This window comes from Vigna unguiculata, chromosome 1, assembly GCF_004118075.2.
Source record: "Vigna unguiculata cultivar IT97K-499-35 chromosome 1, ASM411807v1, whole genome shotgun sequence".
NCBI lineage: Eukaryota > Viridiplantae > Streptophyta > Magnoliopsida > Fabales > Fabaceae > Vigna > Vigna unguiculata.
Window position 1 is genome coordinate 30,001,920 of NC_040279.1, and position 72,089 is coordinate 30,074,008.

The following is a 72,089-nucleotide window of genomic DNA, read 5'->3' on the forward strand; positions in this document are numbered from 1 at the left end:
ACCCCAAGAGTCTTTTCAAGATCATCTATGGCCTTCTTGGCAGCTTCTGCTGTCTTGTACGTGACAAAGCCAAAGCCACTACAGTTGGAAATAAACAATAATAACACGTTACCGTAAGCAAACAACTCAGAGCATTACCAAAACATACATAAAATAGGTTGTTAAATATGATTTTTTTTAAGTTGATAATTCAGAGAACAAAATTTTGGAACTTCAAATTGAGACTTCGACAGAACAAATCGGTACAAAAATATATATGAAATTGATAATTTGAGAGAGCATACAATTAAAATATAGTTTTTGCTCTGTGACTGTTGCAAATATATAGTATAGACAAAGCTCTATATATGACCGTTGCTCTATATAAACCATTTTCTTTAAAAGAAAAATAATCAAAGCCACTACTGGCAACCCGTTTCTAGGCTGCTACAGTGAGCACAAATAGATTTTTTCAAAACCAACACTGGATGCTCTCCACCGGTGAATACATACTTAAGTGAGCTGGGGTAACAAATTAACAACTATCTTTCTCAGGGATTCGAGCTTTTCTCATGGAAATTAAAAAGACTATAAAATTTTGTATCCAAGTAATACTTGTTGCTACTTTTACCGTGACTCATTTGTATCCCTGTCATATGCAACTGAACCTTCATCTATTTCACCGTGCCTCGCAAAATAGTTGAGCAGCATTTCGCTTGTGACTTCTGGTGATAAGCTTCCTATATAAAGCTTCCTCAGGGAAAGATCAGGAGCACTACTTGTTCCACTTAGACCCTCACAGGCTAGGTTACAGACAGCCAATCTTCCCTGAAAACACAAATTTCTACAATCAACCAGGGGAATGTCGGAATGACAGCTGCAGACAGCACCTACACAACTAAACAACTAAAATCTATAAATATAAAGAAAATAATCTTCCTGTGTATTTAGGCTCTAATGTTTAAAAAATGTCACTAGGCCTGACTGTTTCTCAACAGTACAAGGTAGGTAAGTGTAAATTGGATTCTGCAACATGAGACAGTATTGAGAAAAGTGAACAAACCCTGATTACAGGTTGTTTGCTAGCAGAAAATAAGCCCCCTCAACAAAGAACCACATACAAAATAATCTTCTTGATACATCTCATAGTTTGCATGTATTGGGATTGGCAAGTTAAGAAATTCAAAGAGGCAAACTCAGTTACCATGATGTTTCTAAAGCAAAACTGCAGATTCATGTATATAAGAGACCAAGATCCAAAGCAATAAAATGGGGTAAAGCTTACATCAATTAATTTGCTAGAAGCTCTCAATGCTTGCTGAGTTGATTCCATATTTTTAAAAGTGATAAATCCATAGCCACGGGACTTCCCTGTTACTTTATCATAGATCACAGCTCCTTCCTCAATTTCTCCATGCTCTTCAAATGCCTGAAAAAATAAGCAATGTATAAGAGGCAACATAAGGAGAAGAAAGAATTTTTTTTTCAGTCTCAAGGCTTGAGCCAAAGACAAGGAACTGGTTGGAAATAAAGGGACATAAAATTGGCGCTCTAGAAAATAAATTTTGCTGGCCACATTCCATGTGACATGGAAGCAATCACATGCATGACACACTAAACACAATCACCAATGCACTCACAGCACGCAAAGTTTCTGAAGTGGTATTCCATGCCAAGCCACGAACAAAAAGCTTTCGATGGGCAGGATCTGCACTTGCAATACTTTTTATTTCTTCTGCAATTGAAGGATATTGGGACCCTCTTTATGCCTCAACATGAAAACAAACACACATGCACACGGTCAATCACACAGCATACAAGTGGGAGCAATTTCTTTTGGCCCCTTTTTATGCAAAGCACACCAAGCAAGCAGAAGGTACCAACAATTCAAAGATGTCAACTACACATTGTATACACACACATATAAAGCAATGCCCAAAAAAGGATTCTGTTCTGAACAACTGAGGCAGAAAATTAATAACTGCCTCAAAGTAGAAAAAAAATATTTTCACAAAGCATTTATTGATTTTATTTTAATGTTTTAGGTACAAATAGTCGATTTTTGTTTCATATGGTCATAATTATAATAATGCTAAATTTGTCAATGAACAACCATGATGCCCTGAGATGACAAGCCTTGGCACACCAGCAGTAACTAGTAAGGTCACTGCCTTGTGTCCTAGACGTATAAGGTTCAAACCCTCAAACAAACTATCCCCTTGCAAGGATAATGCCATATACTTCTTTCCTCCCCCAATCCCACTATGTGATGGTCACCTTTCTAGAACTGTGACAACAAAGTGCACTGGGTCCGGGTCAGCATTAAGTCATCAACTAGAGCCTAGATTATATGCCAAACACCACCTTTCATCCCCACAAGAAGAAGCATCTGGCAATGAGGGTGAAACAGCTTAATGGAATGCAAGAAGGAGGAAATTGTTATGGTTGTCCATATTTCAATCTGTACTAAGAAAAAGGGACCAAAATTGAGTATGAAATTATTCCGAGGACTATGTCAATATGGTGAAAATAGTGAAAAAAAAATGCTAGTTCCTAAAGAAATAACACCCGCAACACTAATTCCTAAAGAACCATGCTTCAACAATTTTAAGGCCAAATCCTGCAAGTCCAAACTTTACCACATGCTCACAAATCCAACAAAGTTAAAAAAACTATATATTACACCCAATGGACCCGACCACAAGATACAAGTTCCATACGAGCCAATTCAAAATGAAAATACCCTAACACAATTCAAGGAAAGAACTGCAATACCAACGGATAAAAGCGAAAAAAAATAGCAAAAAAGCATGGGGAAACTGATTGCACGGAGAGGATGACGAGGAAAAAAAAAGTTGAAGAAGGAAAGAAGTGAAATGGAGGATATGAAACGCACAGTTTAGCTAGAAGATCAACGAGTTGGGGTTTAGCAAGAGGTTCAATAAGGAAGCGAAGTTCTTCCTTGGAAGCAAAATCACCGTTTCCAGCTTCGTCCAGTTTTCTCTTCTTCAAATCTTCCATGTCTTCTTCTTCTTCACCTTCTTCCACTCAACACCTCCGAACCCAATGCATTAGGTCTTTAATTGGGCCTCTCTTATACATGCAGTGCGGGCTTATCTTGGAAGAAACTCCAAGGCCCGTGGGCGGCCCAGCCTCACCGTAAATAAATTTGTGAATATACTTTCTATGTATAACCAAATTATTTGTCATTTTCTTAAAAAAACAAAAATTGCTGTTATGTATTTTTATGTGTAGAGACGCATTTACCTTTACTATAACAAAAACAATTACGTCTATTTAAAAATTATTGAAGATCAAACACAATGTTTAATTATCTTAGTAATTTAAACAAAATTAAAATGATTAGATTAAGATTATAATTTCTAATGTGTCAATATTTATCTTTATATTTATATTTATCTTTCTCTATTTGTTTATGACTTCCATTTTTTATATTCTTTCAATAAAAAAATTACTCACTCTTTAATTTTACAAGTTTTATTTTATTTTATTTTTTATTTTAAATTATAAAAATTCTTAAAATTTTGAAAGTTACTCAACAATATTGAAGTAAATTTATTTTTTTACCTAATTATATCTACATAATTTTTCAAAAATATATTGAGTAACTAGAAATGTTTCTTAACATTACAAAACTTTTGAATTTATATGACTAGGGATGACCAACTTTCCAAAAACTTACTCATGTTGCATCTTAATTATATCATTCATTTATTTATCGTTTCCTATATAGATCAGATCCACTCATCGCATTTTATTTATATCTTATTTTCATTAAAAACTTATTTTAACCTTACAAAAATTAAAATGTCATTCTTAAATTACCGAATCATAAAATTATATATATTAAAGTATAATATAGAAAACATCTTTAGCATTAAAAAAATTAAATAATATATTTTAGCTATAAGATCGTAAATATTATATTTTTAAATTAAAGTTGTGTAATGTATGTATTAAGTTCTAAGATTTTTTAAATATCAAAGTTCTACCAATACATTGAGTTCTATACATAAATGTACGTGACCAGCTAATAAATGTTTGCTATTTAAGTAAAAAATATTTAATGCATTTACAAGTTTTCAACATTCACGAACACAAGACATAAGAAGACTTTTAGTTTGTTTCACTACAGTTTTAAAGGATTTGCATTAAATCTTTTCTACAAACTCTATGTAAAGAAGACTCTGAAGAAATAGGGTTGAAACTATTATAACTATGACAAAATCAAATTCTTGTACTCTTAAAACATTTATTTCAGATGATGTAATTCAGTAGATTGAGATAAGAGTACTTTTAAAGTAGTTGAAGTGTGGGAAAAAAATGATGTTTTTCTCTCCACCAATAAAATTCGCAATAGATAACTACGAAACACGATATTTTAATATCTATTTATAAATTAGTTATGTATAATATTATATTATCCATATTTATTATTTATAAAAATTAAAATTTAATTTATATTTTATTAAATTAAATTTAATGAAAATTTAAAATCATTTTATATTTTATTAAATAAAATTTAAATAAAATTAAAATTTACTTTATATTGCTTTTTTTGTAATTTCATTTATATTTTATTTTAAAAATTATAAAAGAATTTTTAAAAAATATCTGTGGCATCCATGGATATATGTAGGTTTTGAAAAATTTACGAATATTTTTTGAACAAGTATCTGACAAATATGGAAGTAAGTAACGCATAATTTTTTTTATTACGGATCAATTTATAGATAGACACTATTCATGTCTGATCCAACTTGTGATCTTCTCTAATTGAGTCCAAAGAACACTCATGCTTATTCAAAATTAATAGATTTCAATAATACTTACTTTATAACTTGTAATATTAGTATGTTTAAGTGAACCTTGATTTTGTTGATAAAAAGTTGGATTTAATATAAGTTTATCATAATAATCAATATAAAAACATCTTTTGTAAATCTTTCAATTTTTTTATTTTTTTTTATATCGGATGTTATTACTCCGTTTTTAACTAAGGAAAGAGGATTTAGTAAAAATAACTTTTGAAAAACATTTCTACAATATGTCGATAAGTTAAATCTAATATTTTTCATCAAACACATTTCTTAAAAAAAACTGATTTAGAATGTAACTTGTTTTGTTTCGTTTAACGGACAAAAAATTACAAAATCTTTTAAAAAAATATAAAACATAATTTAATCATTTGTTATTGTACTTTTGATTTGTTTCTATAGTTTTAATAAACGAATGGTTAATCCTACAAAAATCTTTTAAAAAATTTAAAATATAAATAATTTATTCTTGTATTTTTGGTAAGTTTGTAACGTCTCAATTTAATTGAATTATTCAAATAAATAGAACGTCGCATGTTTATAGTATAAAATAGGGCACCGATATAAATTATACTGGAATGGAAACCCAAATACCATGAATAGAATCTAAACACAAATTAGATTAAACTGAAAATTTGCTCAAATGAAGAAATGCTCAAATGAGCAATAAAGGATCCAGGAAGCCTAACTACACCACATCCTCCCTGTCAACATCACAACCACTCAGAGTCTCCACATCTGCTCACACCAAGGATTTGGTGATCATCGCAAAAAGGAAAAGTCAAAGAAGAGAACAGACACAAAGAGAATGGGTAAGCTAGAGTAAAATAATTTTCAACATGTTATTAAGCAAGTAAATGTTAAATCAGGTTATAAACATACAAAGTAGTAAGCACCTAGTTCATGTGATAGCAAACAAATGCAGAGTGTAGACGCAAGGGGTTATTACCCAACCACACATAGAGTTAATCCTCTAATATCTTGGGCCCAATATGTCCCAAGACTAGGACCTCCTGCCACTTTCACCACATAAATCATTTTGTTTTATGTGAGTGTGAATGATTATTATAGTTCAAGATACCTTCCTTTTTTTTAGGAATCCAAGTGTGAGTCTAAGTCCCACATTGGCTAGAAATGAGAAAGTAGAGCATTATATAAGAATAAAGACCCATAAACCCACTGCCTTAAGGTTTTGGGTTGAGAGTGGTGTCAATGCCTTATGTGGTTAGGCTCAGGTCTCATTGGTCTTGTATAATTTTATTACAAGAATTGTTAATTTTTTAATACATGTGCTAGAGGAAACCGTTGAAAATTTGTATGAGTTATTATGTTATTTTGTTAACTGGATAACATAATCGCAAAAGATTAATCACATTTTTTTTAAATTTAGTTTTACGGTATATCATGGACTCAATATTTTATGAAATATTCTTTTATTATTGGTGAAGCAATTACTCATATTAAAAAAAATGTAGTTTTTTTAGATGTAAAATATAAATCATAATACTTAATTATTTTTTCCATTTATTAAATACTTAAATTTTTTATATTTTTTAATTATCAAAGACTTAATTAAGTTAGTTATAAAGAATGTTTCTTTATTAAAGTGAATTAATCACTCTTAACTTATCTTTAGCATCGCTTGGAACTTCTAATTAAGACAATGGTCGTCTCAATCAAATCATTAGAGTTCTGTTTGTATTAATGAATGGTGCTGTAAGAATAGATGTGCAAGTATTTGGAGGAGTAGATTTGTCCATCCACCTTTTTTGACTTGATAATTTAAATAAAGTATTTGAAAAATAACATTTCAAATCAAAATAATTTCAATTTCAAGCATCTTAATTTTTTTTAAAATTGGAAAATCTTAATCTTTAAAGTTGTTTGTACATTGAAAGGGTTATTGAATTCAGTGCAATTTAAACTCTTTAAAGTAATTGTGAAATACAACCATAATTATTATGTACATGTGTTTAAGTTAAGACGTGAAATGTTAAAAGGTGGATTTCACATTACCGACAATACTCTAAATTACTCTAAATTAGTCTTATTTTTAATTAACGTAAACATTCAATATAAAGGATAATTAACAATAAATAAACCATACAATAATAATAAATACAGGTGTCAAAGTGTTTATATACGACCCTCACTTAGTGAAAGTGTTTTCGGTTTTTTTCTCTAAGTTATGTGACAACTCTCTTTATGTGTCAATGAATACTGTGAGATTTGTGTGTGGAAGTGCAGAACAAAATGCACATAGACATGCTCACATTTTGAAGTTGCTGCCAAAACCTCGTTTCTCACACTTACATGTTCGATTGTCTATTGCAAGACAAAAGGCAGCAAAAATAGAGTATCTTATCAAAACAATTCAACCATCATTAGGGGACAGTTGCTTCCAGTTCTGTGTCCAGTTTCGTTTTTTTCTTTTGGTAATCTAACATTACTTTCAATTGCTGGCTTTGCTGTTGAATTAGCATTTGCAGATTTCGTTGCATCTAGGAAACAAGCACAACATAGTAAAGGGTAAGTTTAAGTTTCATAAAAATTTTCATTCATGTGTCAATAGATATTTTCATCAAAGAAATTCTATGTATTACCTCTAGTTGTTGGCAGATATTCCTCCGAACCTCTAGTTGCAGTTGCCTTGATTCCTCAATTTGCATGTGGCTGCAGATTTAAGAAAGCAGATTAACTGTTTGATATTTTAGTTCAAAGATCTCTTGCTATTATACTGCATATAGAAAAGTATCACAACACAAAAAGTGTAGATTGTCGTAGTTTAAGTAATGTTGTTACATTTTCACTTGAAGCTCAGACACCCCATCCATTCTCTGTCCTTCCTCGGATTTTTCTGAAAGATTACCCCAATAAGAATGAAATTATAATTCATAGAGCAAGCAAAGAATGTTGTAGGGTTGTTTGTGTTTGGTAGAAATATTCAAATATCAGAATGCAGAAAAGGAGAAATCATAATGAGATGTATCCGGACTTAAGGTGTGTCCAGATACATTTCTAAATTTCATTTCTCCAATTTCCACTTTCTCTTTTCACTCCAATTGAGCTTACCAATGGTACAGTTCAAAAGAAAGATATTTTAGGGAATTTCAGAAGTAGTTTACCCTGCAAAGCTTTGTGCATGTTTATTGTAGACCTACATTTCTGCAAGGCACATGTTAGAAACATTAGTGAGACAATTAGGTGTAACAAAATTGATCACTGGAATTGGATTTTACCTGTAAATGACTTTTAACATGAGAAATAGACAGCAAATCTGATTTCATCATATCTAGTATAGCCTTAGGTTTTGCCTCTGCGATCAACAATGAACAAATTAAGTACCTGGTAACATGATGTTTCTTTCTTGTCTTTTACTTTAAGTGTAAACAATGGTTAACTTACTTTCTGGACCACCAAGACTGTTAACAATCATCATAAATGGCTCGTGTAGATCGTTGGTCCATTTTATTCTTCTTTTGCCTCTTCTAGAAGCAGAGTTGCTAGAAGTTACACAGGCAACCCCACAAAGTCTATGAGGAGCTTGCTTTTTTGGCTTTGTACATGATTCCAACTAATATAAGACATTAAATCTCATCAGCACAACAAAAAAAGGGATATTTCAAACTAGCAGATAATGATGTGGGTCTGTTGTATGATCCATTTTTAAGTTTTGATGAGTTTACTATCCGAGAGAATTGGTTGGAGTTCCTAAATCCTACACAAAAGCGTTGGGTTCATCAAAACTAAGTTAAGAACATATGAATGGGTTTTCCGTTTGATATCATATATATAAAAAATTAACTTGAGTGTCAACGATTGATCATGCCTATGAATTTCTGTACAAGGGAAGACTGATAATTTTTTTCTCTAAACGAAACTAAGATAAAAAAAAAAGGGTTATGATGGAGCCTCTTTTTCTCCTTCAAACCGAAGACTCGGGTCGGGGATTGTAAAATACTTAAAAGGATCCTTCTTCTTCCTAGTCATAAACCTTGTGAAGGACCCCATCATCTTACATCTTCTCCATTTTTTTGTGAGAGAAAAAAGAAGGATGCTTTCACATTAAATCATGTATATTCAAATGGAATCAGAAACTACTAACCACAAACTGAAAAAGTAAGAACCTGGTTTCTCTGAAAGGAAATTTCAAGGGGCCTTTCATCCGTGGCAGCATCATCTCTCAGTAGTTTATCTTCTTCTTGGGAAAAGTGATCGTAATATGGCATACCATCAGGCTGCATACTACTATATTTTTCAGAATAGGAAGTAATTTTACAATATTTTTCAGAAGAAGAAGGACAATCTGCACCAGTGCTGGACGACAAGAAAGATTCAGCAACCGGGCACAAGGGGCTTGTGAACTGAGATGAGGGTGGATCTTGTTTGGTGGTGAAGTTATCCCCAGAGGCTTGGCGAATATTCAGCATGTGAGAGTCAATTGTTGTTGTTGTCTTTGGAAACTCAAAGCACCAAGCAGGAACTTCAATCTGATGCTGCTGCTGCTGCTGATGAACATGTTGTTGTGCTTGAAAACTCACCAGCCCTTTTGTTGCAGTTGCACAAAAGCCTTGTGGGGTTTGAATTTGAAGAGGAGTGGTGACAATGTTGAAAGGTGAGTTTTTTGGTTCAAGAACACTCACTTGTTCTGATCCAACAACCTTGGTTAGGTTGGTAATCCCCATGTAGGATTCCCAATCAGTTCCATACATTTGGGAACTACACTGATACATGCTTCTCTACACTCTCAAAACCTAACCTAAAAGATCTAAACTCTTGCCCAAATTTAGTTACTCCAATTCTGTGATGCTCATTTATATGCAAGAAGAGAAAAAGGCATTAACAGTCCCTACCTATACAAGACTTCAAATAGTTTTTTTATTTAAAATGAAAGGATTTGTGGGAGAATAAAAATATGTAAGGGATGAACAGTGAGAGGAAAAGTTAAGAATGTATACAGACATAGTTGTGTCCTCGTACAAAGCGAATTTCTGAATGCATTAGGACATGGTTTCTGTCTAAGTACATTCTGACCTATGAAAAGTATCAAGCATTGTAGCATCACAGAGAAACTATGGACAAACATTCTTAATTCATTGATGCAAAACAACCATAATTGTTTATTCTACTCATAAGCATTTAGAACAACAATGCATTACTTTGGACAGGTCGGTACCCTCCAACCTTCCAGTCATTTTTTCATATACACTGCAGTTCATATATCTGATGTGAAACATTATTATTTTTGCACCTCTAATATATTAATCATAGTTTATATATGTCTAATTTATTTATACGTCTTCTGAAGATAAGATTATAACTTAGTTATCAAATATTAAAATAAATAATACATTGATTAGGTCATTCTTACAACTTGAATGTGTAACTAGAATGATATGAACAAATAAATAGTTCTTTCACTACGTCAAGAAAAACAATAACAAAAATCGCTTGTGGAAAAATATAATTCTATAATAATCTATAATAACTTATATGATGATTATAATTTTAGATGTGAAACGGTGACCATTTTATAATAAATTACAAGTTTATTATGAGTTTTAGTTAAAATGATACAGCGTAGAGATATATACTATGACAGATCACTTATACCAACATACAACATAGTAATTTTGTTTTTTCATGTCAGTTATATTTTAATTTGACATAATAAGTGTAATTTTAGGATTTCATTTTCAGTTTGTTTTTTTGTCTTCATTGTCGTCACTCTCGTGCTCTTCACTTACTCCACTTTAACCTCATTCGTGATGACTTTGTTTTATGTTCATCATTCTCACCTCTCTTCACTCTTCTTCTTCATCTTCTACCACTTGTTTGTACTCGCAGTTCTCTTTTTCACTATGGAATACTGCTTTTGACTGATATTTTTTGTTTTGGTTTAAGGTTTGTATTCCTTTTGTTTTGGTTTTTACTTTATTAAACGTAGAGTTGGTACCTTTCACCCTCACATCTACCCATTTAAGGTAGTACTCTTCTGAATCTTTGGGGGTTTAATAATTGTATTGATTATTAAATATATAGTTGATTTTATTTGATTAAATGTCTAATTCTTATGGGGGTTTATGTGTATATTGTTTAAGGAACACTTTCAATGTGCTCTAGTAAATGGTTTATCCATGGCCTTCAATAAATTCTTGACACTATCATATGTCGAGAATAGTAAATATGAGTCAAAGTCTTACGTTAGATAGAAAAGACAGAGTTAAACACTCACTACAAGAATGTAGGTTTTTTTCGTCGGCCAAAATCGGACGTTACTAGTGTAAAACCGACGAAAAGAGCATGATCTCGTCGGTCCAGCGACGGTAACATGGACCACGCCCATCTCCTGGATGCAAAACTCGTTTGCGTCGGCCAAATGGAGACGAACATTTGCTGCTTGTTTATCGTCGGCTCAACCGACGAAAACACATAAAAAATAAAATAATAAGTTTGTATGCGTGGGTCAAGCCCACGAACACCTGAAAATTTTTCAAAATTTTGCGTGGACTAAGCCCACGAATGATTCCCTATGCGTAGGCCAAGCCCACGAATGATTGAAATAAAATATCTAAAATAGAGGGCTTTGCGTGGGTTTAGCCGACGCAAACAATTTCCCTTATAATTGTTGGCGTGGGCTTAGCCCACGCAAATGTTTATTTCCAGGCACATCGCAAAATCTGCATCCAACAATACCAAAACCTGCATCCAAACACATTTCAAACAATAATTCAGGGTATCATTTGAATCATTTAGAACCGAAATTGCAAACACAAAATTAAATAAATTGTGACTTTAATTAGATCAAATTACAGTCGCACAAAAATCTACAAGTCTAAAATCCACAGAAGACAAGTCCACCTAAAAAGCTTATTCTAAAAACCTAATTTGGATCTCATAACCAAAAAATTACTCAATCAATAGGGATTCAATCAACAATGTAGTAAGTTCAATCAACAAGAATACAATCACTAACCTGGATGCTTCAAAAATCTGTTGGGTTCGAACAAAAATTCGTAAACCGCACTTACGAAAATCCCTAAATCTGCGACGAAGCTCGTCAGCGCACCCTTTCTCGCCCAAACCTCCACGCTCGTCACAACATTCGTCTTGTGAGAGCAGCTCGCATCGTAACAAAACCTCGCCTCCTCGCAACAGGTGGCGTCTTTGAAGAAGCTAGCCTCATTGGAGTATTGTTCTTGTCGCCCACTTGCCTCGATGGAGTTTCGTCACTCATGGAAGAAAACGTACGCCACAGAGAATGAGGGAAATGTCGAGGCTGACTCGAGGGAAGGGGAAAGCGGAAGGGGGAAAAGTGAAATCTGATGTTTTCCCTCTATACGTTAACCTAAAGTTTAATTTTTTTTTATCTCAGTAGTATATGCGTGGGCTAGCCGACGCAAACAATTTAATTTGTTATGCGTGGGCCATCCGACGCAACTTATTGTTGATTTGCGTCGGCCAAACCGATGAGAATCTAAAATTAATATTTTTTTCATTTCTACGAAGATATAATTTTTGTTTCTAAATAACTTTTTGGTTACTGTCGATTTTGCGTGGGTCTGGCCGTCGTATTTTGCGTCCTACACTGATCCGACGCCATAATTTCGACGCTAAAACCGCGCATTCTTGTAGTGACTATATAACAATAAAGGTCCATAACACTATTGTTTTAAAATTTTAAAGATATAAGTAGTATCAAATGCCTTATCATGAAGATTTTTTTTCATAGTTTTCATTCTTTAATTTTAGAAATGTCAGAATTTATATAGAAAAATATTCATTAATAATACATGTTTATCATTTTGATCATATAATAATTATCATGTTCTAGATATCTTAATTCTTCAATCTAATAATATAAAACACTTATATTAACTAAAGTATACTCAACTCCACTTATCATATAATTTGACCATAAAACTATACGATTCAATAGATTATTCTAACCAAATGCAAAACATAAGAAGAATCCTATTGACATATTTTATAATATCACTAATCATAAATTATAATTAATTTTTTAATATGATCTTTAATATATATATATATATATATATATATATATATATATATATATATATATATATCATTTTAAATAATTAAAGATGATTTATTTCATAATTTATTAAAATCTTATTTATCAATAAATATTATCATTGTGTAAGGTGAAATGTGTGCATTAACCTAAAAAAGACAAATAATAACACATAAAATTGCAGCTATAATATGTATACATTATCCAAACTCATAAAATAATATATATACAACATAGTATATTAGTATATAGAATAATAAGTATACAATTTTATGTAAAATAGATAATGCCAAAATTTAATATAAGTAATTTACACATTCCTGGTTCAATATATACCAACAAGAAATACTCTTGATACCTAAAAAAAACTTGATGTAATTGGGTTAAAAAGACTATATTTATTCATTTCTAGAGTTTAGGGATCAAAATGTATCAAAGTTTCAGACAGGACAAATTTCAATTTTGGATCAAGGTTCAGGAACTAAAAACATACTTAACCTAATTAAAAATAATAATATAAACAGTATATAAATATATACATTAACGAGAAAACATAAAGGAAAAAAATGTCTTTTTTTTTTAATTTAAAGGTATAAATACAACATAATTATAATTTTTTTGTTCTATTTTATGTTTTTCTTCTTTTGGAAAAAAAGACAAAGAATTCATTATATCTATATTTATATAATTTAACTCTTTACTAAAAAAATTATAGATTTTTTTTAAAACATTGCACATTTATTTACACTAATGTTTTATATCATTTATTTAATAACCGTTTAGAATGTTGTTATGAACTGTAATTTGTGTAGTATAATGTATTAAAACAAAAGGCTTTGGATTATGTGTGCAAGTGACTGCTAGTTTGTCCAAGGTAAATGTGAGTGAGTCAAAGTGAAAGAAACTTTAGAACAAAAACGATTCAACATCATTTTCAAGAGTTTAAAAACTTTGAATGAAAAATTTATAATGAAAACATCAAATGTCCAATTTTTTTTTTTAAATTACCAAAATCGATAGTTTAATTATTTTTTTACAAAAATAAATAAAACATACAAATTTGATACAATTTCATTGTAAAAAAATTAAATCAAAATGACACAATTTTAGTATAAAATATTTTAAATTTGAAGTACTAAGTTTTGCAAACATAATATGCTTATAATTTTTGTAAAATACTATAAGTTCAATTTTTCTCCCTCTTTTAATTTTGAAATTTATTATTGTTCTTCGAAGACTATGTAAATAATTATTTTAATATAAAACACTATTTGAAAGACTAAAAGTATTATACTTTGAAACCAAAAGGACTAAATATAGATAAATTAAAAAAAGGTAAAACCATGTTTAAACAAGTTTAAAAGTTATTTTAGTATAAAATTTGAATGTGAGAAATTGATAAATGTTATTGGGACCTTGAGAAGAAAATGGTTAGCAACAATAAGAAAATATATATATAAAGGTCCAAAAATGAAATGCCAAAGAAGGACGGCCATAACAAATAAGATTCAATAAAAACAAGGCTTCAAGATTCCGGTCTATTCAAGGTTCTCTTCTAAGCCTCTCCAATTTAATTAACAATACAATACGTCCCTTTTTATGTTTTCTATGCTAAATATATTCTTTTTTTTTATCATTAATTTATAATACTTTTAGCATTCCTCTCATGAATAATAACCACAATTACAAGGTTTTTCTTAAGCTTCATTACCTAATTCATTATTATTTTTTAAATATTGATTGATACATATAAATAGAATTTAGATTTATCGTGAGATTTTGGTTTTGTCCATTTACCATGTCTTTAAAATATACTATAAACTCTAATTTTGATATTTTAAAATGTATTAAAAATTTTAATATATTAATATAATGTATTTTAAGAACTCAACAGAAAAGTAATACACAAAAATCAACAAAAAAAAAATCTAGAATCATAAATATATTGTAAAGGCCTAGATCTTCAATTCTCACAACCAATTATTTTGAAAAAAAAAATACATCGGTTTGTCATGCAATTTTAAGATTATACGTTATAATTAAATTTCTCTGTATTGATTAAAAAAAAAATCTTAACTAGTGTTCTACACATTTGTGTTTAATTCAATTTTCTAAATAAGAGCATTACGATAATTAAATAAATAATCAAATTCTTATCTATTTTTTATTCTATCAAATCAATTATAATTATTCACTTATTCTTCATCTCATCTCATTTTTCTTTTACATGTAAACAACTTAAATTTTCACTCATTTTTTTTTCCTTTCTTATTTTACTTATTCACTTTTAACAGATCATTTAAACAAAAGGCTAAAATCTCAACACAAATAAAAAGTTCATACTGTAGGCTCAAACTCAGTAAAAGAAGAAAAAGAGAGTAGAAAATTAAAGTAATAATCTCTTCTATTAATATTTTGGAAAAAGATTTTTAATACAATGAGAGTAATTAGAAATGTTAAAATTGATTTATCCAAATTCAACTTAATTTATGAAAAAAAAAAAGATGAATTTTGGATTGCATATATTTTAGGATTATCCTGAAAATTTTGACTTAAACAAATTCGTAGGTTCCAGTAATTAAGAAAAGAAAACATCACTCTTTTCTGCTTCTTAAATTTTAGCAGCCAAACACAGAATGTAACAGCTCAAAACAAAAGAACAAAGAAACACAGAAGGAGCAAAACAATGGCACCTTGCTGAAAAAACACAGAAGACTCTGCTTACAAAGTTTATTCCCTCCTCCCCTGGTAAAGCTACTGTAATACAATGCTACTTGTTTGTTTCTATAGAATAATATATAATATAATCACTCTAAATTATGTACTATTTCATATAGAGAGTTTGCATTTGTAGGATAAACAACAATGTTATTCTTCACATAACCATATCAGATTATTGGCTTGGAGAGGCTTTGGAAGTGAAGAAGGAAACAGAAACTTCACCATCTTTATGAGTAATTGTTGTCTCATCAGTGCCTGAATCCTGAGTATTTGAGAGGTTATTAGTTGTCTTTTGTTGCTGGTCAAACATTTTTTTTAGTTGCCTTCCTTGTTCCTCAATTCTCAACTGTAATTTTCTCTGAACCTGCAACATGAATATAAGTTATGTGAAAACTTCAAGTGAGGAAAGAGTGTTAAGAGAATCAAAATATCCCCTCTCATTCATTAGTTTTAGCATCCAATTCCTCAAAATATGTGCCTAACTGTTATCCACATTTTAGCACATGACATTGCAATTTCACATCATCACCTATGCCAAAATGGGTATGTCTTGAATCAGAAAAAAGGCCAAAATGTAAATATAGATGTCTAAAAGTTTGTTTGTGAAAATGATGCATTATTTTATAAGTATGTGAGATATCGGACTTCATTGTTCTTCTGTGACTAAAATCTCTGCATCGTTTCTTCAATCTAAAGCTGGTTGAAAGGTAAAAAAAGTGAAACTCAATGCTTAAGATTCAAGAAACTTTCAGCTGGTTTGGCCGGTATTCAAGTTTTTCTTACAAGAGGGGAAATGGTCAGTACAATGTAAGAACCTTAAAAGTTTGGAGAACAAGAGCATATACTATCATATTTAATTAAAATTTGCCAGAAAAAATGATAACATAGCATGGATATACCTCTAGTTGTTCGTGAAGACACCTTTGAGCATCTAATTGAAGCTTAAGTGCCTCTCTAATTTGTAAGCCTCTGAAGATCAAGAACAGTGTTAATTTAGTAGATTATAAAACGAACTAAGCAACTTCACGAAATTACTATTATTACAGGAAATAATAAGTAGAATTACGTTTTGACATCAAGATGATGCACATTCTTTATGTGGGTTCTTTTGTCAGATTTCCCTGAAACAGAAGAAAGTTTTGGGTTCAGTATGTGGTGTTAACCTGATATTTGAAAGAATAGAAGAAAAACAAAGATCATGAACAACTTGTGGGAAGAATAACGCAAAGGAGAACAATCAGTCATATCCTAAAGGAGAACAATCAGTTATTCTGCATTGGAACTTCTTCAATCTACATTAGTTTATTTAAGTCTCAACTACAATTAAAGAATCAAAACAAAGGGAAAAAGAAAAGCTCATATTTTCGGCCTTGAAAAGCACTATAACAAAAACATCTATTCATCATTTGTGACATGAATGTGAGTAAATTCAAGCACCAAACATGAAAACTGGTAAATAACAAACTAGAATTCACCTTGGCTAGGCTCTGGAATGAATTTTGCAATTCTATATTTCTGCAGATGACTTTTGACATGGAAGATAGTCAAACCATCTGTGTCCATCATCTTTAATATAGCTTTTGGTGTTGCCTCTATAATCAAGCAGCAATAGAGGATTATCAGATGTTATGTTACACAGATGCATAGCCAATTAGAAAATTTAGTCAAGTTACTTACGCTCAGAGCCTCCAAGGCGATTCACACACTCAACAAACTTCTCATGAAGATCCTTAGTCCATCTGATACGTGTTTTGCTTGAGACTACTGCCCCATTAGAAGCAGAGTTTCCAACAGTGGACACACTTCCTGCTGAAAGTGTTGGAGACAACTTCTCGATCTGAGAAGAAAATCTCATATGTGCAACGGGTAAATTAAAAGATCCACGACCAACCTGCAAACAAGGAAATTAACTTCATAAAGAATCTTCAGTAATGAACACATGGCAACACTTTCCTGTGGGGTTTGCCAAAAGGAAAACTTACCATGCGATCCTGAATTCCCTTGTTAGGAAATGAGGAGCCCCTGATGACACCATCAATGAACAACTTCTGTTGTTCAATTGGGAGGAACTTGGTGGTGGGAAAATTCCCACATGAAATTTTATTGGACTTTTCAGGGGATACACGACATTGGTTATTATTCAATTGAGATTTCACTATTGACTGCAAGGTGTTTGACAAATCGTAGCTGGAGTCAGGTTGGTTTGTTGAATCCAAGAAAAGATTTTCCCTGGGAGATTGATACAGAGGGAATTCCAAGTCATTAATCTTGCATAACTGAGATTGAATACCAAGTTGGCAATCATATTCTGCAAATCCCATGCAGTTTTCTGCAGCATAAAACGCAGAGGCTGGTGACTCAAAACGGCTGATAATGGTGCCAGATGATTTGACATGGCCTATGTTTGGCAACTGATCTGTAGCTTCTCCTCCAACCACCGTAAGTGGTCCCATATTCCAGGCCTGTCTGATATCAAAATATTGACAATAATGATTACCAAACTCAGAATTAAAATCCCCACTTAGTCCATGACTTTGTTGAATCAATCCTCCCCAATGAACCTTGTTCTCGTTCATTCCCAAAATTTTGATGTAGGAGGGTAACAAGACTAATGCATATGTGTTAAAAATTGTGAGATATCATATCATATCATATCATACATAGAACAACACAACACTTTGGAAGCTCATAAAGATTGGGGAGGGGAGAAGAAGATTTGAGGCTATGGCATAAAATGATGTTTTATATTCCGAAAAGGCTTGAGGTATAAGATTTGAATCTAATTGTCTAAATGCTACCGTGCAAGGTCATTAGCTATTAATTATTCTTGAAAAAAGGGATAAGAATGAACAATAATGAATTGACATTAACGAAGTAGAGTACATGGAAACAAACAAAAAGTTTTGTCGAAATGTTGTCTTCACGTGAATTTAAACCAAATGCAAAAGAATCAATAGGGAAAGTAGGAACACTAAGCAACCTAATTTAGATGGGTCTGAAACAAGAGGTTAAAAGAAGTTTCAACAACATGAAAAACGGTCCCAGACTAATATTAAATACGAAATGAAAAATGGAGAATATTGATATGGCTTTATGAGCATCTGTAGTGTAATAATTAAATGTTAGATAAAGATACTGGTATAAATTCACATATAATAATACATCTGTTATTATTCCTGCAATGGATTCGGATGAAAAATATGTTATGAAATTAAGTCCTGTTCCATTGCTTGCTTGCTGCCACTGCATCTTGCAAAGTGGGGTATCAGAAGTTACCAGAAAAGTGCATCTAATTTTTATATTCATTATAAAAGCACAATGGAACTTTAACTATAAGAATCCCAGTAAAATTCAGTAACCTAATGGCCTCTCCATTACATAAAGGTGAAATAAAAAGATGGACAACGTGACACAGATTCAGTGCATTCATATGCACTCTCACTTCCGTGTTGCTGTAGATATTTCTTTAAGCATATTTCTTACCTCCATTTTTTTATTTTCTTGGTGAAATAGGTTTCATTTTCATAGACAAAGGGAAAAGGAACGTGTTAGAAATGATGCACAATATATACACAAATAAAGAAAATGGAAGAATGAACACGTTTAATGTGGAAAACCTTTGATGGGAAAAATCACGGGCTCAGGACAACCTAATTCATTCATTATATAAAAAAATTGGGAACAGAAGAAATATTAACAAGTCGATAGAACATTTTTTATCATCTTTTATTTGTGCCATAAGGTAGGTTTTTCTTTGTTTAATATGTTTCTCTAGTGAAACATTGTCTCATTTGCATGTTTTTATCATTGGGGAGTGTAAGTATGAGTTATGAGAGGTTTTATCCTTTCTTCTTGTTTCTTCTAAATTTGGATAAGCTTACAAAACTTCTTAAATACAATTTATGCATCTCTTATCAAATTATTCTACATCATACGACAGTTTATAAACACACTTAAAAGGGTGAATTACAAATCCATACACAAATATACGCATCACATCTCATCATATTATTAAGGGTTAAATATATTTTTGGTGGTTCCTTACCTTTCAGTAAATTTTTGAATTAGTCCATTTCGAAATTTTAGACCAATTAAGTCCTTCATATTTCAAAATACGTTAATTTAGTCCTTTTAATCAAATTTTGTTAAGTTTATTTGACATTTCAAGCAAGTTTCATAATAGTATTTGACTTAATATTAAAGCAAAAATGTGTCAAATAATATAAATAATTCAAATACAATCCTGAAATGCGTACGAAACATCAAATAAATCTAATAAAATTTGATTAAAATGACAAAACATCTTGATTTTTATTACAATAACTTTCATCTTGATTTTCCATAAATCTAAATTCATTTGTAAAAAAAAAATCAAGGTTAAACATGTTGATATCTTCAAACCTTACTCTTCTTGAATTTCTTACCATTTTTCTCACATACCGCACCAATTGTTGGCTTCGCACAACAATCACAAGAAAAACAATTATATTATAACAAAATGTTTTACATTCATGTTTCAATACATAGTACAACATATTCCAAAGAATAAAACATGTCTCCATATACATAACTAAGATAACAAAAAAAATGTAAAGATAATTAAAACAAAACATCATCTTATACAAGTGATAGACGATAAACAATCTAACAAAATTTAACACTATGAAACATTTGAGTAACCCGTCTAATATGTTTTTCATAAAATAGTCGTAATTTATTACTAATACATTAAAAAAAAAGTATTGTAAGTCATTAGACATAATTAAGCCACACAAGTAGAACATGTAAAATTAAAACAGAAGTCAACGTCGATACTAATTAACCTAACTTCGGCCATGAACGAAACTGCATTGTGTTGGTGTTGACGTAGACTAATTGAATAATTTAGTTTTTATATTATTTTATAATATTTATAGAAATTTGATTCAAAACATAACAACCAATTTGATAAACCCTAATAAGGAAAAAATGTTGAGTACTTGGAAAAATCCGCATGGGATGATGATTCCAGTGGTAGTGGATGAGGATAAAGAAATTCATATAAAACTATTGCACTGTGTGTCACATACGAAGATGTTAATGATTTATTTTCTGGCAGCAACCCAAAGGTCATTATCAAGTGGTGGGAATCAAATTAATGGGCTTGGAGTTGAAAGTTAGAGGGTGGAAACAAAAATTCCTTAGTAAAAGTTCAGTTTCAAAAGGAATAACCTACGTGGATTTAGAACCCTAAATTCAGTCGCTAAAGTGCACCAACCCTATCTTCTTCCTTCAAATTAACCCTTAGCTTAAATCTTCATATTTTAATTACAGCTTTAAGATTCTTACTTTTGACCTTTATGGATGCTTTGTTTGTTGTACATATACGTGTATCGGTATAACACATATTTATAAATCGATATATTTATTTTAAAAATAATAGGATATGATACATGATATATGATATACAATAATTCTTATAAATGAAAAATATGAGTGTTATCATATGAATCTAAATTAAAATCATATTTATTAAATTTAGGGTTAATTATATTTTTGGTCCTTCAAGTTCTAGTGAAATTTGAAATTAGTTTCTCTTCAAAATTTTTTACCAATTTAGTCTTTCATGTTGAAAAATGCATGAATTTAGTATTTTTAACCAAATTTTATTAAGTTTATATGACGTTTCAAGCGCATTAGTATTTGAATTGTTTACATCTTTTGACACATTTTCGCTTCAATGTTAACTCAAATATTATCATAAATGCGTTTAAACTGTCAAATAAACTTAACAAAATTTGGTACGAATGACTAAATTCACGCATTTCTAAAGAGGAAAGACTAAATTGGTATAAAATTTCGAAAAGGGACTAATTCTGAAATTCACTGAAACTTGAGAGACCAAAAGCATATTTAATCCTTAAATTTATTAACTTAAAAAATTACAAATTATTGTCATTATAAAATTATTATTGTTTTACAGATTTGAAAGTTAAAACATGATAAATGTATGATTGTTATTATGTAAATCTAGATTAAAATAATTTGTATTAAAGTTGTTTTGTAATTATTATTTTAATTAGACACGATCAATTTCATTTTATTGCCAAAATGGAATTAATTAAATTATTTTAAAATATATATTTTTCAAAAAAAATTATAATATATGATTGTTTGGCAGTAATTTTTGTATAATAGATTTAGTTTCTGTAGTTTTCATATATAAAAATCAATTTTGGTATATATTAGTGCTTCTATTCTGTTAACCCTGTGAATTGACAGTCATTTGTAAATGGATTAGAGGTATATCCCTTATCATTATAATAAAATTACTTTGATTTTTTTTTTCTGAAAATATCTATCTTTCTCTGGGTGTAATAGAACCTTGTTCCATCGTAATCCAATGATAAATATAAAACATTGGAAAGTGAGAATACTTTACCATATAAGGAATATGCTGCACTATTTGCATGCAGCCAGTTGACTAATTTTATTTAAGAGATGTATCATGCTAATTTTTATTAACAACCATTATGTTGATTTTGAAACAATATTCTATCAAACTACTTTACAACATATATTAATACCGTCATGACAATGAATTTGTCTTTTTCTTTTTATTTTTTTTCTTGGAGAGTCGAACTTTGATATGAAAATTTATTGCTGGAATCTTTTATAAAAATTTAGGTCTCACATCGACTAAAAATGATGAAGAATTAGAATATTATATAAAAATAAAGACTTATAAACTTGTTGTCTTAAAATTTTAGATTGAGAGTGTGTTAATAACGTATATGATTGGGCTTTGGTCTTATCGATATTATATATATATATATATATATATATATATATATATATATATATATATAATTATTTTTATTTAATATAAAAAAAATATTATATTTTTTAATTGAGTATATGTTATTTGACTTTTGTCATCAATTTGAGTTATCCAGAAGTTATTTTGCATAGTCATTGTTTAACTGTTTCAACATAAAAAGAAAAAAACTGAAAAACAATTCGAGTTTTAAGTTCATCAAAAATTTAAATATTTTCAGTTTAATTTACGTTAAAAAGTTTTCATTTTGTTAAGCATATAAAATTGTATATTTTTAACTTAATTATTGCATTACAATAAAATTCTTAAATAATAATCAATGATAAAAAATTATTAATTATTATAATTATTAATTTAGATATTAATTTATAAAATAAAAATTATTAGTAACTAAAATTATTATTATTATAAATAAAAAATTATAATTGATCGTTAAATTGGTTACTAATTAATTAAAAATTAATTTAAAAACTAATTCTTTTAATAGGTAAAACTTAAATAGTTAATATTTTTCATAAACTAATTCATCAGGTAATCAAAACCTTTATAAATAAATTTTTTATATCAATTATAACTTTTTATTTATAATAATAATAATTTTAGTAATTTATATTTTTTTTTTATAAATTAAAATCTAAATTGGTCTAATAACTTTTTGTTATTAAAATTATTTGTTAATAGAAAATTTTCTTATAATATCGTATTTAATTAAGGAAATAAATGTTTAATACAATCTTAATTAAAAATACTTAAATTTAGAAAAATAATTCAAAACTTAAGTTATTCTTTATTTTTTTTTCATGTAAAAATACGTAACCGATATAGGATGATTAACAGTCATATCACACTAAATAATTGAAAAATCAATATATATATATATATATATATATATATAATACATAAAATTTTAAAATTAATGCAGTATTTTCCAAATCTGCCTACCCCACGAATTTACAATTTCAATTTTCTCTTGTAACGAAATCTTTTTCTTTTATCAACTTTTCTAACGAAATGTTATTTGCGAATATGTTACCTTTTTGTCAACAGAGAAACTCAAAATCCATTCCACCTTTCTTTCCCTTCATTCTTTTCTCGCGCAAAATCTTATTACTCTACCTTTTCTTCTTTTTTATTTTATTTTATTATATAATCAATGCCTTCCTTGATTTTGAATGATATTTCCAGTCAAATCTAAAAAGATGATAGAGCAAAAATAGTATAATATATTTATTAATAATATATTATTTTATTGAAATAAAAAAAAAAACATTAGGAATGATCGGAGATGTGGAGGTTCGATAAAGTTCTGTATGAAATATTTTTGTTTATTCTGATCAAACAGTTTCCATTTTCTAAATACAGTAAGCAATGATACAACAATGTAGGTGGTGACTATGAAATTAGTTTAGTATATATATTATTGCATTGATAACACACACGTTGATCTACCACCATTTATTTTTTATTTGAATCTGCCAAAACAACAATTAAAAACCCAATAAGTAGGGAATGAAATGAAAACAAATGTAAGAAGAAACAATGAAGTTCATGGTGATTGATACGATAAAGATAAATTCATATATAATTAATAATAAAATTATATGGTTAGATGCATTTGATGAAGTTCATGAATGGTTGTAATCCACGCAATAAAAATAATGACCCTTAGAAACTCTAAGAGACACTTTTAGAGTTTTCATTCCCTTTTTATTTAGAGCAAAGGGTCGTATGAGGAAGGAAAGATCATAATATATTTAAAGCCAGCTACAAAGTATAAAGGGATATTAAGAAATTCATGAAAAAAAATCCAACTTTTATATACTTTTCACCCTTTTCTTTTATGTTTCACATTTATTTATTTAAATAATCACTCATGTTATTCTCTTAAATTTGAGTAACTTTTATCCTCATGTGACCTTAAAATTAATTTTATCACTTTTTAAAGCATATTTTGTGACCATTTTAAATAAAAGAATATATATATATATATAATATTAATTATTAATACTAATTTCAAATAATAATAATAATTATTATAAAAATAATAATAGTTTAATATAATTTATCCTTTTATTAATTTTTTTATTAAAATTTATTAAATAATAGTTTTAAAATTTTATATTTTTAATTAATCTAAAAATCATTTCATATACATTTACTCTCAAGGGTATTTTGGTAATCTTCAAATTCTACCTATGAAAACAATATTGTTAATCTATCACATTATTTTAATCACTCAGTAACTTTCACAAAATTTATCTTTAAATCCATCTACCCTTTAAATTCACCGAAAGAAACACTCATATTAATTCACTCAAATCCACATATTCATCTTCACACTCTCTTCCAAAACTAAACTATATTTTCATAGAACAAAGTCTAACCTTGTGTTTGGATGAAGCATTTCAACAATGCTGAGAAATTAAAATGATTTGTATTTAAATTGTTTGCAATTAAATTCCCTTCATTTTCTAAATAATTTGTTTGGATAAAGAAATTAAAATACCTTACATTTCAATTTCCTATTTGGATAAAACAATTGAATTTTTTATGAGATAAAATTTTATTTTAACAATATTTATTTTAGGCTTAATTATGTTTTAGTTCATGATAAATTTGGAAATGGGTGTCCAGCTAGTCTGTGTTGTTGGGCCGACTGACCTGCCTAGGTCGTCGGCCGGTCGGTGCCGCTACGGTCTTCAAGTCGATGGGGCCCATTTAGGACGTCGGGCAGGTTGATCCCGTCTAAGTCGTTGAGTCTATTAGGATTGTCAGATCGGTGGGCCGATAGAGCCCATATAGGTCGTCGAGCTCGTTTGGCCTGTCTGGATAGTCGAGCCCGTTTGGGTCATCGAGCCCACCCCACGAGTTATCGAACCCGCCTGGACCATGTGGGTGCTTGGGCCTGACCGAATTTTGTGGGTCGTCGGGCCTGCTTAACCTATTTGGATCGTCAGACCAGCCGGACCTGCTTAGTTCATTGGGCTCGCTCGACTCGTTTGTGTCGTCGGGCCAGCCCGATCCATCTAGGTCATCAGGCTCACTCGGTCCGTCTGGGTCGCCAGACCCACCCAGCCCGTCTGGCTCGTCGAGCCCACCTATGGACTAGGCCAAATTGACAACTCTACCAGAGAGTCTAAAGTGTAAGGTTGAATAAGAAGAATTTCAAATTCCACCTATTTTGAGGGTATTTGAATTTCTACTAATTTGACAAATTGAAATACTTCAAAAAAATGCTTGCATTTGAAATGCTTTTTAATTTTTCTATCCAAACAAAACATTTCATTATAAAGAAATTTAAATTCTTCAAAAAAAAAACTTAATTGTTTCGTCAAAATACCCTGTCCAAACACACCATAAATGAATCTTGAAAATAAAATCAATTATAAAAAATATATTTTAACCTTGTTTTTCATCAAATAAAATGAAACTCAATTTAATTGTTTTTCTTTCATGTAGTGGCATAGTAGTAGTGTTAGGTTATACAATCATACATGAATTATTAAAATTTAATGTCACGTGACCATTAAAATGATATATATGTGATCTGTCTTACAAAATTACTAGACTTGTGAGTTTTAATATTTGTTCATTACAATAATTCTAATGCAGGGTCAAAATCTATCTATCTCATTACTCAATATATATATATATATATATATATATATATATATATATATATATATATATATATATACACATTTATATAAAAATTTAAATACTGATAATTTCAAAAATCCTTATTTCATTTTTTTTATCAATTAAATTTCATAAAATCATATTTGCACTCTTATACATTCATAGTAAATTTAGAAAAAAAATTCATAAAATACTTGTAATTAATAGAGAATTTCTATGTCCTCTTTCACTTTCTTTATTAAAGAAACAACAAAACAAACTTATATCCAGTAATAGCATTTTGGTAAACATAAAAAATGCAAGAAATGTTTTGTATGATTAATTTTTTTAATTGATAAAAACTATATATATATATATATATATATAGGTTATAATAGTTTTATTTTTTTATGCTATTATAAATTTCATCTATCTAGATGTGTTTTTTTTTCTCTGATTGGAATCTTAATTAGGATAATTAACATTTTTCTAAAGTTGGTTCAATATCTTATTTTCTTAGATTTTGAAAGGGGGAATGTAAGTTATGTGTGATAAGGTGGAGATTTTTACCAAATCGGGTTAACACTTTAATAGTAATGTGAGCAAATAATAGATTAATTCTGAGGGGTCACTTTAGAATGTCAAAATTTAAAATAATTTTTAGCATGAGTTTTATAAAAAAAATTATATTTTTTCTCTTATTTAAATTATACTGGATACTCTTTTTGAGACTGGTATATGCAGTTTTCTTTTCATCTTTTCAATTTTCAAAATTATAAAGTGCAATAATTACTGTCATTGAGGTTTGCACAAATTTAAACATTTCAACAAATTAGCTGTGTTTTTATTCATCGATACTGTCAAACTTTTCATTCAATTTATAAATAAATAAATTTTGTCATTTTTCTAAATTAGGAAATTGATATAACGTTTCAAAATAATGTGAGAGTCAACCCAAAACGAGTTCTCGAAATAATATAGGAACATTTTTTGGCTTCATTATCTCGTATGGGAAGAATTAAAAACAAAAAATCTGACTTATGGAATTTGGAGAAAATTAATCACATATTGGTGGATAGAAGAATCGACTTTTGAATAAGTTAGGTTGACTAAGGATATTAAGTTCGAAAGTAAAAAAATTAGTTCTCTTAATAGATTGGGCTTGTTAGCTTATTTGCCCCTGCTAATGATGGGCCATCATTAAGGGGCTTTGTGGTTTAAAAACATGGGCCTATCAGTAATAAAAATCTGTAATTTTTAGATTTGGGCCTAACTGTAATAAAATAAATTCACAATAATTTTAATAGACACAACTGTGATCACAATCTTTATAAATTTATATTATAACTACCCCATATGAAACATTTATCGCATCATATGAATTAAACCTCTTGAACACTTGTCAAGAGACACAACTTAATGTAAACATTTATTGGAGAAAATAACAAACTTAAGTGTTTCAATAAAAATCATTTGATATCATATCCAAGAGATCAAGATCACAAAAACATATGAAACAAAAGTCAACAAGTGTCTTGAGTTGAAAACTTCACAAAAAGATTTAGTGATAGATTTTTTTCATTTTCTTTAAATTTTTGGTGATGTCATATATTTAGTACCAAGTGTAATTAATAAAATGAGAAAGAAAAAAATACAATTAATAGAAAAATACTCATAAGAAGGATTGATTGAATAAAAGTAATAACAATTAATTATACTATTTTTTCACGGAAAAAAATAGACATTTTGTGTTAAATCAGATCTGTCTAATATAACTCAACCAAGAGAGGGTGAATTGGTTATTCAATCTTTTATTGATTTTAAAGGAATCCTAAAATTTTCTTCAGTCTTTATGACCCCAAATAACCAATTTTCCAATTCTGTATTAATGGACTAATTTAAGCAATTAGGAAAGGCATAAAAGACGAAAGAAGCAAAGAACACAACAATTTTTAAACTGGTTCGATTCAAGATGAATCTACGTCCAGTCTTCTCCTAAGCAACCTGAGCTCAGGAGGATTCCACTAAATTAATAGAGTTGCAAGAATTATAAGAACATCTATATAATTCAAGACCCTAAAGACTAAGGGCTTTGATCTATAAATCAAGAACTCCCCCTAGATGCAATGCCTCAACACAATTGCACCTAGACCTTCGCTCACACAACGAATCAATAGTAAACAGAAATACAATTCAAAAGAGAGCAAGGAACGAATACACCTAATGGATGTGCATATGTGAAACTCAATCCTCAATCCAAGCTTGACCCTCCAAGATTGAATCCATTATCAATCTTCTTGAATGTCCAAATGAATGATCTCTAAGAAAGCAAGAACTATGTGAATCTTTAATCTTAGAAAAATCTCTCAGAAAATCTCTTCGTGATTCAGTTATTGCGTTATTCTCAAACTGATTTCAAATCTGTTTTTAAACAAGAGTTCTGCTGCTAAGATTAGTGGATTAGGGAATTTACCTAATCGATTATTGTGGGTGATTTTTCAATGCATCAGTGCAGTGCCCTCTGATAATCCATTAGTTAAATGTTCAATCCATTAGCAAGTTCTACATATGACATATTCAATAGACTGACAACTAATCTATACGGTTCAAGCTTGGTTTACATGAAATCCTAGATATGCATCACCTATTTACAAGATAAGTTCAGGACTAAGTCTAAGACATTAAAATAGTAACACAATGACTTTGGACATCATCAAAATCAGCTTTGTATTATTAAGCGAGCTCCCTTTTCAACATTTTGCATATCCATTTTTAGGGTCAAAGTATGTCACATAAAATATGAACTAGATGTGAGAGACGTAAAAACCAAGATCTTTTACATTGGATTACAATAATAACATGGCTTCAATGTTTGAAATATTTAATATAATTTAAAAATAAATAATTAAAATAAAAATTCTATTTTTACTTATATTTTTATGCACTATTCATTTTATGGGTAAACAGTTTTTTTAAATTGACTACAAATTATTTTTGTTTAAATCATATTGATGAAATTGACTTCTATGTCTTCCTTCTTTACCTACAAATACCATTTAGGTGCATAGAAAAAATACACAACAAATAGGGATGAACCTTTTAAAGGACCCAGGAGAGTCACGACTCCCCCAACATTTTTTTTTAAATTTGTATATATTTTAAAAATATATATATATTTTTTATTATTTATATTAGTTTACAGTTTTTTTAGAATTTGAAAACTATGTTTTATTTCTCCTCTAGTATTTTTTGTTCTCTTTTATTCGGTTTCTCTCTTTTCCATACCTGTCTTACTCACCTCTTTTTTCTATCTCAATTTTCACTATCAATCTCTTATCATTTTCATAATCAAATTGCACTAAGACGAAATTAAGGAGTTAAGGAACATTTTGGACCCAACAATTTCTTTTTTATGAGTAGGTTTATTTTTTATCCCTTTTTTTTCTTAGAAGCAATATATTTTCCTCTTATATGTGACTTGTCTACATTATAGGCAGATCTCTATTTGTTACAGATAATAAAATCATGATCTAATTATTGATCAAACAATTTCCAAGCCCATTGTAGTTATTGTAGGCTTTGAAGTTGTGCAAGGGAAGAACAATACTAGGTATCTACTTTAAGATAAAGGAAGTTAATCATTTAGAAGTTGTTAATTTTATTAAAATATTGAGTTTTGGTTTTGAGATTTAGTTTGGGGTATTCATAATTTTTTATTTTCCTAAATAGGTGAAATGTGACAAACTCATATTAGAAAAATCACGATAAAGAGTAAAATAATTGATTCTTTTTTCAAAAGGAAGACTTATGATGAAGATGAAAAAAATATATATACGTCAACTAAACTTGAGAAACTTCATGAGAATCCAAGAAGTGAAGAAAATGAAAAAACAACTCTCTAAAGTTCCTAACGTTAAATATAATGAATTTGAAAATTCTTTAGAACGTAATTCGGAGAAGCGTCATATCATGACTCTTCCAATTTTTTAGCTACAACTGAAAGATATTTTTCTGCAATGAAAATAATCAATAACAGATAGCGAAATAAGATGGAGGTTGAATTTTTAACAAGTAGCATGATAATCTATATTGAAAGGAACATTGCAACAAGCTTTAGTTCTGATTCAATTATTGAAGTTTTTTTAAGTTACCAAAAAAACGTAGAACAACACTTTGACTAAAGGTAATTTTTTCTGTTTTGAATATATTATTGTAGATTATAAACTTTATGTTTCACTTTCATATATATTAATATTGTCATATTTTGTTGGATTCTACTATCATTTGTATTTGTTTTGAGTAGAGGAAATGATGAGAGGAAATGAAAACTTTTTTTAATTAGAAAAAATAATTTACAAATAAAAAATATAACTTGGCCCCTTAAATTTTTGTTGAAGTTTCATCACCGACAACAAACACATCTACTTGGAAAAAATGTTTTTTTTTGTCTTTTGCTATATATTGTCTTTTAAAACATTGTTGTTCATAAAGTTTAGAAATCTTTCGCTACACTCCAATCGATCTGACAAGGTTTGTTATATTGGAAGAAGAATGTATAATATTGCTACACTCGATCGATCTGATAGGGTTTTTATATTGGGAGAAGAACGTATAATATTGTGTAGTGTCATGTGCAACAATGGGGACATTTTCTCTCTAAGGACAACATTGTATGTGCCTCAACCAATATTATTTGTACTCTTTATGTCATTTAGAATTTTGTTCTATATTTTAATTATTATTTTTATTTGTTATTTGGTTTTATAAATCTTTCGTTATTCGTATTTCTATCTTATTCTTATTTTTATATAATAATTATTATTATTCAATTTGTTTAATATTTTCCAAACATTAAAATATAGATAATTGCATAATGGATATGCATTGAACAACCAATATGTTTTTCACTTAAGAAGGGTATAATGATCAATTTTACGTCAACATGATACTTAAATCTACACTTTTGAATTTTGAACATTTTAGGAGTGTCCAAATGCAACCCTTCTGCATACAAATTACATCCACAGTGCATGATCACTCTTGTGCAACTTTCATGTGCTCTAAAAGAACATCGAAAATGACACCACATTTTGATTACATCATCTCAGCTCTTGTTTTTATTCCCTTCAACTGCTAAACCTTGAAACTACCAATCATTATAATCACTTTAAAAACTTCACCAATATCTGCAATCATATCACTAAATCATCGTTGCTAAGGAAAATAAAGCAAACATTACGCAAGTAAAAATATTGCAGCTCTGACTTGTTCAATTCTTAATTATTTGATGTATTTTTAGCAAAATTTTTTGGTGGGTTGAGAAGTTCTCAAAATTTTATGTCATCATCAACCTCTGCATGCATTATTGGAGTTGGATTGAGTCATGTAGTTGTTGAGTTTTGTAGCCAATTTAACCTTTTCAACTTTCATTGCTGCAGAAGCTTACACATATATACAGTGAATGTGTTATTGCTTTTTCTTTCCCTTCCTCTTTATTCTTCCATTGAGTCAATTACGGAGAGTGAAACAATATAAAGATACAGGAATACTTCAAAAGATCATTTTGTATATTTTATATGTTAGAAGTAGACTTTAAACTTAATTTAACTCTACAATCGGTATCTCACTTATATATTATGAATTGACTTTATTTTTAGTCGATGTGGGATTTCTAACACACATCCTCACGCCGAACTTGTAAGATGAGGTTTGCTTTGCACCTTATTTATGTATTATGAATTGGCGTAATCTCTAATCGATGTGGAAATATCTCACTTTATAAGAAAACAAAAATGAACATAAAGTACATAAAACTAAACTGATCTTTTATTAACCTAATTTATGTGTACATTAAGTTTTTTTTAATATTTGAGAAAAATAATTTTAATTAGTTAGATTTTTAATTTACAGGAGATTTTTTTAAGGAAATGATCTGAACAAAGTTTTTGTTCATTTAGTTATTTTATGACAGATTAATACCACTTAATTAATTCCTCTGTGTGTGAACTTGGTATTACCCTGGAAGAAATAGAATAAAATATAGGAAAGGGAGAAATAAAATAAAGGAAAGGGAGAAATAAAATAAAATGACTAGAAAGGAAAACTAAATTAAATAAAAAGGTAGAAAATTGAGACATTATTGAGAATAAGAAAAGTTGAAATGCAGAATTGCATGGGAGTTTCGTTGACGGTGACAAGTGATGCTGAGGGAATATATTAAAGGAAAGGTGAATTATTCCTATCTTCTGAACCCACTATTAATATATTTCTTTTATTTCTTTTAACTAATTTATTCATTTTTGTTTATGTATTCTTGCATAATACTGCATTGAAAATTTAATGGGGACACAGAAAATTGCACCCTTATATTTGTACAAAATACTGTGACTTTTTTCGTGTTCAATTGAGACTAATTTTGAAATTGTACAAGTAATTAGTGAATGAAACTTAAATAAATTTGAGAGCCAATTTTTTCAACAAATAAAAAAAAATGGAAATGAAACACAAAGTTTAGATTGGAAATGGTTTAAAATTGACCCAACTTCGTTAATATATATGTTTCTAAATTACTTACTTTAATTAAATAAATTTATCCACTGATGTTATTATGATTCCATAACAACCAACCTAATACATAATTATCATAACTGATATCATATATTAATTTATATTAATTTTATAGTATGTATAAATAATTTGTCACAAATATAAAAATGTTGATATAAAAATTAAGCTTGTCGTTATATATATCCTTCTACAAAATGTGTACATTTAATTTTCTCAATTCAGTGTCATAAGGTACTCTTATTCCATCTTTGAATCTTAGTAGGCCATCTGATCTTAAAAGAGAAATCCAACTTAAATATTATCTAATAAATCAATGGTAATTTCTAAATAGTTTTTTCTTTATCATTTCAAGGAAATAATTAATCATTTTAAAACTGGTGTAATTATATTTTCTAAATCCCTTAATCAATTTTTAATTCCTTTACCGATTCAGATAAAGGTGGTAAAGTGAACTATGATTTGCGAATCCATCCACTGCTTAAACAAAATTTAATAAGTTTGGGTTGAAGTTGTGAGTTTCGTTTGATCCATCTCACCCAACTAATCAACCTGGCCGGTTAAAATAAATGTTAAATTATATTTTTGGTTCCTATTTATACAGTAAAATATCGATTTGGTTTTTTCGTTTCTGTTTATCTCAATTTGGTTTTTATTTTGAGAAATTTTGATGTAATCAAGACATTTTCGTTAGTGGTACAGTAATAATGTTAGAGGAGTGTCACGTCAGTTCTTGGATTTTATTTATTTATTTATTTATTTAATTTTTTAAAAAAATTAAAAATTTGCCATGTGTCAAACTGACATCGTGTCACGTGGTAGTGACAGTGCAATGTGACAGTGACATGCCACATGTCACTATTATGTCAGGTGTCATTTTTTCATTCTCAAATTGATTCTTGTATTTTTATTTGTCTAAATCTAATCTCAATTTTTGTAAAAATTTAGCAATTTTGTCTCTCTCTAAATTGGAATCAAATTTAATTTTTATATAAATAATACACAAATATTTCTATCAAAATTGATATTTCTAGTAAATATTTTTAACAAGATTAAATTTATTTAAATTAATATTTTACATTGAACTTTACTTAAAATTGTTTTAAAGTTGCTAATAGAAAATAATGCTAATAGAAAAAATTCAATAAATTATATTGATATTTTATTACATCATACTTTAATAATATTTTTTTATTTAAATTTAAATTTCAAAAAGTTGTATATTTTTAAAATGTGTAAAGTTTAATCATTTCTATACAAATGTTTGAGTCGCTGGAAAAATAATAATTATATAAATTTTAAAATAATTTTAACCAATTTATATAACCATTGAAAACAAATAAATTTAAAAGTTGAAACAATTTTAAATAAAGTTGAATGTTAAACACAGATTTAAATAAATATAGTTTTGTTAAAAATATATAATAAAAATATTAATTTGAATAAAAATGTCAAATTTAATAAAAATATTTGTATAACATTTATATAAAAATTAATTTTTGTTTCAATTTGGAGACGGATGAAATTGCACAATTTTTATAAAAATTGAGACTAAATTGAGATAAAATAAAATTACAATAACCAAATTGAGAATGAGAGAATGACACTTGACTTAAGAGTGACATGTGATATTGCCATTGTGTTACTTGTCACGTGTTACTGTCCCGTGGCATGACGTGAATTTGACATGTGATAATTTTTTTTTAAATTAAAAAAATAAATAACAAATTAAAAAAAATTAAAAATTAAAAGAAAAAAATCAAAAACTGATACGTAATTACTACATTAGTCTTTTTTAAATTAAAAGTTAAAATAAAGAATAATTAAAAAAATGGATAAGAATTATAATTTTTTATTGATAATAATTACAAATCAATAATTTGTTATTTTTTAATTAAAATTAATTGATAATGAAGAATTTTCTTTTATTACGTGATGTAAATCATGATAATAAATTTCAAAAGTTCTATAACTTATTAAAAATATGACAAAACTCACCACCAGTGACCCTTGCTTCAATGTTAGAAAAATTGTGTATATTACATTAACATTAGAAAAAATTCATTAAATTTTCTAACATGAGATCACATATCTCCAACCACAAAAATGTATATATATATATATATATATATATATATATATATATATATATTCATCCTCTTATCATTATTAACTCCAGTATTAGCAAGCTTCACAAAATCACCTTAACATTACAAGTTGAGATTGTTTACTAAAGTATGTTCAGAGATTTTTATTTTTATTTTTGAGAAAAAATGTTAAAATTGTTAAATCATATTTTGATTTCAGTTTTAATAAAACTCTTAGTTTGAATATATTTGATGTAAATTTTTACTTAAAAAAATAATAAGCATCAAGAGCAGCGTAAAAAGTCGTGTTTAAAACAAATACTTGAGTGTACGTAATTTGGGTCATGTCTCCTTCAAATCCAACTAATTGATGTGTGAGTTTCATGCAGTGCTTACTATTTCACCATAAAAATTAAGTAAAAAAGGGTTAGGAATTGAGATAACCCTGCGGGGTTTTTGAGTTGGTAAACATGGCAACATCATATTGCACTAAACTTATAAAACAACATGTAAAACGTTCTTATTGTTTTTGCTACGAAAAAACACCTACATAATTTATTATTTAATTTAACTTTCTATCACTTTCAGCAACTTAAAAAATTAAAATAGTTCACACAAAATTATATTTTTAAGGTGTGGTACACTTATTTTAAATCAATGCCTCTTATACACGTAACATGAGTAATCCTTTTGAAAAATAAGACACCACTCACTTTATGACTAAATATAAGTCACACTTATCCAAACAATAAAAGCGAATTAATTAATAATGTATATATATCATTTAGGTTAAGTGAAGTTTAATCTTAATATTTCTTTATTTATCTTTTTTTCAAAGTTTATTGATAGTTTTAAGTTCAAATAACATTTTACAAAGGTACACTTTATATTATACCTGATAAAATAATATCAGGTTACTTTAATCTAAAATTAGAATTAGTTCTTTTACAAAATTTCAATATATTTTAGTCTCTAAATTTTAAAAAAAAATTGAATATAATTATTTTAATCTAATTACATTATTATTTTTTACATGTTAAATGTGTTTCATGTTAGTATGAGAGTTGTTTACAAAGTTTGACACACGGTTCAATATTAGAAAATACGTGTTCGACACATCAATAAAATTTAATATAATTGAGTTAAAATGACTATGTACATTCAATCTTAAAGTTTATGGACCAAAATATACCGAAGTTTCGAATAAAAAACGAATTCCAACAATGGATTAAAGTTCAGATACTAAAAACATAATTAATCTAATAGTATTCTTTTAACTAATTTTAAATTTTTACACGAGTTCAATCTTGATTAATATTAACTTTTGTAAAACATATAACAGCTTACTTTCATAAAATAGTGAAAGCCTTTCATTAAATTGAACTGAAATAATCACTAAACTTTACACAAAAACCCCACGATTTTATTTAATTAAATTTTGTTTCAAATAACATTAACAATTAATTAAATTAACACTTTTAATTAAATTTTATGTTTCAAATGGTGAAATTGAAAGAAGATAAACACAGGGAATTCTAAAAATGAAAAAAACACACACATTATTTACACAACATTGATTACTTTTTTTATCTTTAAATAGAACAATGTAAAAAGGAAATTTCTCAATCTTATTAAGCCGCTAGAAGTAAAATGTTAAAATTCATTGAGAACTACTTAACTGTGAACAATTTCATTTAACAAATAACACCAATAAAATCCACAGATTTATGATAAATGAAAACTAAATTTTTGCGTCAAAGTTTATAGAACTAAACAATAACAAAATTTTAGCTGAATATCCTTAAACGAGTGGTGAACAGCTGTGAAAAACAGAGTTAAGTGATCGACTTTGTATGTAGTCATTAGTCTTCAATTACCCAACTTTCTTACGTTATACTCTTACAATTATTATTATTTGATGATCTAATTTCTTATGTCATTCAATGACACACGTTCTTCCCCCATATAATAATAACATAATAATGCAAACAAAGTTCTGTTCTGCGTGAAGAAACTGTCAAAGTACGTATAAATCTGCAGGATGCTATTTGTTTACGCAAAAACCAGCTTTGCCCACAAATGCAGAAGAAACTTCTTACCAATAAAAAAAAGTAGGAAACTGCAGGGTTATTAATCAAACATTTAATAATATAGTTCCTAGATAAGGTAAGGTATTATATAATATAATCTTGGGTTCGTAATTATGGCGATTCTTGAGCCTTAATCACCGTTCTCGAATCTCATGCTACTGTGATTAACATAATTACACCATCAAGAAAGAAATTGAGTGTTCGTGAAGCTGCTGAAACCAACCAAGTTTTTTAAAACAAACAAGCGGGTCTTATTCCCAACAACATATCCACAAAAGAAAAAGAACAATTTGACTATTTTTCGCACAGAAAAAAAGTGTAGGGTAGGTACCCTTTAAATAACCCACAAAACAAAGGGTAAAACAGTAATTAAAAAGAGTTGGCACCCCATATAAACTACAACAACAGCTCTCAAAAACATGGACCAAACCAAACACATGTAACACTCATCACTCTCTCTCTCTCTCTCAGACACTGTTTCTTTCTATGTACCTGCTCCTTTAGTAACACACAAAAATGTTTAGCCCTTCTCATCTAAAAACCTTGCACCCTCTTCAAGTTTTCTCACTGAAACAACCTTCGTCTTCAACCATAAGCTCCATGAAGTTGAAGAGAATCGTCCACACCCTCATAATCTCCCACTTGTGCCGAATCATTCGTGCACTCTCCAAAGTCAAAGCTGTGGTGGTTGAGATTCTCAAGGACAATTCAAGCATCCACAAAAAGCATTTCAGCAACAGGCGCAAGAAGATCATCTTAGGCTCCTTCAGGCTTCACTACAACTGGTGCTCCTCCAAATCCTCACACGTGTTACCGGTTCCAGAACCGGTTTTCGAAGGGTTGGGTTCGGGAGAGGCACAAGGTGAAGATTGCCCCTACCTTCGGTGGCTTGAAGAGAAAAAGGTTGAAGAGAAGAAGGGTGCAGGTGCAGGTGGTGCAAAAGATGAGCATGAAATGAATGAGATTGATGTTTTAGCAGAAATGTTCATTGCGAATTGCCACGAGAAGTTCAGGTTGGAGAAGCAAGAGTCTGATAGGAGGTTCCAAGAAATGCTGGCTAGAAGCATGTAAAAAGTTGTAAACCGATAAAAGCTCGAGATGTTTTGGTGTTTCTTTTCGAAGTTAGTTCCCTCGGTTGTGCGGTGCTTTCCCACATTCGAATTCGAAACTGTTGACAACATGGGAAAGAAAAGGTTGTCCATTGGGTCTTATTATTTATGCTCGCTCATGTTTATTAATTTGCCTTTTTCTTTTTATCCAAACTTTTCAAAAGACCAAGAGAGGGGAGTTTGAAGAATTGTACACGATCTGTGATGGGCTTGGGAATTGTGCAATTCTTCTGTCTATACGCTCACACTGGCTTTAACCTTTAATTTTCAGACTTATTTTCATCATAATTGAGAACTGCTGAATGGAATTATTATGTATCCAAGATGCATGATCATTGATCATTGAATATTTATCAGTTATTTTATGTTCACACTCACGTATTAACGGAAAAATGTGACAGGGAATAGTTAATCACGTACATTCAAAGCAAATACCTATGTAAACAGCGTACTGTGTTCCAAACACCTAAATATAGGTATAAATTATTGGACACCGACGTCTTATCCATTGTTAAACGATTTTTGTTGGTACTGTCTTGTTTGTTAGTCCATGCGTAGGTTGTGGCCAAAACAATGAGAAAGAAATATCAAACTTTCCAATTCATTTGTTAACATATCTGTTTAAGACTTTTGCGGATCGAGTCTGAACTATGATTTTTTTTATGCCAGTTTATTTATTTCCTGTGGGAACGAATATGATATTTTTACTTTTTAGCATCTTGAAGTTTCCAACCCTACCATATCTCTTGCTGACTGCATAGCTATGGAGCACATGTCAATTGTAGAGCTTCATTTTGCAGAAGTTACGTTTACTTAAAATTGTTAACCATTTTTGTTTGTATCTGGACTCTAGATAAAGAGAGGACTCGGTCTGTACCCAACTCACCTACTCCAACTCCTCTCTTCTTCCATTTTTTTTTTATTTTTTGCTTTGAATTTTAGTTTACAAACATTTGATGAAATTTCTGAAATTAAGAAAAGGGAGAAATTGTTAGAAAGGTAGAAAATGAGCTTTATGTAGCACACTACACTAACAGAAAAGACTAGTTCTTGGGTTCATAACAGAGAATCTTAATTAACCTTAACATGATGCAGACAGTAACGATATTAAAATGATGGTCCCCATTAGGTAGGTAAGTGCTTGGATCAAGATGCACGCACTCTCACTCACTACCGGACAGCTAGACAGGTTTTGAGATAGTTAAGGTGATAGATCCAACATGTGGTACTTTTCAAACCCAAAATCATGTTTACAAGTAAAGTAATATATACTAATTCATTCAGCTTCTCATCTATTTCTGCAATCTTCAGATGTACCAACTTAGAAGGTTATATATCCTTTCCCTTCTACCACTCATTGTGTTCTGTCTTACTTCACTTTAATAACATTTCACAAAAACAGAAAACCGGACATCATGTGTATCAGCCTTAAAGGACGAGCACATGTCCATGACAAGAACATAGGTCATTCATGTCATGTGCTTGTGAACTTAAACAAAACAAAAGTTGTATTCTTTTAGTCTAGTTTTTTTCATTGTATTGTTGATCTTGGACCATGCATATGCAGTAGCATTTGCTCTCAAAGTTTGAGTATCCCAATAATTGAGCAAAAAATAAACCTGGTAAAACAGATGGTAAAAGAATTGTTTATCCTCAAGTGGGTTTCTGAAAGTCAGAGATAAGCTAATTAATATAGTAGCTAATTGCAAGGGTAAATAATTGATATTAGGATAATGGACTAGTATAGTCTAGGCTAATCTTTGGGATGGGACTTCTTGTCTGATTAATGTTGGATCTTGAAGAAACCTGTGAGGAATTAATAATTACACAAATGATAAATAATTTTGTAAATAAACTATTAAGTATATTAAAAACTATCTCAGTAAGATCCAAGTATTGTATGATTAATAATAAATACTGGGTAAGGAAATATGCTAAGTATCACATCAGTTCATGCATGATGAGACTATCTTATGTAATTGTTGAGGAATCTCAACTATTCAGATTAAAGTTGAGTGGATGAACAGAAATAATAATGAGAGAAGTAATTTTGAGTTCTGAGATGTTTGTCAAAGTACAGAAGTACAGGAATTAAGAGCAGTGAATAGTCCCTTAGCAATTATGCAGGGTTGATATGAGGGTAAAAGGAGATAGGTATGGCATCAATATTGATGCCTTTTATTGTGGTGATAGTTATGCTTTATTCCGAAACTTCTTTTGTTGCTTTATTGCAGATAGGTGTGGAAGCTTTAATGGATACAAACTTGGTGCCTTTGGTCTCCTTGTTACCATAGAAACTCTGCTTTTACACATAAAAGTGAATGGGTGGAACCACTTCCGATTTTATTCTCTATCACAGGATCAAATGGATGAGGTGCTTCTACCTGCTCTAATTCCGAACTTCAAATTTCAAAGCCAACATTGTGGATCTCAGGATCTATCTCTATTGTACCAGCATCAGGAATACTTTGTTTTACTATGTTACAAATTAATTACACAAGCAACACACAAACATATCTCTAAACTTGTTTGATAGACATTTACAACTAAAAGGTTTAAAGACAAAGATATCTCCAACTAGTTACAAAATTGATCTTGGCATAACATCTCACTTAAAATATTAAGATATATTAAATAAATGATCATTATCACTTATATATGTTTAATATTTGTGTCTGATGTGAGACTTAATGTGCCATATGCAATGACAAAACTCTTTTTAAATTCTTAACACATTTTTTTGGGTTTATATGCATTTCATATAATTTAAAAACTTTCAATACTTTCATATAATTTCTTTTCCAGACATTCTGAAAATGTCTCGTGAGACATAATTTCTTTCAAAAGTTTCTTTGCAGTTTAGTGTTTACGATCTATTTCAAATTCTAAGAAAAAAAAGTAATGCAAAGTGCTAAGAACATAACACTTGGAATAAAAATGATCTCAGAGTTTGTGAAAGTGAAGATCGCGAAAACGAAATATGGGCTCTGAAATGTGAATGTAAGACAGAAAAAACAGCTTTAGGCACTACTCTCTTGGCCTATTTATTAGCCTATGTCTACAATCCTTCTTCGTTGATGGGTCATGATCCATCATTTTCTTTTTTAACAGCTTTGGATTTTGAATGTTCAAAACTTCGCTTTCTATTTCTTTTAAAGTACAAGAAAAAAAAAAGTACAGTAGAGAAAATAGATTTTATACAGCGAAAATTCTGTTTGATAATTTTTTGTTTTATTAGCATCAATCTTTATATCAACATCAATATTTAAAACTGTATAAATTTATGTAGAAAAAAATGTTTATTATAAGAAAAGGATAAAACACATTGCTTAATAAAAGCTTAGGAACTCTTTCAGATGTTTAAATTCTGCCTTGTTTTAAAAAAATCATGATTTATAGCTAAAAATTACTCTTGAAAGAAGATTTTAATTTAAGGGTTAAAGTATGATTTTAGTCTTTTAACTTTAGCGCAAAAATTTTGTTATTTTTTAGTTATCAAATTTTAAAAATAAATAAATATAATTTTTTAATTTAATTACATTAATTTTTTTTTACTTGTCAAACATGTGTTTAATATTAACATTTGAGTTATATTGTTTATGTAATTAATTGACATGTTTTACCTCAATATTAGGAAAATGTATTCAAAATTTAGGAAGTAAAATATATTTATCCCTTAATTTAAATATTTTGATAAATACAATGATTTTAGTACTCATAAGTTTCTCCATGTTTATTTATACTTTAAAAGTGTTTTTATTTTACTATCTAAAAATATTTTTAAATTGAATAATAATATTTTGATCACTTTTAATTCACCACTCCAATGATCATTGGATCATCACATCACACCATTTCATTGAAAAAAAAAACAAAATAGATAATTAAAAGGTGATAAAAGTGATGGATTAAAAGTAAATAAAAGGATGGATCAAAATATAATTATCTTTTTAAATTCTCTTCTTCTGAAATAATCCTTTCAAAAATTAATCAGCTATCTTAATATAATATTTTCTTAAATTAAATTGTTTACTTTTATAACGAAGTAAAACTTGCGGAAACGAAGTAAAACTTTCGATATGACTTACGGAAACATGAATCTGGACATACAATTATTTTAATTTAAAATTTAAAAACAATAAATTTATAAATTTATTTTATATTTAATTTTTTTAATATTAAATATGAGACTTAGATCATCTCCTTCTCAAAAATTATAGCTTGATGTCAAACGTATGTGGGCGTGACTGATAATGTATTTAATATTTATTTTTTTATTTTCTTTTTGGAAATCATTAAATGATAGCAATGTTTGATATCAGCGCCAAATAAGTTGCAATCTATTTGGCTGTAAAGCAAACTTTGTACCTAAAACATGCATCCTCCAACAACTCACTAACCAACAACCAAACGTGTTCTCTTCTCATCACTCATTTTGACGTTGCCATGATTATAGATCTCACTCACCATGCTCTGTCAAATTTTCTTAATCAATCTCATCAAATGGAATATAATTTCTTCAATTCTAGTTCTTATGTACACTTTATGTCTCTGCTTTCTCTGATGCTCAAACATGATGACTAAAATCATACAAGATACAAGAGGAGAAAATAGAAACAAGAAAAAAGAGCTCAGAATTTGGAACAATAAAACAGACAACAAGATCAAATCACAAAAAAACAGACAACTAGTTCTGAGTAGGATTTGGTATGCTGGATGGTGCTTTTCTCAGGCTCAGTTCCACATCTTTGTTCTTCTGTTTCTTGCTTCCACCTATCTTACTCATACTTGTTGAAAAAGAAGTCAAGGATGAAGATGGAACCTCTCTTGACACTGCCACACTTCTCTCTCCTGAAAACCTCTGTTCATGGGAGACAGAGTACAAGGACAACACAACAAGGTGAACCATGACCAACGCCAATACAGCCACCAAAATTCTGCTACTTCTCATCTTCATGATTCTGATAAATGAGAAAGGGTTTTTTTTAGTAGGAGAGCGAGAATGAATATTTTCTAAGAGTTGGATCAAGTTAATATGAAAAGAGCAAGAGCATGCCTTGTGCACGTGGTTTGTATTCTCATGTTCAATCGTGTGATTTTCTTATATTTAGAATTATATTTGAATTTCTAATAGTTTGGTAAAAAGTAATTTATATTTTGTCATCTTTCACCATTTTTAAAATTGTCTTTCCACTGGTTTGCCTTGTGCTTCCATGTTTTGGGTATGACACGTGAAAACTGAAAGCCTTATACTTGAGTTAGATTAGAATTGAAGCAGAAGATCCCAACAATCTTAGTTGGCTTGTCAGAAACATTTGAAAACACAGTTTCTCCCTCAACCTTTGTTTTTTTTCTGTTTCTTTTGTACTGGAGATTCTTCATGTTTTCACGAGGTTGGAAGATGGGATGAGTATAAACTACGAAATTCAGGATCTTGCAAAATTTTGACTCACCCCACATGATTGATCTTCACAAGCCTACCCCACTTTTAGTCACTGATTTTGACTTCCCACTAGGATATATATATATATATATATATATATATATATATATATATATATATATATATATATATATATATATATATATATATATATATAAAAGTAAAAAACATTATGAGTCTTCATTCAATAACGGTGGTCAGATTCTTACCCCACATCATCGGAGTAGATTACTTCCAAATACTATGGAGGCATTGATGTGTCTCCAAGACTGGTTATGGACCAATATGGAAGGTAATGAAATTAACACTTTTACTTATATACTTTAATTAAGTGATTATTAGAAATTTTTAATGAATCATGCTCTTCTAGATTAAAATTGGACAATATGAAACTTTATACAATGTTGCAAGATGTGGACATTGATGAAGTTAGTAATTTCTTTAATATTTTATTCAAAAATAAACTACAATATAAATTGTTAGTGATTTTTTATTTGTTTGTTTTTCAAGAATCAATCGGAGAAAGTGAGCTTGTTAATCCAAACACTAATTATGGTTAAATATTTGTTTTTTAAACTATTTTTGTAAATACCCGTGGGTACCCGTGGATACCCGCGGATATGAAAAAATAGACGGGTACCCACATAACGGATACCCGATGGATATGGGTATGGGTATGGGTACGGGACGAATATTTATCCAGCGGGTAGAGTACGGGGGAGCTACTACTCGTACCTTACTCGCCCCGTTGACATCCCTAGCGACAACGCCTGTGTGTACAATTTTTTATATTTGTGTGATATTATATTAATATGTAATGATAATATAATATTATTAAATTAATATATAAAATAAAATTATATTTATTAAAAATAAAATAAAATATATAAGAAAAGATGAAAGAATAATTGTTGATAAATAAAAAAAAAGGTTTATAAAAATAATGGTCAATTTTTAAAAATTTAATAAATAATTATATTTTAAAAAGTAAAATTAATATTTTAAAATATGAACACAAAATAAAAAATCTCTTTAACACGGTTACATAGTCAACATAGGGAGATATTCTGCAGACAAAATAGTAAAAGGTAAATCTATGCATAAAGGACCAAGGCCCTATAATTAATTACCTGTGCCATGACCTATGTCCAATAATGTTAGTGATTCAAGAATTATCTAGGTGTTCTAGTTTCATGTTCATCAACTTCTAAATTTTAAAAGAAAAAACACAAAGTAATTTTTAAAAAATATAGAAAGTAAGGTAAAGAAAGTTAATATAATTCTACATTTCACCTTAGATATCAGTTTTGGGTTGTGATATGACTTTTTCATGTGCAGAAATTGAAAATAAAAATATGGATTTTGGATAAATAAACTTTAAAGGATACTATGAGTTGTGTAATGACACAGAAAATAGTCTAAGTAGTATCGATTTTTAAAAGATGATTCTATATTATTTGATTAATAAAGGTCATATAGATTAAATGTTTCATTTATAAAAATTCATTATTTTTATATGTTTTTTTCTAAAACAGTCTTCTTATCTTCTTTAGAATTTTAACTCTTTTTTTCATCCTTTTAAAGATCAAAGATTATATGAGTGATCTTAGCAGAGAGTTATACTTTATCATTCGATCAAAGTTAAGAACAGAGTAAATTCTCTTTTGTCCCTTTTGAAGGTTGTGTTTTGAGTTGCATGTAGCATGTATAGTTAAATACATGTGACTCAAAATAATTTAAAGTGAAAATTTCTTTATTTGTGATCATAAGATTACACTTAGATTTTTAATTAGAGTTTTGTTTGTATAGTTAGATTATCCTGTGGGGAATATAATTTTAAGGTAGGGGTGATCATGGATTGGATTTTTAGTAATCCAATCCACATCCATTTTGGATCCAAATAATTGGATTACATTTTCGATCCAAATCCATTTTTTCAAAAAAAGTAGATTGGATTTTTTAAAAATCCAGATCCAAATATTTAGATCAAGTTTAAATACAGATCTAAATATTTGGATCAAGTTCAAAATCCAAAATTCATTTTTCATAAAATAAATTCAAATTAAATTTTTTAAAACTTATGTTCATAGGGCTGACACCATAGAATTTGATAGATTTTTTGTCAGGGCCAACGAGGCCAAATTTCAGCATGGGATGAACTTGGATGACTTTCGAACGAATTTCGTCGGTCGGAACCGATTTGACTGAACATGGCCAATTTTCGATCACAGTTGACTAAGTTGAATATAGTCAAATTTCGTTCGGGACTTATTCGATCGAATACGGCTAAATTTGGGCTAGTGCCGACTCGACCAAATTTTGGTCATGACCAACTTGATTGAATTTGGCCAAATTTACGTCAGGACTGACTCGCCTAAGTATGACCAAATTTCGATCGCGATCGACTATGCCGAATACGACCAAATTCAGGCCAGGACCAACTCAGTCAAATTTTGGTTAAGGCCAACACGATCAAATTTTGACCGGAGCCGACTCGACTGAATTCGGCCGAATTTCGGTCGTGGCCAACTCATTTGAATATTGCCAAATTTCGATCGTGACCGACTCATTTGAATACGATCAAATTTCATCCTAGGCCGTCTCAGCCGAATACGACCAAATTTGGGCCAGGGCCGACTCGGCCAAATCTCAATCGGGGCCAACTTGATTGAATTCGACCGAATTTTGACTTGAGCAAACTAGGCTAAATACAGCCAAATACGGTCAAATTTTGTCTAGGTCGACTCAGCCAAATGTAGTCAAATTTGGGTCGGGATGAACTCAACCGAATACTTTCAAATTTTGTCCAGGACCAACTGGACCAAATTTCGATCGGGACCGACTTGACAGAATTTGGCCTAATTCAGCCAAATTAGGGTCACGCTAACTCAATCAAATACGACTAAATTTGGGCTAGTCCGTCTCAACCTTTAGCCTAACCTAACCAAAATATAAACTGAAAATTTGGATTGGATATTTTGGATTATCCATTTTGAAAATCTAGATTTAGAGTATGGATATACAATCCATAAAATATATAAAATGTAGATCAGATTGATATCCAAATCCAATAAAATGGATTGGATTTTTAATAAAATGAATATTAAATGGATTTGATCATAGCAAAAATGGATTGGACCATGAAAATTAGATTTTTTGCCCATCCTTAGTTTAACTTTTCAGATCATCCTCTGGTTCCTTCCACTCATTTAAGAGTTCAATAAATATAAATTATTGTTGTTATCCTCAATTTTTATTTTTATGTATTAAATAAACATTAATTATTACTTTTACCCTCATATTTTTATTCTTTCAATTTTATATGTATTTAATCTCTTTTTATTAATACATTTTTTTACAAGAGTATAATTTAAATTTGTTAGTACAAATTTATTCATACATTAACAATTCTTTTATTAAAGTTCTAAAACTTTCAATTAAATTGTAAGCTTTAAAGTTTACGAATATAAATTTCAAGGTGTGTTTACGGACGTCTCACATCACACGTCCCACGTCTCTCACGTCCCATGTCACATGTCACACGTCTTATGTCTCTCATGTCCCATGTCACATGTCACACGTCCTACGTCCCACGTCTTATGTCCCACGTTCCACGTCTCACGTCCCATGTCCCACGTCCCACATCTCTCACGTCTCACGTCTCACATCCCACGTACCACGTCCCACGTCCCACGTGTAATGTCTCTCACGTCGCACGTCTCACGTTCCACATCTCACGTCTCTCACGTCTTACATCTCACGTTCTGCGTTCCACGTCTCACGTCCCACATCCCACGTTTCTCACGTCTCTCACATCTAATTTCCCATGTCTCACGTCTCACGTCTCCCACGTCTCTCACATCACTCACGTCACTCACGTCTCCCACGTTTCTCATGTCTCACGTCCCACGTGTCACATCTCCCACGTTTCACATCCCATGTCTCACGTCTCACATCTCACATCTCGCGTCTCGCGTCTCACATCTCACGTCTCACGTCCCACGTTCCACGTCCCACGTTCCACGTCCCACGTCTCACGTCTCACGTCTCACGTCTCACGTCTCACGTCTCACGTCCCACGTCCCACGTCCCATGTCCCACGTCCCATGTCTCACGTCGCACGTTCCACATACCATGTCTCACGTCCCACGTCCTACAACCCATGTCCCTTGTCCCACATCCCATGTATCTCACGTCTATCACGACTCCCACGTCTAACGTGTCTCGTCACACGTCTCTCGTCCCACGTTCCATGTGTCACGTTTCACGTCTCACGTCCTACATCCCACGTTTCACGTCTCATGTCCTACATCCCACGTTCCACGTCTCACGTCCTACATCCCACGTTTCACGTCTCACGTCTCACGTCTCACGTCTCACGTCTCACGTCTCACGTCTCACGTCCCACATCTCACGTCTCTCGTCTGACGTCTCTCGTCTGACGTCTCTCGTCTCACGTGTCATGTCGCACGTCCCACGTCCCATGTTTTACGTCTCACGTTTCACGTTTGACGTCATACGTCTAACGTTTCACATCTCACGTCCCACGTTGTACATCTCTCGTTTCACGTCTCACGACGTCCCACGTCCTACGTCTCAAGTCTCACGTCGCACGTCCCATATCCCATATATTACGCCCATGTCTCACCTTCCACGTTCCATGTAACACGTCTTACATCCCACGTCGCACGTATCACATTGTTGCACTAAAATACTTTATTCTTTCATAAAATAATGGTGCTTTAGTTTACTGGTTGCAATAACTAATGTTCCTTTTTGTTTTTTATCCTTCTTCAGATAATAGCTTCTTATTGATCGAAAGAAGGAAGAGAAAGAACATTATTTTACCGGAAATAGGAAAGCTAACTTTATGCAACAACAGTAATTTGAAGTTTTTGCAGATGTCTGTTATCATTACATGGATGATTTTAGTAAAATGTTTAGATGTTGGTAGACAATATTTTTTTATTGGTTTTCTGTTCTAACACTCAATATGCGAAGAGATGTGTCACAAAATTCTAATCAAGGGTGGGCAAAACATCCATTTTTTATAATCCAGTCTATTTTTTCTATGATCTAATCCATTTAATATCTATTTTATTAAAAATTTAATCCATTTAAAATCCATTTTATTGGATATGGATATCAATCTGATATATATTTTATGAATTGGATATCCATTCTCTAAATCTAGATTTTCAAAATGGATAATCCAAAATATCCAATCTAAATTTTCAATTTATATTTTTGGTTAGGTTAGGCTAAAAGTTGAGACTGACTAGTCCAAATTTAGTCGTATTTGATTGAGTTGGCATGACCCTATACAAAATTTGGCCGAATTCTGTCAAGTCGGTCTCGATCAAAATTTGGCCCAGCTGGTCCTGGATAAAATTTGGAAGTATTCGGTTGAGTTCACCCCGACCCAAATTTGACTGCATTGGCCTGAGTCGACCTAGACAAAATTTGACTGTATTCGGCCGAGACAACCACGACCAAAATTTGACTGTATTCCTAGTTGGCTCTAGTCAAAATTTGGTCGAATTCAATCGAGTTGGCCCCGATTGAGATTTGGCCGAGTTGGCCCTGACCCAAATTTGGTCGTATTTGGCTGAGACGACCTAGGATGAAATTTGGTCGTATTCAAATGAGTCAATGACGATCGAAATTTGGTCGTATTCAACTGAGTCAGCCACGACCGAAATTTGGCCGAATTCAGTCGAGTCGGCTCCAGTCAAAATTTGGTCGTGTTGGCCTTGACCAAAATTTGATCGAGTTGGTCCTGGCTTGAATTTGGTCATATTCGACAGAGTCGATCCTAACCTAAATTTGACCAAATTCAGTCGAGTTGCTCATGACTAAAATTTGGTCAAGTCGGCACTTGCACAAATTTAGCCGTATTCGGTCAACTAAGTCCTAAACGAAATTTGACTATATTCAATTTAGTCGGCTGTGATCGAAAATTGGCCATATTCAATCAAGTCGGTCCCAACCAACGAATTTAGTGGAGTCAACCCTAACCAAAATTTGACTAATCAGGCCCTGACCCAAATGTGGCCATATTTGGCCAAGTCGGCTCTGGCCAAAATTTGGTCGTATTAGGCAAAATCGACCCTGGCCGAAATTCATTCGATCTCGACTGAAATTTTGTCGAGTCAACCTTAGCTCAAATTTGGTCACGTCGTCCCTGACCGAATTTCGTTTGAAATTCATCCAAGTTCATCCCATGCTGAAATTTGGCCTCGTTGGCCTCGACAAAAAATCTGCCAAATTTTATGGTTTCAGCCCTATCGAAAATCTAATCCACATCCATTTTGGATCCAAATAATGGATATGGATCCAAATTTGTGTCCATAGGGCTGACACCAAAGAATTTGACAGATTTGGCCGAATACTTCGAAATTTTGTCCAGGACCAATGGGGTCAAATCTCGATTGGGATCGACTTGACAAAATTTGGCCTAATTCGGCCAAATTTTGTACAAGGTCATGTCAACTCAATCAAATATGACTAAATTTGGGCTAGTCCGTCTCAACCTTTAGCCTAACCTAACAAAAAATATAAAGTGAAATTTTGGATTGGATATTTAGGATTATCCATTTTGAAAATCTATATTTCGAGAATGAATATCCAATCCATAAAATATATAAAATGTAGATTAGATTGATATCCAGATTCAATAAAATGAATTTTAAATGGATTGAATTTTTAATAGAATGGATATTAAATGGATTGGATCATAGAAAAAATAGATTGGATCATAAAAATTGGATTTTTTGTCCACCCTTATTTTAAGGAATATATTTGAGTTAGAGAGTGGTCTTCTAAAGGTAATGGAACCCTATTATTTTTATTTTTTTCAAGTTCAAATTTGTATAATAATTCTATGCAAGTTAATGAATTGAATGATTTCTTAATTAGTTTGTGATCTATGATGTAATGACGTAATTGATTAATAATTCATATTATGTGTTATTGAAATTATGAATTTTCAACTAATGCTTTTTCTGTGTTGAGCTGATTTTCTGTGTTGAGCATAAGCTTGTTGTGTTAAAGGTTGTAAAATTTGAAATTAAAGGTGTGCTATAAAATCAATAAGAAAGTCACTGCAGTATGACGCAATTTTAGTTTTAAAAATATGATGCAATTTTAGTTTTTGTCCTTATTTCAAACTCTTATCCTATTACGAAAAGTATGGATGAAATATACAAGATTCATTGATAGCGAACATATGCAACGGTGAAAAGTCAATAATCCTACTTACCACTTTTCAGTTTGTTTGCAATAACTACTTTGAAAATTGATTTTACTTATTATTATGTCAATATAATATTTTATTACAATATGCTGTGTCAAATAAATTTAAAAACAAAAATTGATGTAAGAATAATTTTACATGTTTTTAATGAAAAGCTTCACTTCCAAGTTCTTTGAAATATTTTATTACATAAATCTTTTATATATATATATATATATATATATATATATATATATATATATATATATATATATATATATATATATATATATATATATATATATATATATATATATGGGTTAAGATGTTTTTAGTCCCTGAACTTTGGCCAAAAATTAGAATTCGTTCCTGGTTGAAACTTTGATAAATTTTAGTCCCTAAACTTTAAAATTGAATGAATATAGTTCTTTTAACCCAATTACGTTGACTTTTCTTTTTTCAACATGTCAATGTATTTCATGTTAATATATGAGTTGTTTGCATCGTTTGATACATTCTCGACTCAATATTTATCGAAAAATGCATTTGAAACCTAAAAAAAAATTAACAAAATTGGGTTAAAATGACTATATTAATTCATTTTTAAAGTTTAGGGACCAAAATTTATCAAAGTTTCGACTAGGACGAATTCCAATTTTTTGTCAAAGTTCAAGGACTAAAAACATACTTAACCATATATATATATATATATATATATATATATATATATATATATATATATATATATATATATATATATATATATATATATATTCACTATTTACGTTTTATTTAAAATAAATATTCAAATTTTAGAATTGTGTTTCTAATAAAAATTTCAAAACGATTTTTTTGCATATTTTATATATTTTAAATTTAGTTATTTATTTTTATCCAACTTACATAACATGTTTCATTTTTTATGAGAATTTTGAAATTAAAATCTTAGATTTCAAATTTTCAACTTAAAATATAAATAATAATATTTTTTTTTATTCACAACACATCTTGATTAAAAATAATTATCTTAAATTCAAAATCATAACGAGACAGTCACATTTTATAAAAAAAAATCGTTAAATCTTTATAAAATTATTTTCATATAAACCCACAATAGTATATTACAATTTAAAACTATGAAATACACAACGTCTAATTATTATTAAATATAATACTTCACTATCCATAATTTTCAAAGTTGGAATTCGATTGACACATTTTTAAAAACTGAGTACCAAACTGGCACATCTGAATAGAGTGAGTACTGACAAATTAAACATTATATTTATATGCACCACGATCTATCATTTGTAGCTTTATATAGTTTACTCTTCACAATTTTTGTATCTTTTAACGTTTTGTGTCTTTATTAAGTCTACTCAATAATTTTTATATCGTCCATCATTTTTATTATTAGAGAATTAACTATTATATTTTTCTACATTTTTTACTCAATATTTCATTTAAAATTAAATTAAATTTCTTAATTTTAATTAACTAAATCTTAATATATTATTTAAAATATTACAAATATATAAATAATTTAAATACACTTTTATCATAAAATCGATTAAAATATTATTATTGAATTTTATAAAATAAAATTTATATTAAATTTAATTATACTTTAATAATTTTACCAACTTTTGAAATATACTATAATTCTAATAAATATAGAAGAAAATAAATATACTATAATTTTTAATTTTTTAGTATTTTGTGATCAATTATTTAATTTATGATATTATTATTGGGGACGTGTTTCTTATATAAGAGGAAGTTTGACACTGAGAATGGCACTGAAGTCTGCACTGAGAATAGCAGTGACAAGCAGAGACAAAGAATATTAAAAGGTTATTATGAAACTTTTGATTACTTGTATGCATTTAGAATTTGCTCCCACCCATTTTCTTTTATTGCTTTGTTTCTTTTTCAAGAACGAGGTTTGGATTGGAATACGTGGAAGCAGGTACCAGAAGAAAAATCAAAGAACAAGAAGAAACAAGCGAAGACAGCAAAGAATTTGAGCGGGGTAGCATGGACCAAATGCTTTCTAAAATCGAGAAGGAAGCATACTATAAAACCTTGCGTGCTTTCAGGATTCAATCCAATGATCTTTCATGGGTAATTAATTATCAGTTCCTTCTCTTATTTATCTCTCTCAGCGATCTTTGTGTTTTTCTTCTTGAAACCGAAACTCCTGCACTTATTGTTCATCAGGAGAAGGAAGCGGTTCTAACTAATCTCAGGGAACAATTGAGGATCTCAAATGATGTTCACGGAGAGCTTCTTCGCAATCTTGAGTTTGATAACGCGCTGCAAAATGCAATCAGACAGAGAGAGAAACCAACTAACCATGGCGGTGATGTTCAAGATGCAACAGGAAACAAATCTCCGCGGCCAAGAACTCGGAGAATATCCGAATTGGTACGCACCATCTTGCATTGGAAACCTTTGCAATCATCTCAGAGATTAAATATTATGCAAGAAACATTTTGAATATCTTTCTTAGTTTGTGACAAGAAAAATCATGTTTCTGTTATTTGATTAGTATTTAGTTGAGGACACACGAGTGCAGGGTAGAGAACCTGGTGGCCTAGGCCAGTATAATAATATTCCAGTTGCAGGAAGAATTGTTAGACATGAAAATGTTGGGTGGAAGAGAGCAGAGCAAGAGACACAGAAAGATTGGTCGATGAGGTAAATACATGTCATTATTATAAGTATTGAGATTCATAATTAATATATATATATATATATTATAAGGAGAATGGTGTTTTCAGGTGGGTAGAACTCTGGCTTCAGTTCATGTAAATTCTCTGGATCTGAAGAGTGCAAAGATATTGCTGATTTTGTACCTATGATTGTTGTTATGGTCCTTTTCACCTTCTTTTTTCTTCTACCACTGTTCAAACTTAATACAATTAAGTGTACAGGAACATGAGAAGGTCCTTGTTGACGCAATTACATAACTTGCAGGTGATTTTGATGAATTACTGTACATAAAGGATTCTTGTTGCTATGAAATTAGTTGATTTTTGAGTTCTGAGTGTGATGAACTGTACAATGTTATCAAATTAGTAAACACATTTTACTTTTTACGTATCCATTGACAGATTAAAGTGATGTTATAGAGTTTGTTCGATTTGAATTTGCCAAGTCAAATACAAACTTTTTTGTATGGTCAAAGTTTGATGAAATTCAACTCAATCCTACTCTTAATAAGAGTGTACTATTTAAAATTTAATTGGATTAAGATTTTTTTTTTATGTAGACTAAAGTAATCTCTTAAAGAATAAAAATAATGACCTATTTATTTCTGTTCTTAACTTAAAAAATGAAAAGTTATTATTAATTTTTATCGTAACTTTGCATTTATAATTGCCTTGAGAAAGTTATATAACTTTTGAGCATAATTGGGTATAAAATGTTATTTTCATAAACACATGTTTTCTTAACTTTTTTAAATGTATAATATAATAATTCTGTAATTTATTTTCTTAAAATAATTTCTAATTGACCAAAAATACTATATCAAAAAGCTGTATTATATTCACCTTCAACACATGACATAAGTTTCATTGTTAGTTTTTATTCTAATATATCAATTTCAATTAAGTTGATGTTTAAAAAGTATTAAAATTTCCCGAAATAGGTTTAAGAGCTATACCTTATAATAAATCTAATGAAAATTATGTAATAATGATTTGAATGTATTCTATAAGAAATTAGATACGTTTAATATTAGTATGAAGTAAAAAAATTGATAGTTTAATATTTTGGATGAATAAAAAAAAATCTTTGTATTTCTCATTTATATCATATACATCTATACTATAACTAAGTGTAATATAGAAAATGATGTGATAATCATGTGAATTTACTGTACAAAACATTAAATACATTTATATAGCACCAGTAAGAAATAAATGATTCATAATTTAATAATTTAGATGATTGAAAAAAGAATTGTATTTCTCAATTAAACCATATACATATGTACCACAACTAAGTGTATGTCTAATAATATCTTTTTTATTTCCATATTTTATATATAGTAATTGAAGCTCAAGGAATCTTTCCGACTTTTCGCATAACATATGTATACTCATTTATAATAAAATAAATGTAATTTTTCAAACTAACAACTCAAATAACGTAATTTTTAACAACATTCTAAGTAAATAAAAAAACAAAACATATAATATTATTTGAAAGGGTAAAGTGTTCTAAATATCTATCAAAATTAAATAACTTAGCTAAATTTAATTCATATGTTATTATTAAATTTATCAGGTTCTACACATTGGCTAGAATAATTAACATTATGTTGGACAAACAAAAATTCGTTGTGTTAATAATGATTAACTAAATTTTAATACTAGTTAATATATATATATATATATATATATATATATATATAATTAAAAGTAAATTGAAATGTAATATGGGATGAGGAGGGGAAAATGTGAGTGGAGGAGAGTGTTGGAGAAAAACAGAAATAAACATTTATTTTTTACTTTTATAATTAATGCAAAAGTTTCAAGGACTATATAAAAGGAGCACACAGTGACTCAGAATTCTGTCTATTGGAGTCTCTGCCGCTTCTCCTTCTCCTTCTTTCTGTTTCTTTTACACTTCCTTCCTTATTCTACAATTCGTTACGCTTCCGAAATCCTTCTACTCTTCGTTTTTATCCTCGCTCGGTTGCAATATCCTAACAACGTCATCATCATGATCAACGTGAAACGCGAACTGGACGCTGATGATGATTGCAGTAGCGATGATAAGCGTGACTCTGAACTCCACGCCGTATGCGACGACGCTGATTACCAAACACCGAAACGCCGTCGAGGTATTCGTTCTCGGTATCTGGCCTTCAAGAACATGATTCATGGTAATTTCGTTTTACTCGCTTTGCTTGATTCGTACACTTCGTTTCGCTCTAAAATCGACTTCGAATATTCCTTACTAACTACCACTTAATGCACAAAAACGACCGCCAGTCCTGTGCCGTTATCGGTTTTCTGTGTGAGGAATGAGATAGTAGCGTTTTGAATTTTGACTGCATGTGTACCTCTTGGCTTTTCAGATGAAAGGGAAGAAATTGCTAGGCCTGACTCTGACAAGTTCGATTTGATCTTTAGTGAAATGGAGAGCTTACATCAGCAAGGTATTTATTTATTTATTTTTGGTAATGCTTTGGTTCTGATTAGTTTTGAGGATTTTTGGAGGAACTATAGTTTTTAAAGTTATTTGTGGAAATTAAATTAATAATTCCAAGCACTGCTAAATTAAGCATATTGCCTCACTTGTTATTATTTACACCCAAACATATATATTGTCTTTAGAATTTCATCCAATAAGGCACCTCTCGTGACAAAATCACCGTCAAATTGGATGATTTATATCGAACATACAATGTCTTGCTCCAGACGCACTTTAAATTGTTTATGGATTAAAAAAATGCATGTATTTGACTATATTTTAAATATATATTTTTTATGGATAAAACACAATGCATTTGACTATACTTTAAATATATTACAATGTATGTGATGCCATAGAATTATTAATTTTTAATATCAGTGGCATGCATGAAAGATCCTCCATAGGAGGATTTGTTATCGTCTAATGAAATGTGGGTGAAGCTATGGTTTGTAAGATGAGATTTTTACTAATTAATATATTCTATTCAATTCATATCTTTAGAGGTTATAAGTTATTAACAAGAATAGTTTCCGTTACCATGGACATTTTAAGAAATTAAGTAGTAAGTATCTTGATTTCTTCTTATTATTAAAACTTTTTTGGTCTTTTTATGAGTTTATCATAGTCTATTGTATAGGAGACTAATCACGTACAAATAATGTGACTTTTTCAACAAGTTTCACATTAGTTGAATCGTATTATTAATATGAGTTATCAATTGAAGTGGAGAAGAGAAAAGGAAAAAAGTTTAAAATTCCATAGTTTTCATAGAATTAAATACTCTCTTTTGAAGATATTATTTAGAAGAAATTGATGGGGCCTTTTTAATTTTATAATGCATTTATTAATTTGTATGAAAAATTTTTATTTGTCTCTATTAAATATTATGAATATGTGTGTTTTTATTGATAAATTATGAAAAAATTTCAGAAATCGATAATAATAAAGATAAATAAAGATAAAGTTAACACATAGGCTATTTAAAATTTCAACAATTCCAACCCATTTAATTTACTTTAATTTACGTGTGTTATCTTAAAATTACTTTGTATTAAGGATTAGAGGTCTAAAAAATTCAACGGTGTCATCATCATTCATAATTAAAATGTGCTTCCAAGATACATTACCATGGAAGTGGATGAAAAATTCTATTTAGCAAAACAAATCAATTCTATTTAGCGAAACAAATCCCGTAAGACTATGTAGGGATGCGATGATAGATAGTGAGAAAAAAAAGACTAAAGAAAAATAATGAAAATTAAAATTAAAATTATATGAATTAAGAAAAAAATACTAGCTAAGAGACGGGATTTCACTAAAAGGTTTGGAAGTGCATGTAATTGATTTTAGAATAAAAAATATATAGCAATTGTTTTATTTAGACAATGATCATAGTGTCACTTGATTCTATACCATGTTAAATTACACGTGATAGGAAGGAAATAAAGTAAGTGATATTGACAAAATTGGATTCCGATTCGTTAGATATGTTTACATAACTCATTAAGTCATATTCATAATCGATTATATCTTATTGAAATGGAGATTTTCTAACAAAAGAGCACATATAGAGTCAATTAAGGGACGTATATGAGGCATACTACATGTAATATATAGATGTTAATGGTCAACATAAGTAATAATGTGTTATGCATAATCGATTACATAAATTCTGTTGCATTAAGGCCATATTGGGAACTACATATTTAGTTATACATACTACGTATTGGATTATGTACCAATTAATTCATATGAATTAGCCAAATGTGTTCTTCACAGGTGACACATAAAAGTTGGGTAATGATACATAAAAGTTCATTGGCAGATAAGAGGAATTATGACACGTTATTAGGTTGAGCAAGGACAAAAGGAAGAAAAGTTCAAACTCATGTTAACTTTCTAGACAAATCATATGAAATGAGTGATTTGTATGGAAATGTAAATATCAAGTCATCTTTGATGTTATAAAAGGATGTGTAAGGTATGGCTCCATATGAGCCTGAGCAATGAAATTAGATATGCAACATGATTGCTATGTCAGTAAAAAAAGATAATACTTGGCATATCATTCAGAGATTCACATTGACAAGAGGTAAATTATAGGATTATAGTGTATAAACATTTGTAAACCTCACCATGTAAGTTAATTGTATAGAGTTAAATTAGTTAAATCTACTTTATAAGATAATATTAAAATTTAGTCTAACGGTTTGTTGAGTTTATTGTGGTAGTTGCTTTCATAATATGCCTTTTGTTAATTGGTTCTGTTCTAGAATTTCTTGTTAAATTAAAAAAGAAAAAAACTGTTAACATTTTTCGTTCTTTAGTTGTGCCCCATGGTAACAAATACAATACCCCAAGTTCATTCAGTGTAGTTCGCAAGACTTTGTTTCTCATATTTAAGTTTTTATTTTAATTTTTTGTCTAATTTCAGTTACAAAACCAAGAGAACAAGTAGCTGATGCAAAGGCTCTTTTGGAAATCACTCAATCCCTGGTAATGTCTGTGAGGACTACTGCGAATGGTGGAATAACTCCTTCAGACTTTGTTACGCACATTCTTAAAAAGTTCGGAGGACATGTTGGACCAAGTAATAGCGCAGAAGATTGCAGTAGAAATTCAGTAGCTTGGAATGATATTGGAGTTGCGGTGTCACATGTTTTTAGAGCAGGTTATGGGTGCTGTACAATGTAATGTCCGTTCCGTATATAGAAGAGAATTCTTTGTTATCGATTGTAATATTTCTTTGGGTGTTCATTTCGAATTTTCTTATTCAGGATGGCCCCAATGGATGCTAAAATAAAGCAGAGGAAGGTCATTAATCGTCGAAAGCCTGTGAGACCCACTGAATTGGCTCGGCCTGAAGAGGTAAAACTTATTATTGAGTCTGCGGTTTTGCTAGAAATAAAACAGGAGAGAAAATAAGAGTTCACTAGCGGTGTTCATTTTGATAGACCTTTAAATGCTTCACAAGTCTTCAATTTGTTCATCCATGATTGGAAGTTTCTTACGGTTTACCTCGCATTTATTTGTGCTGAGAAAATTATGAAAATGCAATCTTTTAGCCATAGTCGAGAGTATGGAATTATTAAAGCTACGGTTTTTTCTGTTTTCAGAATTGTAAATTCAGTGATTTTTATGTAATATGACATACTAATCTCTTTTTTTTCCTTTTATCATTGTATACTTTTGCAGCTGTGTGGAGGTTCAGGGGAAGAGATAGCGGAAACCGATAAGCTTATGTTAACTATGTTTAACATCTTAAGGATCAACAAAGTTGTGAAGCTTGAAAATCTGGTTTTGAATCGGAACTCCTTTGGACAAACCGTGGAGAATTTATTTGCTTTATCCTTTTTAGTCCGAGATGGTCGGGCTGAAATAAAAGTTAACGAGGCCGGATGGCAACTAGTTTGTGAGTTATTTTAAAATGATTATACTAACTCTGGACTTATATTACACAGTTAGCCTAGATTTCACCTTCATATTTTTTCATATACTTGCTCAACGTCAGCGCCAAGGAACGCTCCTGCTGCAAATTCAGTTGTTTCCGGGGATGTTGCTTTCAGCCATTTTGTATTCCGATTTGACTTCAATGATTGGAAGGTATTTTTACTTGTAATTGTTTCTTGTATTAAATTAAATTTAGTGGATCATTTTTCGTTTGTCTACGTTTTCAATGATTTTATACTGGAAGCAAACTGTTGAAGAGAAAAAGAGGAGCTCCTTTGTCATGTTAATTATTAAATTCTCAGTTGATGGTTCGCACTGTTGGGGTTGGAGAGGAGCTGATGCCTCATAGGAACAGTGAATCACAGAGATAGTGCAGTTTATGCGGAATCTCATGCTCGGGTAGTTTAGTTTCAGATGAAGTTTTCATATGGATGCTGACTAATCCTTTGAAAACTTTGAATTTATGAATATTTTTTCTGAAGCAAACCTGTTCCTGAATGGATGGTGGCGCTGCCGCATTTAATACTGTGCTGTGCGTTTAAAACGTCCGAGCAATCAGATGCTAATCAACAACGATTAAGCGTTTTATACTGTCCGTTCTTCCTATTATAAGGGAGGAACAAATAGTGAGAGTAACTTGAACTATCTTTTCTATCTTTCTAACTGTCCCTACCTTCTAGTCCATTCTTACAAGCATTAAAATTAAAAGAAAAAAATATCCAATGTTAAAATATGACTTTTAAGTTGGTCTTTTATGACATAATTAATTTGTGGACATGAAGTAATAATTAGAAAATAATTGTAGTCAACCAAAAAATTATTTGTCTATTGAACTATTTTTTGTTCTGCTCAATTACACTAGTATTATAAATTATTATGTACCTTCACCTATTTTTGAACTGTACTATTAAATTAAATTAAGTTACTACTATTCTTTCTTATATGAACTAAATTGTTACGTACCTTAACCTGATTCTGAAATAACTATCAAATTAAATTATTACTGTTCTCAACAATTCACTAAATGTAAAACTAAATTTCTATTCTTCCTTTCCTTTGTCTCTCTTATTACCTTTATTTTATAACACGTTATCAGCACGATGCTCCAACCAATTGAGGACTAGTGGAAGCTTTTCCTCTATAATGTCAGTGTTCTGCGTGTCTCAATTCAGGCTCTTTCTAATCCTTTTTCAAATTATAATTTACCTTATATTCTTCCTTTTGCGATAAGAATTGTTTAACTTTATTAATTTTCATCTCTATCTTATTATTTTTATTTTTATTATGATGGTGATTATTATTATTATTTTGATTATTATTATTATTATTATTATTTTATGTGTTAATTCTAAACACGCGAAACGTTGCAAAATTTGGATTTGTGACCCTTGATATTACAAGGAAGAACTCCTACTATTGGATTTTAAATGTTGAAATATATTTAGATGCAATGGATATTGGGATACCATTAAATAAAGAAATAAAGCATCTAAGCAACTAATTTGCTCATGACAAAAATATTGTGAAAAGAGATTTCACAAATATTGTGAATTTATTTCATGCCTATGTATGGCTGGCTGGATAAAGCAATAAAGCTTTTGATGAAAAATCATGAGATCCGCCTAATATGTTTCATTCCTAGAAATGAATGCAGCAATAAATATTATGAATTTATTTCATTATTTTATGCCTTTGTATGGCTGAACAAAGCAATGAGCTTTTGATAGAAAATTAAGAAACCTGTCCAAATTGGTTCTGCTGCATTCCTAGAAGTGAATGCCGCAACATTTGATTTATATTTTCATGATCGTGATCTTGATTATGGACATGGTTATAAAGAAAATTTCAAAGACACATTTTGTCATCAAAAGTGACACAATAATGTGAAAAAGGGTAAAGGAAAATGTGAAAATGCTGACAAAAAGATGAAAGTATATATTATCATTATGGTGGTAAAGGCCATTTGAGTTGTACTTATTGTACACCAGAGCATCTTACAAATAATGAGAAGAACATAGAAACACATTTTGCTTATGAAGATGGTGATTCTGATTATGGCCATATGGATGCTACTCATCTTAATATTGTTATTTTCTTTGCTAAAGCAAATGAAAGCATTAATCACCTAATTGATTATGAGAGTGTTGAAAAAAAAAATCTCATATTGATATTTACGTTTATATGAAAAATGAATGTTTTGCACTAGTACCAAAAGATATGCGTCTTATTGATAGTACAACAACTTATACAATTCTCAAGAGTAATAAATTTTTCTCTTGTTTGATAATGTGAGACATCGATGTTAGTATTATTTATAGTACTACAAATATATTTGAAGACTCTAAAAGAGCTACTATACTTCTACCAAGAAGTTGAATAGAAACTTATTAAGTTTCGATGATATTTGTCTGAATGGATATTATATTGAGACAAACAATGAAAAAGATATGAAATATCTTTATATCTCTATGATTGAGTTGAAAAAGAAAGTGTATTGGAGAAATTATCAACATTCTCTTATAGTTTGTACTACAAGTTTATTAGTACAATTTAAATGCATGTCATGGTAAACCAGAAGTTTACAAATCAAAATGATTGTCTTGTTTGACATGATCATTTATTATGATGCGAAAAAAAAAGGGTTGAAAAACTCATGTGAACACGTTTGAATCGTGGTAGACCTATTGGTTCCAAAGATAAAAACTCTTGAATGAGAAAGGGGGCTAATATGCAAAATAACCTAATCGAAAAGGTTGAAATCCCAAAAGATTCATTTGACATAATTAATAGTTCGGTTCAAGAAGAACCTCAGGTACCTGAAATGGTTGAAAATGATGAGATCTCAATAAATTATGTCATGAATCATATAATATGGAACCAAAATAAAGTTAACATTGACGAAACTTTTACTTATAACATAGCGATGAATGCTATGAATGACAATGAGGATCAATAAGCAATGATCATTGAAGATTGTCGGCAAAGAAAAGATTGGCCAAAATGAAAATATGCAAAGAAGCATAATTATATTTGTTTGCTAAACGAAAGGTTTTTAAACATATAGTTCGCACACCTGAAGTTATGAAACCCGTTGGGTACATATGAATTTTTGCGCAAAAATCAAATTAAGAATGATGAAATTGTTAGATACAAAGCACAATTGGTTGCTCAAGGTTGTTCACAAAACCTTGTATTGATTTGTGAAAAAACATATTCACTAGTATTGGATGCAACAACATTGCAATATTTGATTATCGTAGTTGCACAACAAGGTTTGCATTTACATCTAATGGATGATGTTACAACCTATTCGTACGATTCTTTTGAGAATCATATTTATATGAAAATCCCTGAAGGATTTTATTTGCCCAACAAGACAAATTCTTAAGAGGGTTATTCAATAAAATTGAACATGCTCTTTTATTGATTAAAGAAATCAAGACGTGTGTGGCATAACCGTCTTATTGAGTACTTATTAAAAGAAGGATATAAAAAATGATCCTATTTGGTTTTGTATTTATATGAAAAGATCCAAATAATGAATTTGCCATAATTATTGTTTATGTAGATGACATAAACGTCGTTGAAACTACTAATAAGCTCACAAGACAATTGAAAGAATTTGAGATGAATGATCTTTGAAGGTCAAAATCTTGTTTGAAATTAGAAATTGAGTATTTAAATAAAAGTATTTTTATACGTCAAGAGGCTTATATGATTAAGGTGCTTAAAATGTTCTAAATGGACAAGTCATGTTCATTATGCACTCCAATAGTTGTGAGGTCGTTAGATGTTGATAAAGACTCTTCTTAGACCTCAAGAAAATGATGAAAATCTTTTTGGTCTAGAAGCACCATATCTTAGTGTCATAGAAACACTAATGTATCTTGCGAATTATACTCGATCTAATATTGCATTTGCTATAAATTTGTTAAGCAAGATATAGTTCTTCAACTACAAGAAGAAAATGGTTTGGAGTAAAACATATACTTCGTTACTTTAAGGGTACTACGAATATATTCCATCCAAATGATTCAAATTCAAACTAATGGGTTATGGATATGCATGTTATTTTACATATTCTTACAATGTCACAATGGTTGATCACAAACAAGATGTTTGTTCAAATGTGGTAGCACAATGGTTTCATTAAGGTATATGAAACAAACCATAGTAGCAACATCGTCTAATCATACAAAATTACGAGGAAAGTTGTGAATATGTTTGGTTAAGGTTTATAATTTAACATGTGCAAGAAACTTGTGACTATCCCCGAGAAAGATGGAATCAACAACCATATATGAAGACAATAGTATATTGTTCAATTGAAAGGATGATATAGATATCCAAAAATTCGTTCATCTGAAAATATGACAAGTCTATTTGTAAAGTTTTTGCCAAGAAAAACTTTTGAGCAAATGACTCACAAATTCGGACTCTGTCACCTTAATGATGTAAGTTTACATGATGGGGAGAAATAGAATATGTGATAAACAATATTGTATTAAAGAATACAGAATGTTGTACTCTTTTTCCTTCACTAGGTTTTTTTATCCCAAAGGGTTTTTCCTAGTAAGGTTTTAACGAGGCACATTCTTTATTAATGGACACTCAAGGGGGAGTGTTATGAATTAATGATTGTCCATTGATTTGATACATTTACTCATATGATTCATTACTCTTTATTGTAGATATTTGTATTAACTAAGTTGATTTGTTTCCTTTATGGATTACATATTGTATCTATAAATAGGACTCTTCCTATCAATAATAAGACACAGATGAGTTGCTCTCTATTCTCTCATTCTCTATTCTCTCTTGTTTCTTCTCTTCTTTATTATCTGTCGTCATTCTCTCTTCTATGTTATTCGCTTTATTTCATAACACAAATTAAATTATTACTGTTCTCAACAATTCACTAAATTTAAAACTAAATTTCTTATGTGATAAAAGGCCTTTGTAACATAGCATTTACTTTTGTAATAAATATATTTAGCATAAAGTTAAAAAGTAAAAAAAAAAATGAATAGATCATAGTGAACTGAACTAGTATTTAAAACATTAATTATTCACTGAAAAAACACTATCAATATCTTCAAGTAATTAGAAAGAACCTTTCAGTGCCACTTTTAAATTTCTTCATTAATTAGAACTTAGAATAATTCTACGTGACAAATAATAAAGTCTTCATTTATATAAAAGAATAAATAGCACTCAATTAAGTACCGTGTGAAGATTAGTGGAAATCATTATTAGTCCAAAAACACCACCTAATAATCTCTCCTCCAAAGGAAAAAAAATCATATCGCAACTTAGCATTCTATTAAGACAAGAGTATTATATAATATATTTTTGCTTGTGAGGAATTAATGTTAGATTTTATTTATGAGCAATACTTTGTGAATAAATTATATAATAACAACCAATTTTTATATTCAGGCATAGGTATTATCGGTCTCTTTTTCGTGATATTTTTTGGTGTGATTAATGTCTCTACCATGTTCATGGAGTATATGAACTAGATTTTTAGTTCCTTTCTAGATAAATTTGTTGTGGTCTTTTATAAACAACATTTTTTCTATTTCAAAATTCTTAAGGAGTATGGAGAACAACTAAGAATGTCAAGTTGTTTGTTAAGTTGTTTAAGTATGAGTTCTAGTTAGTTGTTCAAGTATGAGTTCTGATTAAGGTAGTTGTAGTTTTCAGAACATGTGGTTTCTGCTCAAGGTGTGAGTTTGAGTTGTTTCATTTGTCAGGAAGACTGTAGGACTCCATGTGAGTATGAGTTTATTTCATTTTGGTGGGGAAGTTGTAGCTCTTTAAGAGAGAGTTTGAGTGGAATATTTGATTTATTTACTTGGTTTTGTTTTCATTGCTCAAATTTGTTGGACTTTTGTTGAAAAAACATTAGTTAGAAAGTGATTTCATTTTTTAAGTTATAAATCAGATGTGTAAAAGTGATATAGGAAAAACCCTAACTGAGAAATACAATATTTTTAAACTTGTCCGTTATGACTCACATTTCTATCCTAAAAGTCTACTTGACATTTCTATATGTTTTACCTTTAATCGAAGAAAAATGGTTATTGGAAAGAAAAGTTACATTTTCAAATGTTTTGGAATTTTAAATACTTTGTGATGTCATTTTCAAACTTGAGGTTTTAACTTTGTCATGTTAGTTTACCCTTGGTTTATGGTTGTGATTTGCACTTGCGATAATTATATTTTTTTATGGGAGCAAATAATGGTATAGGTGTTAAAAAAAGGCATAATAATGAAGAATAAAAGTTGGCGTAGGATCAATAGATTTGTGGACAATCCTATGAATGTTGTTTCATTGTTCATTTGAAGTTTAAATACTATTTTGGTCTTTACTTTGGTTCAGTTTGTTCAATTTGGTCTTTTTTTTGTGCATCCAATTTGATCTCTGTCTTGCTAAATTAAGTTCAATTTCATCATTTTTGTTGACGTCATTTAATTTGATAACAACAAGGTGTACAAGTTAGCACTTCTCACACTACGTGAACTATTTAAATTATTACAGTTTTTGTTTTGTTCAAATAAGCCCCCATTTTAGTTAAATTTGTTCAATTTAGTCTCACCTTCACTCCCCATTTCTTGACCCTTCACCATTGCCCCCTTCACCACTGCCACTACCACCACCACTGTCGCTGCCGCCACCTTTACCACAACCACCACTACCACACTAAAATCATCGTTGCCACCATACTAAACTCACAACCACCACCACCAGATTAAAACAACAACCATAATCACCCCTTACAACTACCATCACCTCAATAAAATCACCACTATCACTACCACCCCAACCATTATACTAAAATCATATGCACCACCATTACACTAAACCCAACAACACTAACGGTGATAGAAGTTTTAGTGTGATGGTGGTGAATATGGTTTTAGTGTGGTAGTGGTGATGATGGTGGTTGTAGAGTGATTGTGGTTATGGTTATGGTGGTGATGGTTGTAGGGTGGTAGTGATGGTTTTAGTTTGGTGGTGGCGACACTAGTGGTGACAATGGTGAAGGGTCATGAAATAGAGAATTGGTGATGAAGTGGGGGGTGTGATTAAATTGAACAAAATTAAATAAAATAAGGACTTATTTGAACAAAACACAAACAATCACAATTAAAACAATCTATGTAATATGATTTGTGTCCACTTGTACACTTCGTTATTATCAATTTAAATGACGTCAACGAAACTGAACATAATTTAACAAAATAGGACCAAATTGAAGGTGAAAAAACAAATTGGACAAAGTGAACCAAAATAGTATTTATTATAAGAAAGAAAGATGATTTGAATGTTTATCTTACCATGCATCGAAAATGAGTATTTATACACAACAGGATGATATAAAAAAATATATAATTATGTTATGCATAATTAGAAAATATTTACTAATCCTAATCACAAATATTTTATTAGAATTATTAAAGGAGAATATTTTTAATTGACTTAATTAGTAAAAAATAATATATTTTCTATCATTTAAACCTTAATTTTACAATTTTGTCAACTTAATAAATAAAAATATCGTGATGTAGGATACAAGATTCTTCTCTATTTGAATTTTAATAAAATAGTGAAAATTTTATAAGAAAAAGTAATTATTTTAAATAGAATTATTCATGTAACTATATATCCGGGTAACTATATATCCGGGGAAAGAAAAAGAATGAGATGTTACAATAATAAAACAAACCATTACAAAAAAATTTTATTAGGACAAAAAAAATAAATGTTAATTAAATTAGGCATGAAGTATTTATTATTGTGCATAATCTTATTTCTTATTTATCGGTGTCTAACTTTTATAATTTTTAGTTTACTATGAACCCAAAATCAATGTAAAGATTTTTTTTTCACTTTTTATATCTAAGTTATTTTATATTAATAGTAATACTTATTATTATTTTTTACCTTTTTTTTCTTAACATTTACAAGAATATATATATATATATATATATATATATATATATAACATTTTAACTTTTTAAATATTATTAGATAACATTATAAAATAATATAAAGATAATCAATTTTTATTTATAATATTTTGAAGATATTAGACAATTAATTACTATATCATGGTATAATAAAATCTAATAATAAATTACTATAACATAAGATATTATCTAAGGATATTTTATAATTTTTTAGAAGTATGACCAAATTTATTGATAATTTTTAAATAATTTGGTTTTCATCGTTCATGATTATTCTTTTGCTATAATATTATTATTTGATGCAGGATTTTCATGAATATCATAGTACTTACAAACATATCATATAAAATTTAAATAAAAACTTAAATATGAAATAAAACATAAGATCTTAATCTTTGTACAAAAAATATGTATTCATATTTCTATTTAAACTTAGTTACGTATGTAATTTTTTAAAAGCCTTAATTATCATAATATCACATTGTTTATTATTCATATTTCACTTGATTAAATAATCTAATCTAGTAAAAAAATTATTATATCACAATATATAAATATCAATAAATATCTTAAATATATTTTATAATATCTTAACAATATGTAAAATTAAATAAAATATAATTAACGTGTCAATCAATAATGTCATGTGATAATAGAAGTAAGCAGCATGAAAATGTCAGAAAAAATCCAACCAAGATCTAAACCTAATTGATAACATCATCAAATTAATATATTTATATATATCATCACACGAGAAAAAAGAAAATTTATATTTTCTCGATCTTTATCATTTTATTCGTTTATAGCCATATCTAACTCTTTACTTTCTCTAGGCTCATTGTTGCAAAACCCCTCTTTCAGATCACCACTCCTCCTAGGGTTAGGGTTTTTCGTCAATCAGTTTCTATCGATTCTTCTTCGCGTTTGTATTTCCCTAATCGTTTGTAAGCTTAGGTTTTCTCTGCAATCTTATATACCTAGAACTCGCCATTTCTGCCGGATCTCGTTCGATGGATACTCGCAAGAGGGGAAGGCTGGAACTCGGTTTCAACTCCAATGGTGGATTTAAGAAATCCAAGCAAGGTTTGATTTTGAGTTTTTTTGGTTTCCTTGGTTTTGGTATTTTTCTTCGCTTTGGTTTATTGGGCTTCAAAAGTTGTTTGCCTTTGTTTTCTTTGCTTTGTGCTTTGTGGGGTGTCCTTTAAGGGTAAAAATTCTCTCTAGCGCTTATAGCGTTTGCTGTGGTAGAATTAATTCAGATTGGTCTATTTTTCAGTAATTTAGACAGTGGAAAACTTAACCTCTGATTTCCCTGTCTAATGAACTCAGAAAGTACGAAAAAATCTAAAATGTTTTCACTCAAAAGTAGTTATATTATAATGTTGTTGGTTAATACTAATAACATTGGAATAAAATTTACTAGAATAATAAGCAAAAGGTATATTAACTGAGAATAAGTAATAATGTTTTGCAACAGAAATGGAGTCCTTATCAACTGGTGTAGGAAGCAAATCGAAGCCTTGTACCAAGTTTTTCAGGTTCTAATCTATTCCTACCTAATAAATATTTTTGAACTGCCAATCTATTCTTAATGGTGTTTTGTTATAATTAGTTTAAGAATTAATTGTTTAGTTGCTTTAAAACTTAATTGGGCAATTTTTCGAATTAACTGGCGTTCAAAGCTTTTATACAGGTACATACTGTTCTTTGTCTAAACAAGTTGTAACTTAACAGGGTAGAAAAAGATAACAAGTGGATGCAATATAGTTGGCACCAAGATCACTTTATTGGTGATAAATTGATCATTTCCCACTTAATGTTTACCTTTCATCTTAGTCTGTTTCCCTCGTAATTATGTTTACCATCAATTTTCAGCCATTAATGGGTTCTATTGCATTTGAACCCACCTTTCAATTGGTAAGCTATTAACAAGCTAATATTATTAATTGAACTTCAATTGGTTGGGTCAGGTATGTTTTCAAAACTACATATAAAATTTTGGTGGATTCGTACTTCAATTGGTATGGCAGTTCTGGGCTGCAATGACATTTTATGGCAGAGTATCGGCATTCCTCTATATTCTACTAACTTTCCGTTGACAATACTGTTTGGTTACCAGTCGGCAATCTAATATATATATATATTCGTTTATTATTTGCAGTTGTATATTTATGCTTAAGTTCTTTGGTTGCTTGTTCCTGATTTTTTTTTTTTATTGGTGTCTGTCTCTACTGTGATTATATTTCAGATTGAGTATAGATGACATTAAATTATTATTTTGGATGGGTAAAACTAGAAGCTATACTCATTTATATTAAGTTTTTTAGGCTGTCTGTTATACTTGTTGCTCTGACCTGGTTGATCCTAAGAAGTGGGTCTTGATCGGAGATCTGCCTGTATGACTTTGTCTTTCTCCTGTTTGGCTTAGTGCTCTATCTGTATTGTTTCCTTTTCAATTTGGAGGAACCATTCTGAAAGTTTGTGACCTTTAAGCATTTCAGCTTATTACTTGTTTGTCCTATTTTAAAACTCCTTCTAAATAAGCCAATAATTTCTTGACGTTACATTGTATACTTAAAGAAGTGGAAATGAGTTTGGTGTAACCTGATTGTGAATTGTGTTGCAGCACTTCTGGTTGTCCGTTTGGTGAGGGTTGCCACTTCCTGCATTACGTTCCTGGTGGCTATAATGCTGTTGCCCATATAATGAATCTAACACCTGCAGCACCTCCAGCATCAAGAAATGTAGCAGCTCTGCCACCTGTGCCAAATGGGTCTGCACCAGCTGCTGTAAAGACCCGCATATGCAACAAATTTAATACTGCAGAAGGTTGCAAATTTGGTGACAAATGCCACTTTGCCCATGGTGAATGGGAACTTGGGAAGCAAATTGCTCCATCATTTGATGACCATCGAGCGTTGGGGCCCACTGCAGCAGGTCGTTTTGGTGGTCGAATGGAGCCTTCTCCTGGTCCTGCTACAAGTTTTGGTTCCCATGCCACTGCCAAGATCAGCGTAGAAGCATCCCTTGCTGGTGCAATCATTGGGAAGGGTGGTGTGAACTCAAAACAGATATGCCGCCAAACTGGAGCCAAACTTTCGATCAGGGAGCATGAATCGGATCCTAATATTAGAAACATTGAACTAGAGGGAAATTTTGAGCAAATCAAGGAAGCTAGTAATATGGTGAAGGATTTGCTACTGACCCTGCAAATGTCTGCATCAAAAGCTAACCCAGGTGTTCCTGGTGCACCTACTCGAGAGCATGGAAGCAATTTTAAGACGAAGCTGTGCGAGAATTTTTCCAAAGGGTCTTGCACATTTGGAGAGAGATGCCACTTTGCTCATGGAGCTGCCGAATTGCGTAAATCAGTATGAAGTTTGTGTTTGTGAGGTACATTAGGCAGAGCTATTATTATTGTTGTGCATTGCCACTTTAGCAGTACTGAATGTTAGTTTTGTTGTTGAGTTGCGTTTTATTTAGCTTGTTTTCTTTATCAATTGCAGCTTCTGCTTTCGTGTTCGCTTTAGGTGACCCACTTAGTTGGAAATCATGGTTCTTTTTTATGTAGTATGGTAAAGTAAATGTAATTGCTTTATTATTGATTAATTTATCTACGATATTATTTTCTTCTAATTTCTTTTTTTCGATGAATTCGAAAATTCTATCTCCATCTCTTTAAACTTTGAAATATAGTTTTATTCTATTTAAAAATGTAAAATTAATATTTGTAAAATTACGTTAAAATGAAATATTTATTGAGCATGAAAAAAATGATTAAATATATTAAAAAAACAATTATCGTAATAAAATCTTTTCATATTTTAATTGAGAATGGAATGCAACTTATAAGTTTATTTTTAATAGTTATTATTGATGAATATTATGTTTTTAGAAAAAATTAGGTTTAATTAACTCATTTTTGTAGATGTATATCAATTTGGTACTTATTTTTCAAAAAGTGTTAATTGCACTTATTTTTTGAAAAAAAGTTTCAATGTTATGTTATCTGTTACTATTTGGTTTTTTAATTTTTTTTTTAAATTTTATTTAATTTTTCTTAATTTTTTATTTTATTTTTGTAAAAGAAACAAAAGTATCACATGTCAGGTTTTTAGAGTGACATGTGGCCAGTGTCATGTAATAATGTCATCTTTTCATTATCAAAATAATTTCAATTTAGTTTCTATCATTACCAAATTGAAATCTTTATTTATGTATCTTGATTGAATTTTTGACCTAATTATTTTTAATAATTAAAAATTACTTTTATAAAATTAAAATTAATTAAGTATAAACATTAGTACTATAAGTCATTTTATTAAGTTGGTTAAATAAAAAAAATATTAGCATAACAAATAAAAATTTTGATTTAAATTTTATGATTTAAATTTTGTGAAAGATAATATTGTTTTGTTTTAAAAAAATATATAATTAATAAAATATGAGTACTTGATAAAAAATAATTAATAAAATTATAAGTTAAAAAATAATTAATAAAATTATAAGTTAAAAAGTCATTTTTAATAAAAAATATTAATATAACATTCACACAAATAATAAATTTGATAAAAATATATATACTTAATAAAAAATAATTAATAAAATTATAAGTTAAAAAGTCATTTTTAATAAAAATATTAATATAACATTTACACAAATAATAAATTTGATAAAAATATATATACTTAATTAATTTTAATTTTATAAAAAATATTACAAAAACAGTAATATTCAATTTATTTAAATTTAAATTTTACATTAAACTATTTAAATTTTATTTTAAAATTTTAAATATATAGATGGATAATTTATATTTTAAATAATTATATAATATTATATATTAATAATTTTTATAATAAACTTTGTTAATAACAATTTTATAAATTCAAATATAAAATTTTAAGACAATT

General features: G+C 29.6%; 6 protein-coding genes across 6 annotated transcripts in view; 3 read left to right on the forward strand and 3 right to left on the reverse strand.

Annotated features, from left to right (window-relative positions):
- Positions 1–3,063, reverse strand: part of LOC114192743 (UBP1-associated protein 2C-like) — a 4,424-nt gene extending 1,361 nt beyond the window's left edge. The window contains exons 1-5 of the mRNA XM_028082580.1: positions 2,876–3,063; positions 1,620–1,740; positions 1,265–1,408; positions 611–807; positions 3–78 (exon numbers count right to left, since the gene is read on the reverse strand). Of these exons, the coding sequence (XP_027938381.1) occupies positions 3–78; positions 611–807; positions 1,265–1,408; positions 1,620–1,740; positions 2,876–3,000 (663 nt within the window). The 5' untranslated portion in view covers positions 3,001–3,063. The remainder of the gene's footprint in view (positions 1–2; positions 79–610; positions 808–1,264; positions 1,409–1,619; positions 1,741–2,875) is intronic.
- Positions 3,064–6,936: 3,873 nt separating this feature from the next.
- Positions 6,937–9,841, reverse strand: LOC114194271 (protein PHOSPHATE STARVATION RESPONSE 1-like). Its single transcript, XM_028084400.1, has 7 exons — positions 8,945–9,841; positions 8,223–8,391; positions 8,057–8,133; positions 7,943–7,982; positions 7,620–7,674; positions 7,421–7,490; positions 6,937–7,318 (listed from the first exon to the last, which is right to left on the reverse strand). The coding sequence occupies exons 1-7, from the start codon at positions 9,548–9,550 to the stop codon at positions 7,202–7,204; spliced, it is 1,134 nt and encodes a 377-aa protein (XP_027940201.1). The 5' UTR covers positions 9,551–9,841; the 3' UTR covers positions 6,937–7,201.
- A 5,688-nt stretch (positions 9,842–15,529) lies between these two features.
- Positions 15,530–18,583, reverse strand: LOC114174466. Its single transcript, XM_028059308.1, has 6 exons — positions 17,559–18,583; positions 17,254–17,467; positions 17,052–17,168; positions 16,643–16,697; positions 16,476–16,545; positions 15,530–15,940 (listed from the first exon to the last, which is right to left on the reverse strand). The coding sequence occupies exons 1-6, from the start codon at positions 18,150–18,152 to the stop codon at positions 15,749–15,751; spliced, it is 1,242 nt and encodes a 413-aa protein (XP_027915109.1). The 5' UTR covers positions 18,153–18,583; the 3' UTR covers positions 15,530–15,748.
- An 18,571-nt stretch (positions 18,584–37,154) lies between these two features.
- LOC114177463 lies at positions 37,155–38,190 on the forward strand. The gene has a single exon (XM_028062826.1). It carries the CDS (start codon positions 37,269–37,271, stop codon positions 37,821–37,823), a length of 555 nt encoding a protein of 184 aa, XP_027918627.1. The 5' UTR covers positions 37,155–37,268; the 3' UTR covers positions 37,824–38,190.
- A 16,967-nt stretch (positions 38,191–55,157) lies between these two features.
- LOC114190661 (non-structural maintenance of chromosomes element 4 homolog A-like) lies at positions 55,158–59,570 on the forward strand. Its single transcript, XM_028079637.1, has 7 exons — positions 55,158–55,435; positions 55,631–55,711; positions 58,184–58,439; positions 58,527–58,617; positions 58,945–59,161; positions 59,261–59,352; positions 59,502–59,570. The coding sequence occupies exons 1-7, from the start codon at positions 55,273–55,275 to the stop codon at positions 59,568–59,570; spliced, it is 969 nt and encodes a 322-aa protein (XP_027935438.1). The 5' UTR covers positions 55,158–55,272.
- An 8,399-nt stretch (positions 59,571–67,969) lies between these two features.
- On the forward strand, positions 67,970–70,812 carry LOC114194592 (zinc finger CCCH domain-containing protein 14-like). The gene is made up of 3 exons (XM_028084929.1): positions 67,970–68,259; positions 68,654–68,714; positions 69,803–70,812. The coding sequence occupies exons 1-3, from the start codon at positions 68,187–68,189 to the stop codon at positions 70,551–70,553; spliced, it is 885 nt and encodes a 294-aa protein (XP_027940730.1). The 5' UTR covers positions 67,970–68,186; the 3' UTR covers positions 70,554–70,812.
- Positions 70,813–72,089: the final 1,277 nt, after the last annotated feature.

Coding starts and splice junctions, on each gene's coding strand:
- LOC114190661 (XM_028079637.1), top strand. CDS start 55,273: ATGATCAACGTGAAACGCGAACTGGACGCTGATGATGATTGCAGTAGC. Junction 58,618..58,944: donor AATTGGCTCGGCCTGAAGAG/GTAAAACTTATT, acceptor ATACTTTTGCAG/CTGTGTGGAGGTTCAGGGGA. Junction 59,162..59,260: donor GGCCGGATGGCAACTAGTTT/GTGAGTTATTTT, acceptor GCTCAACGTCAG/CGCCAAGGAACGCTCCTGCT.
- LOC114174466 (XM_028059308.1), bottom strand. CDS start 18,152: ATGAACGAGAACAAGGTTCATTGGGGAGGATTGATTCAACAAAGTCAT. Junction 16,546..16,642: donor CATCATCTTGATGTCAAAAC/GTAATTCTACTT, acceptor CTTGATCTTCAG/AGGCTTACAAATTAGAGAGG. Junction 15,941..16,475: donor GTCTTCACGAACAACTAGAG/GTATATCCATGC, acceptor TTCATGTTGCAG/GTTCAGAGAAAATTACAGTT.
- LOC114177463 (XM_028062826.1), top strand. CDS start 37,269: ATGTTTAGCCCTTCTCATCTAAAAACCTTGCACCCTCTTCAAGTTTTC.
- LOC114194271 (XM_028084400.1), bottom strand. CDS start 9,550: ATGTATCAGTGTAGTTCCCAAATGTATGGAACTGATTGGGAATCCTAC. Junction 8,134..8,222: donor CAGTCTTGGTGGTCCAGAAA/GTAAGTTAACCA, acceptor TGTTGATCGCAG/AGGCAAAACCTAAGGCTATA. Junction 7,983..8,056: donor ATGTTAAAAGTCATTTACAG/GTAAAATCCAAT, acceptor TGTGCCTTGCAG/AAATGTAGGTCTACAATAAA.
- LOC114194592 (XM_028084929.1), top strand. CDS start 68,187: ATGGATACTCGCAAGAGGGGAAGGCTGGAACTCGGTTTCAACTCCAAT. Junction 68,260..68,653: donor ATTTAAGAAATCCAAGCAAG/GTTTGATTTTGA, acceptor GTTTTGCAACAG/AAATGGAGTCCTTATCAACT. Junction 68,715..69,802: donor CCTTGTACCAAGTTTTTCAG/GTTCTAATCTAT, acceptor ATTGTGTTGCAG/CACTTCTGGTTGTCCGTTTG.